This window comes from Emydura macquarii, unplaced genomic scaffold (assembly GCF_026122565.2).
Source record: "Emydura macquarii macquarii isolate MOO-44397 ecotype Brisbane River unplaced genomic scaffold, CSIRO-AGI_Emac_v2 contig_2578, whole genome shotgun sequence".
NCBI classification, from domain to species: Eukaryota; Metazoa; Chordata; order Testudines; family Chelidae; genus Emydura; species Emydura macquarii.
The window spans coordinates 39,707-109,772 of NW_027132715.1; the positions used below are offsets into that span (position 1 = coordinate 39,707).

At 48.1% G+C, this 70,066-nt stretch overlaps 3 protein-coding genes and 2 pseudogenes across 3 annotated transcripts; all 5 read left to right on the forward strand.

The window, feature by feature from the left end:
• Positions 1-1,796: 1,796 nt before the first annotated feature.
• Positions 1,797-11,499, forward strand: LOC137163474 (E3 ubiquitin-protein ligase TRIM7-like; annotated as a pseudogene).
• Positions 11,500-24,065: 12,566 nt separating this feature from the next.
• Positions 24,066-31,131, forward strand: LOC137163476 (zinc finger protein RFP-like). The gene is made up of 7 exons (XM_067563729.1): positions 24,066-24,491; positions 25,331-25,426; positions 25,945-26,175; positions 27,248-27,270; positions 27,983-28,098; positions 30,260-30,319; positions 30,617-31,131. Exons 1-7 carry the CDS (start codon positions 24,075-24,077, stop codon positions 31,129-31,131), a joined length of 1,458 nt encoding a protein of 485 aa, XP_067419830.1. The 5' UTR covers positions 24,066-24,074.
• Positions 31,132-36,013: 4,882 nt separating this feature from the next.
• Positions 36,014-44,784, forward strand: LOC137163475 (zinc finger protein RFP-like). The gene is made up of 8 exons (XM_067563728.1): positions 36,014-36,232; positions 36,470-36,490; positions 38,046-38,141; positions 39,378-39,608; positions 39,921-39,943; positions 40,722-40,837; positions 43,370-43,429; positions 44,273-44,784. Exons 1-8 carry the CDS (start codon positions 36,083-36,085, stop codon positions 44,782-44,784), a joined length of 1,209 nt encoding a protein of 402 aa, XP_067419829.1. The 5' UTR covers positions 36,014-36,082.
• A 5,494-nt stretch (positions 44,785-50,278) lies between these two features.
• On the forward strand, positions 50,279-55,574 carry LOC137163473 (zinc finger protein RFP-like). Its single transcript, XM_067563726.1, has 7 exons — positions 50,279-50,695; positions 51,389-51,484; positions 52,006-52,236; positions 52,553-52,575; positions 53,280-53,395; positions 54,104-54,163; positions 55,060-55,574. The coding sequence occupies exons 1-7, from the start codon at positions 50,279-50,281 to the stop codon at positions 55,572-55,574; spliced, it is 1,458 nt and encodes a 485-aa protein (XP_067419827.1).
• A 7,349-nt stretch (positions 55,575-62,923) lies between these two features.
• LOC137163472 (zinc finger protein RFP-like) lies at positions 62,924-68,475 on the forward strand (annotated as a pseudogene).
• Positions 68,476-70,066: the final 1,591 nt, after the last annotated feature.

Here is a 70,066-nt window from a genome sequence, read left to right on the forward strand (position 1 = left end):
CCTACATTGACGGAAGTGGTTTTGTCCATCACACTGGTTAATCCATCCTTCTGAGAGGCGGTAATTAGGGGAATGTCAGAATTCCTCTGTCTACACCGGGGGTTAGGTCGATCTAGCCATGGCACTCAGGGCACAACGTTACTGGAGTGATGTAATTAGGCTGATCTATGTTTAAGTGTAGCCCAGGCCTAAGTGGGGTTTCCCTGGAGCTAGCTGAAAACACAGGGGCCCAGGGATTAGCTGGCAGCTGTGTACAGTGCAAGAAGCAGAAAGCCAAGAGATGCAGCCATGAGTGTGACCCTGGCAGGAAACAGAGACAGAGCTTGCTTCAGGCACAGGATTCCCTGCAAAGGCAGACGTGGTTTCTGAGTAAGGAAACTGCCTGCTGCTGTTTGTTTCTCCTGTGCTCAGCACACAGGAATGTGTGGACATTGTTTGTAAATATCAACGATTGCACCCAAGGAATACCTGACTCCTGTCATCCATTTCTCCTCCCAGTGGAAGAACCTAGCAAGGCCCAAATGCTGGCTAACTGCTCAGGGCAAAGGAGCCGTGGTACAACCCGAGTCAGGATCTAGACCAACAGCAGCAAATGTGTTGGTGGGAAACACGTGCGGGGAGTCCCTCAGCAAAGAGCCTGTGCAGAGGAGTAGGTTGCTGCTGATTGAGGATTTCAGCATATCCAGCTTTCTGTGCTGAACACTCCTCGTTGTCCTGTCTCTCCAAGCTGACACTCCTCTCCCCAGAGCCAGACAAAGCAAAATATGGATCCCTGCATGTATTTCCCCCCTTCCTCTCACCGCCGTAAATCCCGTCCACACAGTGATTATGAGCTCAGTATTGGCCTAAGGAGAAAAAACAACTGGAAGAGACTGGGGTGGGTGGGGGTGGGGGTGAGGGAGGGTGAGTAGGGTTGTTACTTTCTGTTCTGTGTGTGGAGTTGTACAAAGTTGAAACCTAAAATAATCTCTCCAGCTCTGCGCTGGCGTTGTGAACGGGCTGCGCTGTAACTTTCAGATGGCAAAGTCATAAAGCCTAGAAGATTTCCCATAAAATCACCCGTCAGCTCAAGGGTTGCTCAGAGTTAATGAGTTGCTCTCATTTTCTTGCCTTGTCACTAGCCCACACCAGCTGCCTCTGCCTTTAACCCAGGGAGCCCCTGTAACCGGCTGGTCCCTGGCGCAGGGACAGATGTTCAGTTAGACACAGCCAAGCCAAGGCTCCTCTGCACACACATTGTCACTGAAATAACTCGGTGGGGTTTAGCTCCCAGCTATTGTTGTTTCATTGCAAGTCTGCAGGTGGCTGTGGACGCCCTCACTGTGATTTCACAATGCCCTGGTTTGATTGAAGGCACGTCTACACAGCACCTGGGAGGTGTGATTCCCAGCTCTGTAGATGTGCACGTGCTGACTCTGCTGGAGTTAACACGCTACCAGTAGCAGCGGGGTCACAGCAGCAAGGGGGCGGCCTGGGCTAGCCGTCCAAGTACAATCCTGATCGATTACCTGGACAGACCCTGAGATTAACCTTTTGTTTCCTTGTTTGTTTGTTTCCTTCCCCCCTTTTCCTTTCATTCCCTTTTTTCTTCTTCACACCCTGCTGCTCCCGTTCCTTGCCTAGGGAGTTCCCGCTTCCGTCTTTTCTTATCTTTCTCCTGCTCCTCCTCCCGGCCTCTCCTCTTTCTTCACCTCATTGTGCACCTGTGCAGCTGATGTCAGTGGGACACGCCCCTCCCATTATCAGCCAAACCACTTCTGTGCAGCGGGAACAGAGGAGCAGAGATCCCAGCAGCCATGGCCTCAGCGACTCCGGTACAGGAAATCCAAGAGGAAACCAAATGTCCCATCTGCCTGGAATATCTGACGGACCCGGTGACCACACACTGTGGGCACAACTTCTGCCGAGCCTGCATCACTCAGTATTGGGAGACATGGGATGAGCTGGTCACGGGCCCTTTGTGCTGCCCCAACTGCAGAGCCCAGATCCAGAAAAGGTCTCTCCGGAACAACTGTCAGCTAGCAAATATAGTGGAAAAATCAAACAACTGGATTTCAAACCAGGAGGAGGGAATCTGTGTGAGAGACACGACAGAGCCCTGGATCTGTTCTGTGAAGAGGACGGGGAAGCTGTGTGTGTGGTTTGTTGGAGATCCCCAGAGCACAGATCTCACTCGGTGCTTCTCATGGAGGAGGCTGCCAGGAAATACAAGGTAGGAAACTCTCCGGATCTGGGTTAATTCAATACTTTTCTTTTCAGACTAAGGCCCCGGCTACACTACGGAGCTCACAGCCGTACAGCTGCGCCACGGCAGCACTGCTAGGGCAGATGCTCTAAACCGAAGGGAGCGACTCTCCCATCTACTTAATTACTTCAGCCCCACAAGCAGCAGCTCTCCCGCCCACACAGCCTGTCACCCGGTGCTTAGGTCCTGTAACTTTCTGTCACTCAGGAGGGTGATTTATTCACACACCGGAGTGACATCACTTACAGCAAGCTCAGCGGTCATGTGGACATAGCCAGAGTCTCGCAGAGTCACAGAATCTCCCACTGTCCCAGGCTTTCCCCCTTCATCTCTGGCTCCACCTAAATCTCTCCCCTGCTGGCTCCTTCCTCTGCACAGGTGCAGGGAGCCCTGGCCACTGCTGCTGCCCAGCCTGGCCCCCTGCACTGTCCTGTAAGGAGAGGTGGGCACTAGAGCTCGTGTGAGGCACTTTCCTCGCTCGCAGGATTGACGCGAGAGGTGCCAAGTATGGAAGGAACGAGCTGCTGCCACCACACCCCTGACAGCCCGGCTCTGCCAGCCGGGCATTCGCAGTCAGCTGGGCCTAGCAGCCCTCACTCGGCTGCATGGGACATGTACACAGGCCTGGGTTTAAGCACAGGTCCTATGGGTTCTTCCCTAGGGATCCGTCTCTGGTGTCCCATGATTAAAACAGACCCTCAGGTCTCAGAATAAAAAAAAATCAGCAACCAAAAAGTCACTTTCTAGCCCACATGATTGAAAAGAAAAGTATGAAAATGTGACCCAAGCATAAGTGCTACAGTGGCGTGTGCCTGAGTCTGCAGAGAACCTGAGCCGACAACTCTGAGAGGAGGGAAAAGCCCTGTGGATCTCAGTGGAGTGTTCACTACATGATCTACTTGTCTGGTATCCTCATCCACCTCTCCCCAGCGCTGGGCTGTGTGTGCAGCAGGTGGGGAAGAAGGCAGTGGACCCAGCTCGCCATTCCAAGAAAAGACACAGGATACACAAATCTGTGCTGCCAGCTTACATATCTGCCCCAAAGAGCTTGCAATCTATATAGATGAGCCAGGACAAATTTCTCCTCCTCTCCAAACAAGCATTTGTATGTGTCATTTCTTTTCTTTTCAAAAAGTTTGATCACCTTCTGAATTTTCATCTGTACTCAGATTGCTTTTCCTCCAAAATAAAAAATACCCCTTTGCCAGAGGCAGATTGCAGCACTTTGCCATTTCTACAATGATGTATGATTTCTGCTCAGGGCTGTGTTTGAACTCACACTGCCTGTGTATTTCTCAGGTTCAATGGCTGCAAAATTGCCCCTTGAGCCTTTCAAGTCTGTGAGTCACAGGGAGTTAGCTCTCAACTCCCTACACCGCGCGCGCTCTCTCTCTCTGCACATGCTCAGTGTAGTTCTTTGGTTCCTGACTCTTAGTCAAGAACCTAACAGTGTAACTAAACCCTTTTGCTAATCACATTCTGAATTTTCCTCCCCCACAAGGCTAGTGGGTGCCAGGCACTCTCCCAGGGTAACCCGCAAGCAAGTAACACCATTGTGCCAGGATCAGAGCCGTGGTTTGATCCTCAGCTCTGGACAAACTGACATTTCCAAAACATGGCAACTTTAGGAAAAGATTTGGGAGAGGGAGGCTGCTCCTCAGGAACCCCTAGGACATATGGCCCCAAATATGGATTGCTGACTGAGTGTCACATCCCTGTGAGACACAGCAAAGCTCAAGGCAAGCTGAGTAATCATGTGGATTTTACAGCACTTAGAAGAATCTAACTGTAAACAGAAAGCTGCCTAAATCTTACCTCTAGCCGAGCTGGCCCTCGTTACATTAAAGGAGGGGGCAGCACCTCCCCGTCCTCCTCCCGCATTTCCTGCAAGACACAGCTCAGGTACCTAACCTGCTGGGCTCCAGGAACAGGGTTCCTGGCTGTGGATCTCCAACAAAGTCACACACATCCCTGCAGCCCAGACTTAGGTGCCAAACTCCTTGAGGGGGGCAGGTTTTGGGAAACACATGCTCATCTACAGCCCCTATTATCTCCAGCTTGTCTTTCATGGATCACATTCCAAGGCTCCTGTCTCTCCCCATGCATTGTATAGGAGCCTGAGTGTCTGTGGCTTTGTGGATCACAGTGTTGTTCCAGTCATTTTTCTAGGCACCACAACTTGCCGTACAGCAATGCCCAAGTCCCGTTCTGGATCTAGGCCTGGGTGCTGGCAGTGCTGCATTGGCACTGATCCGTTTATGTTTTCAGGCCTGTCTTCTCCAGCTAAGATTCTAATGAGATTAACAGATATTGATCTTTTCCTTTTCCCCCAATTCAGGGGGGCTGTTCCCATTTGCTGCTTGGGGCCCCAGCTCCCTCTGCATTCCCACCCCTTTCCGGCTCAGCCTAATTCCCTCTCTAGTGACTGTGCTGTTCACACAGTGATGTAGGGGGCTTTCTGTGGGTAACTCACAGAGAGCTAACAGCTGAATGCTCTGTGTCATGGTGTTGCCAAATTAAAGCATTGAAGAATCATGAATCCAGTCTCCCCAAGTGATGAGATTGTATCATGAGATGTAATAATAATGTTAATATGAATATAATCATTAATACCAGAACTAAATGTTGGGCTCTTTTCATTTGCCTTTGGAGTCCTAAGCCTTTAGGCTGCACTTGGGTCTCATTTCCAACTTTTTCAGGTTTTCTCTGTGGCCATAAGAGCGAGGAACATCCTTGTTTAGGGCACGGCTACAGCAGAGCGTTTACAGCGGCACAATTCCACCGATGCTCTCTAATGTGTAACTTATATCACTTAGGGTGTGATTTATTCACCACCATTAGTGGTATAAGTTATGCCATCATAAGCTACAGTGTAGATATAGACTTAGAAAATGAAAGCTGAGACTCTCCTAATCACATGCTTCCAGGAGCTGGGGTGTTAACAATCACATCAATGATTGGGGGACACGGCCAGCACCGAGGTCTCTTTCCAAAGCAGCATTAGCGTCTGTGGGAATCAGGCCTTTCAAACACCGATTGCAGCTTCACCACATTTTTAGCCTGTAAATTTAGTATCACTCCTGAGACATACACACCCTGCTACTGCAAGCTCCTCTGCACAGGTGCTGCTGATGCCCCCATGACCCGACACAAGGGGCTGATGCAGGATTAGAGCCCTGCTGGGACATTTTGCACAAAAGCCTCAAAAGGTTTAATGTTACCCGTGCGATCGTTCCAGCTCAGCAAAGAGCAGAATCAGTTTCAGGAAGTGAAACATCCGGTTGTTGCTGCAGGGTGTGTTTGTGAGCTCATGATAGTGAAGATCACAGGGCAGGTCTGTGCCAAATACTATTTGCACTGTGTGTGTGGGCGAGGACCAGCCAAAGTGGCTCCCTGAGTCCCACAATGCAGCCTTTTAAACTCTGCCAGAATCCACCTCTTCTAAGAGCCTTGTTAGGGACTGGGTGATACCTACCCAGAGGGCATTGCGGCAGAAAGGGGTTAAGACAGCGAACCCTAACCCTCAGCATTCTTATTTCTTAGCACAGCTACTGGGCTTGGCCATAGAGCTTAGGTCAATTCTGCCCAACCAGTGCAATCCCAGGGATTCGTGGCTGATGACCAGTGGGAGCCGGGCTCCTTTGTGAATCCCAGCCCATTTGTCTAACCCTGGTGGCTTCTGGGATTTGTGTCACTCTGTCAGTTAAACCTTCTCAAAAGTAGATTTATCGATTCACCATCATGGGGCTTAAATTTCCTGCTGGTTTAATGCAGTGGAGAAAGAGAACATTAATTTCAAAGTCAAAGTCTCTGTTGACCTCTGAACCAGATGTGTACAAGGCCTATAACTTGCTCCATAATCCTTTACACTCATGTAACCGTTTATTGTCTAACGCTAAGCATGTCATGGAGGTGGTTTTGGAATGCTCATCACATACTGAACATTATGGTTATGGTAGCAAGTTTCCTGCAATGTCATATATATGTACAGATAGAGGAGGCTGATATGTCAGATCCCCAAATGTGTATCTCAAATGGCTTGAATAGATGCAGACAAATATGAAGCAGAGGTTCCATGCCTCGCAGACACATGCATACAGGAACAATGGACGGGCCTAAGCACCTTTGAGCACTTTGGCTCAAGTGGAAGAAATCACGCCCATTGCTGGACATGGCTGATCACCTGACCTCAGGGGGTCGAGGAAACTTGTTAAAAGAGAGAGACATCTTTGTCTTGGGGCTCGCCCTTGGAATCCATTTTCTAAGCAACATCAAGGACACTGACAACTACCCACCCGGGGGGAAGGTCTGGCTGCAAGAAGCATTGAAGCCAGCTGTGGGTCAGCTAACATCACAGCCTGAAAAGCTCCTGAAGTATTAAGCTTAGTTTAGGATGAGAGTTACCTTTTAGTTAATTGTGACCAACTCCTTGATTCATATTAATCTGATTTATGATCACTTAAAATCCTGCTCTATTCAATACAAGTGTTTGTTTAATCTAAAACTGCGCATGTGGATTCGGTGTGTGTAGAGACTTCACTAGAGATACAGAGCTGGTGCATATCAATTTCTTTGATAAATTGACGGACAGATGTAAATGAGCTCACAGGGTGCAGTGTACAGCACTGACCCCTGCAAGACGGCAGTTCCCGGGGTTACATCTGGGACTGGAGGTGTTTGCTGGGGGTCAATCCCATGAGCAGCTGGCCAAAAGCGCTCCTTCGCTAAGTCAAGGACCAGTTACTTGCAGGAAGCTGGGCACGGGCTGACCCAGGAGTGGTTGGTCCACACAGTAAAGCAGAGTAAGTCAGGGCCCAGGAGTGAGGAATTGGAGCGACACAGCCACACACCAGTCCAGATTGCAGGGGGAGGAATGTCAGACACACACATCCTGTCTGCCTCAAAATAAAACCAGTCAAATCATTTCTGTTTCTTCAGGAAAAAATTCAGTCCCATTTGAAGACTCTGAGGGAAGAGAAAGAAAAGATCCTGGGATTTAAATTAACTGAGGAGGAGAAAAGCTGAGAATATCTGGTAGGTGCCCATTATTATTAACCTGCAAGGACTTGTAATTAGTAATCAGATTCCTCCGTGAACCTGCTGAACGTTTATCAGTTAATGTCTAGCCCTTGTGGCTTTCACACAAATTCTCACAAAGTGAACTGAATGTCACCCGTGCAGCGCTGTCAGCTGCATCTGCCGTCATTTCTTTCCCTGTTTAATCATTTGAATCTTTTTTCTGCCCTGCCATCTCTGTGACAGTGCAGTGCAAATTCCTGCCTCCTGCTACTCTGGAATTGAATTCCCAGAGACCACTGATAACACATTATTCTAACCATGGCAGACGTGGAAATATCCGTTTAAGAGATAATGGGGCCAAAGGAAAGTAATGACAGGGTAGAGTTAAGTGTCAGAAATCTTAGGGTTGCAAAGAAATACGCCTTCCTGTACACTCAGCACTCCATGAAAGGACCTCACGCTATATCCATGTCTCTGACCAGCCCTTTCCCTATTTTTATACAGAAAAAAACGCAAACTGAGAGGCAGAAGATTGTGTCTGAATTTCAGCAACTGCGGAAGTTCCTGGAGGAACAAGAGCTACTCCTGCTGGCCCAGCTGAAGAAGCTGGTTAAGGAGACTGTAAAGAAACAAAATGAAAATGTCACTAAACTCTCTGAGGAGATTTCCTGTCTCAGTGAGCTGATCAGTGAATTGGACGGGAAGTGTCAGAAGCCAGAGAGTGAATTCCTGCAGGTGAGAGTAAGTTAGAGATACTCAAGATCCCAACACAGAGACAGGAAAGTTCCAGAATCATGGGCATGGGAGTCCAGCAGTCAGAGATCTCAGTGTAACTCAGTGTGTGTCCCTGACAGGTGAATGACTATTGTTCTTTGCAGAGTCAGAGGCACATTGATATTAGAGATGAGAAAACCCCATTAGCTCAGTGAATCCATGGCCCTGGGGCCAGGGTAGGGCTAGTTTTCTTCATATTTGCAATATGCCTTCCCTTGGATCCCCGGTGTCTGTCAGGTGGGACTGAGATTATTTTTCTCTCTTTCCCTTCTAGGATGTCGGAAGCACCTTGAGCAGGTATGTGGCTCCTTCCCACTCCCCCTCACACTTCACAATGCTGGGAAAAACCTTGGAAACCATGTTAGCACCACAGCTCCCCAGGGTCACACAGCAAAATGTGTGGGGAAGGTCACATGTTGGATACAAACCTCTGTGATCAACTTATCCTGAAGACTCTGGAATGATCGATTCAGTGGGAAAGATGAACCTAAAGTTTTACTAGAGAAGTCAGATCCCTGGGGGACAGGCTGCCTCAGGATTGTGAGCCTGGAATATGGGCCTTTCACTGCTGGGTGCTGGTTAACATTCAGCCCAGGGCAGCAGTGAGAAAGAGCCTTTCCCAGCGCAGGATAGTGTGGAGAACTGTGTGCAATGAGCTGGGGAGGGGGAGTTGGTGTGTCAGTATAGCTCAGTGGTTCTCAGCCTATCATTGTGGGCCATAAATGCAGCTCTCTATGTATGATGTGGGCCGCATCCACACGATATATTCACTACGTGTATGACCCTGAGGATGTCACATGGACTGCAGCTCTGTGCCGATTGGGCTGCAAGCAGCCCGCAGGCCACAGGTTGAGAACCACTGGTCTAGTTCCTTGTGGACAGATTTCTCTAACATGTAACGTGGGAATCTCCTGTCCATCTCAGCATGGAGGCCATGGAGTGAAAAAAGTTCCCCTTTTATCTCCAGAGCTGGTTTCTCCAGGCCAGAGTTGACGAATATTAATGGGACCTTCAGAGGGAAGGTTTCACTACCACAGCCTGTGCTGCACCTGCTCTGAAGCTGGGAGAAGCAGAGGAATTCTAACTCCAGCCCATTAGAGCAGCAACTTTCACCAACAACAAATGATCATGTGTCACTGAATGAAATATAAGAATATGAAGTTTTCTCTTCAGGTGTGAGAAGGGGAAGTTCCAGCAGCCAGTGGAGATTTCTCCTGAACAAGAAAAGAGACTCAGTGATTTCTCTCAGAAAACTATTGCGCTAATTGAGATTCTGAGGACATTCAAAGGTGATGAGAAGTGATCTCGGAGGGGAAATTGGGACGAGCCTCTGAGATTGTGGGAGGGGACGGGCTCTGGCCAATTGGTTCATAATTAGATGATGTGTCTATTGAAAGAAAAGTGGAAAGTAGAGAAATTGAGCAGGTGTAACAGGGCCCAGGTGTCAGGACGTCTCACGTTAATTAATAAATTACAAAGACCACACCATTGAGGCCCAAATGTAGCAAAATGGCCTAATTTTGGGTCTCTCATTTTCTCTCCCAACTACAGAACTTGCAAAGCTCTTGGGTGTCACAATAACATGGGTGCTGCTCTAGCTGGATCTTAGCACTTCCCTAGCCTGTGTCAAGGTCTGCAGGGGCCTCTGCAGCCACTGACTAGGGGAGTCACAAACTGCTCCCTCCATCCCTTTGCCAGTTCAGCCCATTGAGCCAACCCTCTGCCAGCTCAAATCTCCACACTTATAAAATCAGTTGTTATTATGTGTGTTTCAGTCTAGGAGGACAAGGGCCCATTGTGCTGAGCTCTGCAGAGATGCTGAGTAAATAAATCCAAGGGGCTTACAATGGAGAGCCCTGACCCTGCAAACTCTTTACTCTTAACATCCCAGTAATGTCAAAGGGACTAAAGTGTGGAAAGTTGTATTCACACTAATGTTTTCACAGGATCTGGGTCTACGGTCTGACAAAATGCAAGAGGTGATTGAGACAAACCAGCTGAATTCTGGAGAGTGGGAAGGGATAATGAAGGGAAAGTAAATTTGTTTTACAGATTGTATCTCCTAGTGTGGTTGTCAGACCTAATGGCTGTTGATTCCACTGCTGTGAGATGCCTGAATGAAAGAGGAAAAAAAGGTTTCAGCTTAGTTTATATTTCTATTAAAAACCTGGGCATGTCTCGGTCCCTCGCTGTCTCTTTCTCTGTCAGAATTAAAACCAAGCTGGGTCAGTTAAGAGTGGGAATGTCATTATAAATCTGATGGAAATCTCATCTCTTTTCTCCTTTCCCCCTCCAGACACTCTGCCATCTGAACTGGAGAGAAAAGGAGGGGAATCTCGAGGAGCACATACACAGGGCGAGACTGCAGGTGGAGTTATTTTTAATTTATAAGAAAATTCCACTTAAAACATTTTCATGAATTTGTAGATAAAGTTAAAACCAACCCAACCCGTCATGACAGACACAGCCCTAAAATTAAACACATGAAATGCTACCCCACCCAATGCCACCTCCTGCTCTCTGCTCTTATTTGGCTCTGTCCCAATGCTGCATATTCCTCTCTGTTCCCTGGCCTGGGAGTGGAGGCTGCATTAGGAGGCAGGCTGCCTCTGGGGTTTAAAGCTGGTACCTGTCTCCTCTGCTCCCTTCTCACTAAAATCTTCTAACACCTTCCTTGCTGTGTCTCTGCCCCTGGAAATGGAGCAGCCCCAGCAGGGGAATCAGGGAGCTGAAGCCTCTGCAAACAAATGAGAAACTAAGGAAGTCGGTCCTATTACAGGAACTGCAGTGACAGCTCTGCTCAGCCTCAGGTGCCCAGGACAGAGGCAGCTCCCTGGATCCAGGCGTGTCCCAGACAGAACAGGGCAGCTGGGGAGTGTGAGAAATGGTCCCAGCCTCCCCCAGGGCTGAACTCTGCCCCTAACGCTCTGATTCTCTCTCCCCCAGCGAATGTGACTCTGGATCCAGACACGGCTCATCGTCAGCTTGTCCTGTCTGCGGATGGGAAAAGTGTGAGATGGGCAGACACATGGCAGGATCTACCCAACAACCCTGAGAGATTTGACACTGCGCGCTGTGTGCTGGGCTGTGAGGGATTCACCTCGGGCAGACATTACTGGGAGGTGGAGGTGGAGGGTGGGCGACACTGGGCTGTGGGGGTGGCCAGAGAGTCTGTGAGGAGGAAGAAATGGATCAGCCTTAGCCCCGAGGAGGGGATCTGGGCTGTGGAGCAGTGGGAGGGTCAGTTCCGGGCTCTCACCTCCCCTGCAACCCTCCTGCCCCTGTGCCGGGTCCCCAGCAGGATCCGGGTGTGTCTGGACTGTGACCGGGGGCAGGTGACATTTTTCTATGCTGGTGACCAGGCCCCGATCTTCACTTTCCCGCCGGCCTCTGTCCCTGGGGGGAGAATCCGCCCCTGGCTCGGGGTGTGGCCAGGATCCCGGCTCAGGCTGTGTCCCTGAGACACTGGGGTCCCTCTCTAGCCTCACACGCCCTAGTCTCTATGACCCTGGAGGACTCCCATCTAATCAGTCCCAGGCCCTTCATCTCTATGATCCCTGGAAGCTCCTTCCCCCTCCCTGCAGCACCAGGGATGGGAGGTGGATGGGGGCGAAGAACCCCTGGAGCTGCAGGAGGAACAGAGGGTCCCTGGGGGCAGATGTGGGGGCTGGGCAGGGGACAATATTAACACCTGGGCTGGGGAGAGGCAAACGTGGGGTGGCCGGGGTGGGCTTGAGGGGCTGGGGAGAAGCTGGAAACTCAGCAGCAGCAGGAAGTCTTTTATACAAATAAACAGGGGTGGGAAATGTGGGCTAGAAATATGGTGAGTAAGAGTGAACAGTGTGGAAGAAAAGGGAGGAGAAAAGGGAACACAAAAGGGACAGAGAGATTTATAAAATGTCACTGAAGATGAGACTGCAACTCATTAATTGCACATGTCACTTCCTTGACTTTATTGCCATTTTAGCGTCATGTAAAAAACTGTTCCCAAAATGTGTGTGTCTCGTTTCCATTGCTGGGGTTATTGAAGCTACTTCTTAGCTCTTTTTCAGTCAGACGAGTATTTACATTAAATTACATCACATTAAAGCCTGCAAGACAATTCTGATTTATTTTGTTAATTTCCCAGCTGCAATTGTTGGGGGTGGAATCGTGGGATTTGCTTCCCTACTTGGTCGTGAACCTCCAGCACCAACAGGGAATATACCCACACGTCCCTATGCTGTGAGCTGAGGCTTTACTGTGATATGTTGCTATCCAGCCTGTGCTTTGTCTCTTGTGCTGTCTATAGCCATGTAAATCAGAAATTCCTCAGCTGTGCTCTGTGGAGAGGTGGCTGAACATATGGTGCTGATTCTCCTCTTTGTTCCCAGAGTCACTGAACTTATTCAAAGGTGGCTAAAGGTATATGAAATATGTTGTTCACATTTCTTCTGCCCATCAGCAATTGCTGTGGGCTCCAGGGAGGTGTTGATGGGATGGGACCAGCTCTGAGAGACAGTCTCTGGGCGTTTCTACATTGGGATGTAGGTTTCTCTCTCTCATTGTACAATCTATGTCTAAACAAGGCAAGTGATGATTTCACATCAGTGTACCTGGTCAAGAAGAATTCTGTGGTTGGAGAGTGTTGGGAAAGCTAAAGGTCACCTTGATTAACTACTCTGAGATGAAAGCAACACTTGCCTCATCTATATAATGAGATCACTGATTTGTGTTTGCTATCTCATTGAGAAAAACACCCTTTCTAAATGAAATCTAAATGGTGAGAAAGGAGATACCCCACCCACGGCCAGGGCTGTCACTTTGTTTTCTGTGAGCTTCTAATTGAAATGACAAGGGGTGGGATCAGTGAAGGGACTTAGGCTTTGCCATGGTGAGCATCACAACACCTAATTTTTAGGTGCCTTGAAAATCACAAGAACAACGTTGCAATCCACAAAACCTGACTTAGGTGCCTAGTCTCCTTGTAGGATGAACACAGACACACAAGTGCCTTAAAATGCAGTCCACAAAAGCCAGCATGCCAGGTGGGGAACCATCTAAACTGGTCACTGGGAGATGCTAATGACAGGATGTGTCCTAAGCCCCGCCCCACTCTTGAAGGTAAGCACCTAAATCTGGGTTGCTGGGGGGCGCCTGCCTCTACTTAGCAATCCATGCATGGGAAGCCACCACCTCAGGTATTTCCTGTGGAAACAAGTGAGGTACCTGCTGCACTGAACACTGCACACAAAATGGGGGAGGTGAGCAGGGATGGTTATTTTGGTGCTGCTATCTGTTGTGTATTTTGTGTCTTGTCTAATTGCCCAGGTTGCCATAGCAACAGAGTTTAGCTTGTTGCCACAGCAATAGAGTTAGACTATTAGGGGATAGCTCAGCCTGTCCTGGCTGGTTTTTAGTGTTAGTTCAATAAAGACTCTCCCTGTGCTGCATCTCTCTGTGCTCCTGTGCTGGTTTCTCTCTCTGAACACAATCAAATAAAAGGATTCAACAGAACAAAAGTGGAAACGGAGGATGGAATCGACCTGTGCTGCACTGGTAAAAGGGTAAAAATCAATGTAAGAAAAAATCCTTTTTGCTATTTGGGGCTGGGCTGTTTACACTGACAATTCAAACTGAAACTAAAGCAGGCTCTGCTTTGTTCTGACCTAAGTGAAGCAGACAGACTGGGAAGGGAGAAGAAACAAAAGCAGTGCTAGTGAATTAAATTCACCAACCATTGTGTGTGAATGACCTCAACACACATGAATAAAAGACACTAAAAGACAAGAGAAAGAAAGGAGGGGGAAGGGGGAAGAGAGGCAGCAATGGCTACACTTACGGGGCCCCTGCAACCTTTTGATGAGAGTCTAGAAATATGGAACTCATATACTGAGCTTTTTCAGCTTTCTTACTGCAAATGAAATTAGAAATGCAAAAAAGGTGCCCATTTTCTCCAGTGTTTTAGGAGCTAAAACCTATACTTTATTGTGCAGCTTAGTGCCCCCTGATAAGCCAGAGACAAAATCTTAAAGTGACATTGTGAAAATCCTAGAAGCACATTTTTCTCCAAAACCACCAGTGCTTGCAGAGAGATTTAGGTTCCACAGAATGAATCAAGGAGAAGGTGAAACAATTGTGCAATTTGGGGCAGCTCTGAGAAGTTTGCTGAGCACTGTGAATTTAATGATGTGTTAAATGATACCTTTAGTGACGGGTGTTGTCTGCACAATGAAGCAATACAGAAGCTCCTATTGACAGAAGCCCAGCTCACCTGGCAGAAGGCCATTGAAATTGCAATCTCTATGGAGCTGGCCACAAAGGAAACCCAAAAGCTCAGTGCCTCGGCCAGAGTGCATAAACTGTCACAAGAACCTACCCACAAGACAGTGGGGAGCCGGGGATGTTACCGCTGTGGAAAGCCGGGTCACCGTGCATTGGAATGCTGGTGTAAAGACCTAGTGTGTCAACAATGTGGCAAAAAGGGACACATTGAGTGTGCCTGCAAAAAAAGAAAGAAGAGTCAAACAGAAAAGGCAAATCAGAGAAAAAGAAGCCTGCTGTCTGGTGGACCAAAAAGGAAAATCTGCACATGGTAGAGCAGACTCAGGATCATCAAAGTGACACCCAGTCAAAATAAGAAGTGCCACTCCGTGTCTTGTCCATGGCAGTTGGCTCACATGAATACTCGGTAACCTCGCTGTTGGAAGGTAAACCTGTACGCATGGAACTGGACACCAGCGAAACGGTCTCAGACACTGTCTATAAGGAGAAAGTAAAGCATCTCCCACGTAAGCTGACAAAAATTGTTCTGAAGATGTACACTGGAGAAGCTGTACCCATGCTGGGCATTACTGATGTTAAGGTGGAGTTCAATGGACAGACTGCTAAATTGCCACTGTTTGTGGTGGAAGGCAATTACCCAGCCATAATGGGAAGGTCATGGCTTAGGAAGATCCTGCTGAACTGGGCAGAAGTGCACAGGATGGCTAAAGAAGAAATAGGTCTGACACCTGTATTAAAAAAACATGCTGCTGTTTTTGGAGAGGACCTGGGAAGTATGAAGGGAATCACTGTGAAATTGAACATTAAGCCTGACAGCCAACCAAAATGTCTGAAAGCCAGAACTGTGCCATATGCCATCAGGCCAAAAGTTGAAGTGGACCTGAAGCACCTGGTCAAAAATGGAGTCCTCATACCAGTTACCCACAGCCAATGGACAAGCCCAGTCGTTCCAGTATTGAACAAAATGGCCCCATTCAGATTTGTGGGGATTTTAAGGTCACTTTTAACCTGGTGTTGTGGGCAGAGCAATACCCTCTTCCCCGCATTGATAACCTCTTTGCTGGCTTGGCTTGTGGACAAAAGTTCAGCAGGATTGCTCTGATTCAGGCATATTTACAGATGTGCATCAATGAGAAGTCCCAAGAGCTGTTGATTATCATGACACATAAAGGCTCTACCAATACTGTCGCTTGCCTTTTGAAATAACGTCTGCTCCAGCTTTGTTCCAGAGGCCTATGGATCAGATCTTGAGTGGCTTGCCAGGAGTCCAGTGCTATCTTGACAATATCCTGGTCACTGGCAAGAATGAGGAGGATCTCCTTAAGAACTTGGAGGCTGCCCTATAAAGACTGGAAGAGTATGGCCTACGAGTCCGCAAAGACAAATGTGAATTCTTCCAGACCTCTGTTGAATATTTGGGACATATCATAGATGCTACTGGCCTTCGTAAGGCTCCTGCAAAAGTCAAGGCTATTGTGGAAGTTCCACCCTCTCAAAACATAAGCCAACTTTGCTCTTTTTTACAGCTATTGAACTATTATGGAAAGTTTATTCCACAGTTAGCAACCTACTGAAACACTACATGAACTCCTTGGCCAGAACAAGGTCTGGAAGTGGATTGAAGCCTGTGACGTTGCATTTAACAAGGCTAAATGTGCATTGGTAAATTCAGAGGTTCTGACACATTTTCATCCGTTCTTACCTCGACAGTTGGCCTGCAATGCCTTCCCTTATGCAGTGGGAGCGGTCGTGTCACACATTATGCCTTTGGGAGAGGAGAGACCTATTGTTTTTGCCTTGCGCACCTTAAGCAAAGCAGAAACTAACTATGCCCAAATTGAACGTGAAGCACTGGGAATCATTTTCAGAATTCAGAAATTTCACCGGTACCTGTTTGGCCGGAAGTTCACAGTTCTCACCGACCATCGACCTCTAACATCAATTTTTTGACCACGCACAGGCATTCCACCATTGGCTGCTAGTCATATGCAACAATGGGCATTGTTGCTTTCTTCACACACACATATGAGCATCAATGCAGATCAAGGTTGCCTTTACCATAGGAAGGCGCTGTGGCCTCCCCTGGAGACAGAAATCCACTGAATGGACCCAATGTGCTGCAATGCAGATGGTCTCTCAAGGTTGCCTTTACCAGTTAAACATCAAGATATTGGCCAGAAAGAAATCTTCTACTTTGAACAGTTAGAGAACACACCCATCACTGCTACTCAAGTAAAGAAAGCATCTTGCGTTGATCTGAGGAGATAGTACTGCCCAGGGGCCCAAGTTATGGACCTAGTGATGCATAGAACATCTCTACAGGGAATCTCAGGTCTCATCCGACCTTCTTCTCTACATGTCCAGGAGGATGGAGTTATCAATCCATTCTGGTTGCTTGTTGGGAGGGATGCACATAGTTAAACATTATTCCATCACTACTGAGATCACAGATGTTAGAACAGCATGACTCATTCACTGGTTACTGTGGAATAGTGCGACCTTCTTAACTCCATGGAAAGAAGTCCATCGTCATTATTCCACCACTACTGAGACTAGATGTTAGAACAGCTACACTTTTGGTGGCCTGGCCTGGACAGTGCCATTGAAGAGAAGGCAAGAGCTTGTACTTCATGTCAGAGTGTGAGGAACATGATTCAGTTGGCGCCCTTACACCCATGGGACTGGCCTGAAAGCCCATGGAAGCGTATTCATGTTGATTTTGCTGGCCCATTTAAAGGAAGCATGTGCCTGGTTGTTGTAGACACCCACTCTAAATGCCCAGAAGTCTCTGTAATGCCATCCATTACTGCTGAAAGTACTATCCAGAAACAGTGTGAAATCTTTAGTCGTTTCAGTCTTCCAGAACAACTTGTGAGTGACAACGGACCGCAGTTTGTTTTTAGGAGTCTGAAAATTTTACAATAGCAAATGGGATACATTACATCACTTCAGCACCATATCATCCATCGACCAGTGGATTAGCTGAAAGGTTTGTGCAGACCATGAAACAAGATTTAAGATCTACAAGGGGACATGCGTCCATTCAAAAGCATCTAGACACCTTCTTACTATCCTTCAGAAACACACCTCATGCTATGAACAAAGCGTCCCTGGCCTTTCTAATGATGGAACGACAGCTGCGCTCTTGCTTTGATCTGCTGAAACCCGCCAAAGCACGACAAATTGTGCAACGTCAACAGCAAAACCAAGACATCAGACGTGCACATGGAGCAACAGACCGAACTTTTAGTCCTGGACAGCCTGTCCTAGCTCGGAACTATGCTTCTGGAGCTAAATGGGTCCCTGGTACAATCATCGCCCAAACAGGACCTGTTTCCTACACTGTGCAGGCTGCAGATGATCTCACCTGGTGGCAGCCTGTAGATCAGTTGTTGCCAGGTCATACATGTCCCAAGGACACATCGCCAGTTGAACTGTGTAGCTGGGAGGTGGAACCTGCAAGTATACACCCACCTGACTGGAAGCAGAAAGGCAGGACAAGAAGTACAAAAGGCCGGCCTTCCAGCTCAGTGGGGGGAAGGTGGCCGAGGGAGAAGGACATTTCTCCCTTGGTGCTGGGGCCTGGGTCTGGATCAGATCAGTACCCTGAGCAGAGGCTGCTGGAGCTGCCAACTGCCTGGGGCCCTGAGGACCTGCCGGAGCTACCTGAGCCCGGTGAGCTGAAGGAGACCCCTGCACCTTATGACCTGGAGGAGCTGCCGACCATGGACGACTCTGAAGAGTTCCCGGACCTGCCATCGAGCGACGAGGCTAACGGTTTCTGGAACTCCCCTCGGGCAGAGTATCCCGAGGAAACGGGGAGCAACTCAGCAGACAAGGTACTCTAGGGAAGGGAGGAAGGAAGGAACCCAGGGGATCCAGACACCCACATGGCTGCGTTATGGTCCGTAGCCAAATCAGCATGTTTTGGCTGGAGCCCCGCTGCCCCAGTGACAGGACAACCCATCACTGCTAGGCCCTGGGCTTGGATGCAGTGGATTTGGGTGGGCCTGCGTCCCTCTCCCCACTTCCTACCCCGACCTAGGGGTGATCGCCCAGTGAGGGCTAGAGACTGCATCCCTCCTGCCTATCTCACCCTGCCTAAGGGCTGGGGCTCTGAACTGCTTACTCGCCCTGCTGAGGGCTAGAGACTGCTTCCCTCCTGCCTATCTTGCCCTGCCTAAAGGCCGGCCTTGAACTGTTTGCTTGCCCTACTGAGGCCTAGAAAATTCCCCCCTTTTGATAGAATTCCCCACAGGACACAGGCGCCGGGAGGTGTGGGATGAGGGAGGGCTGCCGGCCCCGCCCATGACAGGGGACCTTTACAAACTGCCTGACTTCACCATTACAGGTGAGATATCCTCGAGTCAAGAGTCACCCATTCCTGACTCCCCTTCTCCATCCACATCTGAAGCAGATGCAGCCTCTTCCCCTGTTTGAGCAGAGACAACATCCTCACTTGTTTGAGCTACGAGTCCTGAGCCCATTGTTAGACCCGCACCAATACACCGTCTGGTGCAAGAACACCAGAAGTCCGCCATAATCCACCTATAGAGAGAAGGCTCCTCAACGGCTGGATCTTTAGCTAGGGAAAACCCATGTTACAGGACAGAATGATCCCCAGGGTTTAGCTGGAAACAGAGGCAGTGTACTCTCATTCCCTAGTTCAGTCATTTTTCTGTTAAATGGGCATTTTCATTAAGGGGGGGAGGATTATGTTGTGTATTTTGTGTCTTGCCTAATTGCCTGGGTTGCCATAGCAACAGAGTTTAGCTTGCTGCCATAGCAATCTTGTTAGATTATTAGGGGATAGCTCAGCCTGTCCTGGCTGGTTTTTAGTGTTAGTTCAATAAAGACTCTCCCTGTGTTGCATCTCTCTGTGCTCCTGTGCTGGTTTCTCTCTCTGAATACAAACAATTCAAAGGATTCACCAAAACACTACCCACTTTATAACTTTTAGCCCAGTGGCTCACACACTTGCCTGAAATGTGGAGGACCCAGGTTCAATGTCCCCCTCTTTGCCATGGAGGAGAGTTGATTTGAACAGGGGTTACACATTATCTAGGCAGGTGCTCCAACCACTGAGCTATGATTTCGTCTGTGGGTGGGATTCTTGAGTCTCTCCATTTGCAGCTGGTCCACTAGGGGTAAATAATGAAAGAATGACTGGAGCTGGGGACTGGATCCAGGGGTTCCCACCTCTCAGACAGGCTCCCTAACCACATAACTATAGGGTCATTCTCACTAATTAAGTGTTAATCTACAGTGGAACAGTCACTGGGTCAGAGAGAGAGAAAGCGAGAGAGAGAATGTCTCTGTAGTCCAGTGGTTGGGGCACGCACCTGAGAGGGAGGAGACCCCTGATCCAATCAGTCTGTTCCCATCACTTTAGTTATTTATCCAAAGGCGGCGGCGGTGACTATCCCTCAATAAGAGGATGTGGAAAGGAGATGTGAACACCCTGGACAGAGGCCTCTGCTGATACAAGAGATTTCTTAGCTGCTCTGTTGTGTGTAAGGAATACAGCCTGAGAACTTTGCCCTGCCACCACTAGCTGAAGCAAAGGAAAGATTGAAATTAAATTTATTTAAATCACTAAAAATTGGAGCGGTGACAGTGAATCCCAAAGTTAAGATGCACATACATGTGTAATTGTTTATCGTTATAAGGGTTATTCAATAATAAAGGCAGCTTTCAGTGGTTTCAGCCAGGGATCACAAGAGACACTTGCAGGGAATCCCAGCCAGAGAAAACTAAACTGGGGGACCTGGCGTAATTCAGCCAATAGCAAACAGGCAGGCTGAGGTGAGCTAAAGGTCACTCCAAAACCGAGGGGTCAGGAGATCATGACATAGGTTCTCAGCCACGTCCGGTTTTGATTAAAAGATAAATTTAGCAGCTGGGATTGGTTCGTAAGAACAGACCAATCAGGGAAGGCTTAAATAAGCCTGGTTGACAGGTATGCTAATGAGAAGGATTGAGGGAATGACCAATTCGAGTAGGCCAAAACCTGTCTCTAAGGCAGAGAGCTGACAGACATGAGTGTGTTCAGAAGCAGTTAAAATGGGAGCAGGTAGAGAAGAGATTGTAAAATGAAGGAGAAGATTGAGAGCTGAAGGCGAGAGGAACATCAACACAGAGGGAATTAGAGGGCTGGAGTGTGGCAGCAGTACCAGAGAAGAGGTAGCAACTCAACAGTGATGGCAGCAGCAGGTAAGAAGTAGTTGTGACAGAAGAGAAAAAATATGAGACAGATTGAAAAAAAGAAAAAAATGCAGAGAAATAAATATGCCCCTCGTACAAAAAGTAACTAGAGCGTGTGGTTATCAGGGTGCTGGGTATGTAAGGCCAGGGGAGGCTACGAGTTTCTGACAGCCAGGTGTGGTCCCATCTCTCCCTGCTGATGGGCACAGCATGGTCCAGGAGCTGCTTTGCCTCTCTGTTGAAGTGGGCAGTGGTGCAGACGGCTCAGCTGGTGGGATTTGTGGCAGGTGGGACCAGCGCTTTGGCCTCCTGATGCTCCGGGTCTAGGATGGGCTGGTCAGCCTGGGGCAGTGGTGGGCTGGAGATGGGGCAGGCCAGCAGTCCAGTGCTGGGGGAGGACAGTGCTTGGGTGGGTTGAGTGAGCACTTGATGCTCTGGCACTGGGGCATGCGGCGCTGGTGCTAGACACTCAGGTGGTGGGGCGGGCTGGCGCTCAGCAGTGTGAGGCTGGGGCTGCCTGCTGCTCAGGCCATCTGGGGCTGGTTGTCCTCAGCCCACTGGGGCGGGGCCCCTCTCACCACTGTATGGGTCTGGTGATCTGACAAGGGAGGGGCATTGAAGGGGCAGGGTTTCAGGTACAAGCAGTGGGGCTGGGAGGACGAGTGTCCCCAAATGGGCAGTTCATGCACCACCCATCATGAGTGTGTGTGTCTGAGATAACGGAGTTGGATGCTTGTGTATGGACGGTTGTTCTTCTGTACACACATTTAATGTTCCAGTAAGAACTTGCTGTCAGCATCCTACATGTGACCGATCACAGCATGTGCCATGTAACCACTTCTTAAAGCTATTTCCAACTGTACGGGATTGCAATCATGGCTACTTTGATGTGTATAAGTCTACTGATAAAAATCATGTTTTCTTCTTTTAACATGTTTCTTTTAACATTTATTGTACCAGGAAGTACTGGTGCATTAAATAAAAATATATATTTTATTTTCAGAGATTACTGTCAGAGTATCAATCCTTTGAGCGGGAGGCTGTACCCTCATCCTCCCAAGGAGCAACAGAATTAGTTTGTTTTGAGGACTTTTTCCCAAGGTCAGAGGGAAACCCTCCCTGGCAAATCCTCTAAGGAAGACCACCCCCTTTCACTTACCAATAACTGATGGCAGGCCATTATGGGGGTGCCTCAAGTCTGATTTTTGGGGGTAACTGTGTGAAATCTTTTAATGTGCGAGAGCCGGTGCGCAGGCAGCAACCTCACAAAACTTGACAGGAAGGGGCCCTGGAGCCGGTGACAGGGAAGGCCGAGACAAGCAGAAGTCTATGTCCTGCAGCAGCCCTCATCTGCCTTCATAGCCACAGATAACTGACACGTCCTTGATTATTCTTGTTCTGCCCTTCAGGTCTTGAGACATTTGGACCATGCTTTGTCTGGAACCTCTTCTCAGAACTGTTCGCCAAGGGAGGGGAGCAGCTCCTGGAGACACAGGCTCTAAAATTGGGTCCAAACTGTGACAAAGATTGAGCACGCTCCCCCCATCCCCTGCTGTCAAGGCTTTGAATTTGTTTCTTGTCCACTCCTGATTTAAATGGCTAGGACAGATGCCAGCTGTCAGGAGGCCTCTGGGCCTGGAGAAGTTAATTCACATCAATGGAGCAGTTTCTTCTATACAGGTGCAACTATGTGCCCAAGAACAATGTGACAAAATAGCAGTACTGATGTGCCAGACTCCCCGCTGGTGTAAATCCAGGTACCTTCAGTGACTTCAGTGGATGTAGGGCAACTTGCACCCTGTGAGTAGCTGGCCCAACATTGTCTCCAGTTATAGAGCAGCCCATGCAACTAGCTGTATCCCCAGCAGCAGCTACAGTCGCCGGTCCGGGCCTCTTGCAGCTGGATTTCCTTTTCTGGTTCCAGAGGGCTGCTCCTCCAGTGCCCTACTGACGATAATAGCGACACTGCTGTGTTCCAAAACAGTCCAGGATGAAGTGCCCAGGTACATGAGACACAGGAGGGTGAATGTGTTTGACTGATGACTACAAATCTCAAGCAACGCATCCTATGGCAAAAGGGCAGCTCCTGAAACCTTCTTCTTAAAGAAAATTATTTTGGCTCCCTCCATCCATCTGCAACGATGTGTCAGTTCCATAGGGTAAGGCATTAAATTACTTCCTCGTTGTATCCAGTGGCAGGGCAGCCCATGTAACTAGACTCCCCCAGTCTATCCCCAGATCCCCAGATCTGATCCTGCAGCCAGAATGGACACAAGGCATGAGAGCCTCAGAGACTGGAGTTCTCTGTTCATCGCACACCCTGTGCCGTGCTGTGCTCCCAGTGCCAACTTTCCTCACACAGGCTGCCCCCAGTCCCTGGGCCTGAGCCCTACCTGGGGAACAGATGAGTTCATCTCCATGGTCTACTGAGACTTTGGTGTCTCTTCAGAGACTTGTAACAGGGGAGAGAATCGATGCAGGCCGTGCTGGTTCTGTTTGTGTGCGATGAGGACTGGCTGAGATCCCAGCACATTCCACCCAGGCCCCTGAGCAGCCACCCAGGTGATGGACTTTCAGTAACCGTCCACATGGGGTAGGGTTGGATTATAAAACTGAAACTAAATAGACGTGTTGTGACGTGTTCAGATACAATGAGGACAGAGGCTTTCTAACTTCCTTAGTCCTTAGTGCAGCCTTTTCCATCTTAGCAAACATCCCACATTGGTGTTGTCCCCAGCTCTTATGATTTTATCCCAATTCTTTCAATATCTGGTGCTTTTCTAAACGCTGCAGCTCTTGGAATGCTGTGCTTACATGAGAATAGCCTTTTTCACTAAAAAATATAGTATGTCCCATGCCCTCAGGGTTTAGTAGAAAATCTTGAGAATGTAACTAGAGTGACATGCAAAAGCCGAGAAACAAAGAAAACCAAAAATGTCAATAAAATAAAGAAAAAAAGGGGGTTGTTTGATTGTTTTTTAAATCTTATAAATCTGAAGCGTGGGGAACTATTTTAAGTTTTTCCTCTTCAACCACAAGGGCTAGAAACGTCTTTATTTTAGAAAATGACAGCCAAGATTCTCAGCTAATCACATGCTTCTGGGAGCTGGATGTTAAACACTAAATATTGTGAGACTCATGATAAAATAACGAGAGTTGGTGACACTGTGGCCCCTTTACGCAGAGGCAGTGCAGACGTAGTGTAAATGAGAATCAGGCCTTTCAAACACTGATTCCAGCTTAACCAGCTTTTTGGCCTGTGGATTTAATATCGCTCCTTAGCACACAGACCTGCCAGCTGATCATCACAGACAGACACTCATGCCCTTGTGAAGCCCCAGTGACTCTCCACACCAGCACAGGGGGTTGATTTCAGGATCAGAACCCCAGTGCTACATTTTTCACAGAAAGCCTTCTGAGTTATAACTTTATCAACGGACATGTTCCAGCTGGGCAAACAGCATGAGTCAGTTCTAAGAAAGACAACTCCCAGTTGCTGCTGCAGGTGGGGCATATTTCTGAGATCAAAAAAGTGAACCTTACCCTATTCCACTGTCCAGAGGGAGTCATGGCTGCGGACAACCCTCTGGAAAGTCTCCAGGATGAGGCTACATGTCCCATCTGTCTGGAGTATTTCACAGAACCTGTAGCTCTGGAGTGTGGGCACAACTTCTGCCGAGCCTGCATCACCGAGTGTTGGGGGGGATCAAATACAGACGTCTCCTGCCCGCAGTGCAGACAAGCTGTGCAACACAGAAACCTCAGACCAAACAGGCAGCTGGCAAATGTTGTAGAAATAGTCAAACGGCTGAGTTTCAAGGTAACAAAGGGCGCAGGAGGGGAGAGAGCGTGTTGGGAACACCAGGAACCGCTCAAGTTGTTCTGCAAAGAGGATCAAACCCCCATCTGTGTCGTGTGTGACAGATCCCGGGCTCACAAGTCCCACAGGGTGGTTCCCATACAGGAGGCTGCCGAGGAGTACAAGGTAGGGCATCTGTCCAGTTTAATGGGTAATAATTTTGGACTTTAGTTATAGGTTAATGTCATCACAAATTGCCTGACACAATCGATACCTGTCTCCTTCCATGTCTGGAGTCACTGTGTCATTCAGCTCTGCAAAGCGTTCGTTGTAAGAAAGAAGCTATAAAAAAGAAATGATATTACAGCATGGCAAGAAAAGTCAAAAATGAAAGCTTTAACGATGTCTGTTCTGTTGTGCGAAACTTTATGTGGGAAGCTGTATCTTTTTAAAAGCCAGCTTCCCCTGGTGAAATAAGGGAATATTCTACAGAACTGAAACTGAGAAGATCAGTGAGGTTTAAAACTCAAGAGCTGCAGGCTGATCTATGTGAGAGTGTTGCATTCAGACTGCAGAAGGGCAAATTACAAGTTACTGTTTTTATTATGATTTGTATCAAAGAATTCATTATTATTTCCTTTCCAGCAGCCCCAACGGACCAAAGTGAGATCTGATTTGAATCATTTTGTTCATTTAATCTTCTGAAAACCACATTAACTGATTCAGCCCCGTGTCACTCCAGTTTCCTGTTATGTGCTGTATTGCCAATAAATTAATAAAGACCAGTCAAGCTTGGAGAAGTGAGGTTTCTCTCTAGTTCACAAAAAGACTGAACCTGAATTGGAAACAAGTTGGAATATGACACATTCCGAGTCTCCATTGTTAGGTTGCATTTCCTTGGTGGCCATGATGTCATAAGTCAATTAGAACTAAAAGTCACCTTGGGTTTGGGTGGACAAACATCCCCCTACACACCCCTCTCAGCCCTCAAAATGAAACCTCCCAAATCATCTCTGTTTCTACAGGAAAACATTCAAGCCCATTTGAAGACACGGAGGGAAGAGAGAGAAAAGTTCCTGGGATTTAAAGTGACTGCAGAGGTGAAAAGCCAGGAGTATCTGGTAGGAGCCTGTTGTTATTGACCTGTAGATATTTGTGGTGAGAGGTCTGTTTGTAGGCAGATTCTTCTGTGGCCTTGATGAGTGAGGATATATTTCTCCATGATCATAGATTTTCTGTGTTAGATTCATGTGCAGCATCGAAGCTTTCATTTCAGTTAATTTCTAGCCCTTGTGGCTTTCCCTGCATCTGCGTCATTTCTCTCACTGTTCAATTTGATTCTTTTTACCCCTTGCAACTTCTGTCCGCGTAATGCTGATGACTCAGGATCTCCGTTCTCAGAGGCCATTGATAACACAGTGTCCTAACCACATCAGACATGACACCTCCCTTTTCAGAGATATTGGGGAGAAATGAAAAAGGTGTGAGAGAGTCCTCGCCCAGGTAAACAGGGTAAATTCAAGGTCAGAAATCTTAGGGTCTGCAATGAAGTTTTCCCTCCTGCACACTCAGGACTCCACAAAACGACCACAGGCTGCCTCCATGTTCCCTGACCAGCCTTTTCCCTATCATTTTACAGAAACAGATAGAAAAGGAGAGGCAGAAAATTGTGTCTGAATTTCAGCAACTGCGGCAGTTATTGGAGGAACAAGAGCGACTCCTGCTGGCCCAGCTGGAAAAGCTGAACAAGAAGATTGTGAAGATACAGAATGAAAATATCACCAAACTCTGTGAGGAGATTTCTCATCTCAGTGAGCTGATCAGTGACATAGAGGGGAAGTGTCAGAAGCCAGCAAGTGAATTCCTGCAGGTGAGACTGAATTAGAAATACTCCAGATCCCAACACAGGGACAAGACAGTTCCTAAAACATAGGCACAGGAGTCCAGAGGTCAGAGATCTCAACGTAACTCAGTGTGAGCGTTTCTGAAATGTGAAAACAACAAGTGTTCTGTAGCACTTTAAAGACTAACAAATTTAATTTCAGCAAGAATAAGCTTTCATGGGCTTCAACCCACTTCGTCAGATGCAGTTGGTAGAAATAATACAACAAATATAAGCAACATATATAGCAGGCAACACGTACGTATCCAAGCACATTGACAACAATGGGATAGGTGGATGAAAGCAGGGTACTTGAGGCCTAATAACACCCATTGAGTAGGAGGTGAGAATGGGTGATCAGAGGAAATTACTTCTTATAATGAGAGAGCCAGTCCAAGTCCCTATTTAAACCCAGTTTGAATGTGTCAAGTTTTCAGATGATTTCTAGCTCAGCAGTTTCTCTTTGAAGTCTGTTTTTGAAGTTTTTTTGTGAGAAAATAGCAACTTTCTGGTCAGAGACAGAATGTCCTGGGAGATTGAAGTGTTCGCCGACTGGTTTATGGATGTTATTATTTTTTATGTCTGATTTGTGTCCATTTATCCTTTTGCGTAGTGACAGTCCAGTTTGGCCAATGTACATGGCAGAGGGGCATTGCTGGCACATGATGGCACATATCACATTAGTGGATGTGCAGGTGAATGAGCCCCTTATGGTGTGATTGATGTGGTTAGGACCGGTGATGCTGTCACTAGAGTCGATGTGTGGGCAGAGCTGGCAATGGGATTTGTTGCAGGGATAGGTTCCTGGATTGGACTTCCTATAGGGTGTATGGTTGCTGGTGAGTATTTGCTTTTGATATGTGAATGACTATTGCTCTTTGCAGGGCCACAAAGGCATTGATATTAGAGATGGAAAAGCCCCATTAGCTCAGGGAATCCATGGCCCTGGAGCTAAGGCAGGGCCTCTCTTCACTAGGCTTGCAAAATCCCTTCTTTGGAATTCAAAGTATGTGTCCGGTGCAGCTGAAATTCTCTCTCTCTCTCTCTCTCTCTCCTCTAGGATATCAGAAGCACCTTGAGCAGGTACGTGGCTCTCTCTCACTACCCCTCACACTTCCCAATACTGGGAAAGATCTTGGAGATAATATTAGCAATGTATCTCCCCAGGGCTTGACATCAAAATGTGTTGGGAAGTCATTTGGATACAAATTTGGTTATAAATCTCTCCAATATACTTAATCCTGAGGTCCTCACCCTTTTATAGAGTTACCTATTGAATGGGAAACACTAACCACAATTATATTCTAGAGATGTCACATCCTTGGGGGCCTGGCTACCTCAGGATTGTGGGGCTGGAATATGGGCCTTTCACTGCTGGGGCGCTGTTTAACATTCAGCCCAGGGCAGCAGTGATCGAGAGTCTTTCCCATCAGAAGATTCTTTGGAGACCTGGGTGGAACAAGCTGCACAGGAGAGAACTGGTGTATCAGTTTTTAGTGGGCAGATTTCTGCAACACTTAACATGGAAACCTGCTGACCATCAGAGCATGGAGCCCCATGAAGTGAATTGGCTTGGAATACTAAATTCCCCTTTTATCCCCACACCAGAGTTGCAGAATATGAATGGGAGCTTGAGGGGAAGGTGGCATTGCCATGGTCTGTGTTGTACCTGCTCTGAGACTGGGAGAAGTAGAGAAATGCTAACTCCAGGCCCCTTCGAGCAGCAACTCACTAGCAAGAACTTCTAATGAGTCACTACATGAAATATAACCACGTGAATGTTTTTTCTCTCCAGGTGTGGGAAGGGGAAGCTCCAGCAGCCAGAGGAGATTTCTCCTGAACTGGAAAAGGGACTCCGTGATTTCTCCCAGAAAACTGTTGCTCTGCTGGAGACTCTGAGGAAATTCAAAGGTACAGAGAAGAGATCTAGGAGGGGAAATCAGGATAATCGTCTGACACCGTAGGAAGAGCATGGTTCTGGGCCAATCCGTTCATAATTAGATTATGCTTCTATTTAATTGTCAGGTGATAATGCCACACAGCTGGGGTCCAAGTCACTCTGGTTGATAAATTCAAACTTTTATTTGTAACAAAAACATGCCTTGCAATTACACCTACTGTTAAAGTAAGAAATGACAGACATACAGACAGAAGTACTAGTCAGTTGCCTTGTCCTGGGCCATAGGTGGGTCACGGTGGATTTCTCCTGTGAAGCTCTGACTCCCCCTTACAATGTCTGACATACTATACGTATCCAAGTGATATATTTATTAGTTCTTTTCTAATCTCTTCTGTGTGTTATGAATATTAAGTACCAGATATAACTCATACACTGCACATGCAGGAACTTTTCAATTCACAGGGCTTTTCCTGTACAAACTATTTTCATATTATTATTCTCTTCTCTGATTGGTCTATTACCACTGATTCTGCATAGGTCACTTTGACCCTTGTCTCCGTAGAGGGGTTTCTGAACTTTTCTAACTGACCTAGGCAGTACATTTTGGGTGTCTGTGTCTGTAAGCACATTGTGTGATCAAAACGTCTCTTGGTCCCACATACAGACTTATGAACATGTCAATTAATAACAAGGTCACTTAAGGCAACATTTCCCTTACATCAAGGAAACTGCTAACCAGGCCAAAGCCGAATCAGTCAGTATAAACGCACAATCTTGTTCTGTCCAAACATATGCATAAGAAATGACCATTGACCCCTTCTTCCAATTCTCAGTACTGAATATAACAACTAGCAGAAAGCAGACAAATGGAGCAGACGTAGCAGGGGCCCAGGCGTCAGGACATCTCACGTTAATTCAGGACTTACCAACACTACCAACATTCAGGCCCAAATGCAGCAAAACGGCCTCATTTTGGCCACCTGAGCTGAGTTTCTCTCTCCCCACTAGAGACGGTCCCAGAGCTGTGCAGCATCCACAGCTGCAGGTGGAGTCAGTGCAAGCTGCAGGTGCCCAACCCCCTGAGAACCAGGCCTCGGGGGATAAAGGCCAACATTCAAAATCTAGATCCTAAATTAAAGGGCACTTGTTAAAGCTGGACCCCGTCCATCACTGTGCTCTGGTCCCGTACGGCAGCTAGTCTGGGCCAAATGAGCTGTGGGGAAGGAGAAAGCCCCTCCACAGCGTGAGGAATCCCTCCAGCACAGCAGCCTTTGATGCCTCCTCCACAACAGCTGCAGGCAGAAGGAGTGTTCCTGAGAGGTCTGGGAATGGAGGGGGTTGGGAAGGGCAGGGCTGAAGAGGGAGGGGGTGGACGAGGGATAGAGGGACGTGGGCAGTGTAAAGCTGGGCCTGTGACACTCTGCACGCTGGCCAAGAAACATGGGGGCCCTTGTAGAAGGGACACAACTCTGTCTGGCTTCAGAACTTCCTCAGCCTGTGCCAAGGTCTGCACCGGCCCCTGCAGCCACTGAACAGCAGAGTCACAAATTGCCTCCCTCTCTCCTCTTGCCAGTACAGGATGAATCTGGCCCATTGAGCCAAACTTCCCCCTGCGTCTAAGTCCACATTGACAAAATGATTTTATTATTATTCATATTTCTGCCTCTGGAGCACGAGGGCCCCGTCGTGCTGCTCTCTGTAGAGACGCTGAGCAAAGAGCACCAAACCGTACAATTACAGCCAGGATTTTGCAAATTCCTAACATCTCGTTAGTGTCAAAGGGACCAAAGGGGGTAAAGTTACTTTTGTGCCAAAGTCTTTGCATGATCTAGTCGAGGTGACGACAAAAGGCAGTTAGTGAATGAGACAAACCAACTAGAGTCTGAAGGGCGGGAGGGCATGATGAGGGAAAAGTAAATCTCACTTACAGATTGTCTATCCTGGGATGGTTGTGAGGCTTTGTGGATGTTGATTCCATTGGGGAGAGATGCCTGAATGAGAGAGGAAACAGAAGGTTTCAGATTAGTTTCTATTAAATCCCTGAGTGTGTCTCTGGGTCTCTCTGTCTCTTTCCTGTCATGATGAAAACACAGCTCTATGAGTGAAGAGGGGGAATGCTGTTAGAAACATGAAAGCCTGAAATCTCCTCTCTTTTATTCTTTCTCCCTCCAGACACTCTGCCGTCTGCGCTGGACAAAAAAAGAGGGGAATCCCTAGCATCATTCACACAGGGTGAGTTTGCAGGTGGAGTTTGTCTTTGAATTATGAGAAAATTCCAGTGAACACATCTTCATGAGATTGTTCCTAAAGTTACTGGGAGCTGCAAACAAATAAGAAGCCAAGAAAGCGGGTCCCATTACAGGAAGTTCAGTGACAGCTCTGCACAGCTGCAAGTGCCCAACACAGGAGCAAATTCCTGGGATCCAGGCATCTCCCAGCCAGAACAGGGCTGCTGGGGAGTGTGAGAAATGGTCCCAGCCTCCCCCAGGGCTGAGCTCTGCCCCTAACGCTCTGATTCTCTCCCCCCAGCGAATGTGACTCTGGATCCAGGCACGGCTCATCCCCGGCTCTTCCTGTCTGAGGATAGGAAAAGTGTGAGCTGGGCAGACACATGGCAGGATCTGCCCGACAACCCTGAGAGATTTGACACTGATCTCTGTGTGCTGGGCTGTGAGGGATTCACCTCGGGGAGACATTGCTGGGAGGTGGAGGTGGGGGATGGGCGATGCTGGGCTGTGGGGGTGGCCAGAGAGTCTGTGAGGAGGAAGGGAGGGATCAGCCCTAGCCCTGAGGAGGGGATCTGGGCTGTGGGGCAGTGGCTGGGTCAGTTCCAGGCTCTCACCTCCCCTGAGACCCCCCTGCCCCTGCGCCGGGTCCCCAGCAGGATCCGGGTGTGTCTGGACTGTGACCGGGGGCAGGTGACATTTTTCGATGCTGGTGACCAGGCCCCGATCTTCACTTTCCCGCCGGCCTCTGTCCCTGGCGGGAGAATCTGCCCCTGGCTCTGGGTGTGGACAGGATCCCGGCTCAGCCTGTGTCCCTGACATGGAGGGGGGAAATCAGCCTCTCTAGCCTTACACAACCTAGTCTCTATGACCCTGGAGGATTCCCATCTACCCTATTCCAGGCCCTTCATCTCTATGATCCCTGGAAGCTCCTTCCCCCTCCCTGCAGCACCAGGGATGGGAGGGGGAGGAGGGTGAAGAACCCCTGGAGCTGCAGGGGGAGCAGAGGGGCCTGAGGGGCAGATGTGGGGCTGGGCAGGGGCAGAATTAACAGCCGGGCTGGGGACAGGCAGACGTGGGGGTGGCCAGGACCCAGCATTAATTAATGAGGGTTTGGGGGGTTGGGAGAAGCTGGAAGCTCCGCAGCGGCAGGGAGGCTTTGTACAATCTGTGGGGTTAGATCTCACTGGGGCTCCCAGCCAGAGCTCCTGCCGCAGGGCCACAGTCACCTTCCTCTGTGGCTGCAGGGCTGGCACCACAGTGATTGTCACACACACGCAGGGGATGGGCAGGGAGAGTTCAAAAATCAGAGGATCACCCAGAATACAGTCTGTGTTGTTTTGAAACCTCATGTTTTGCAGGTTTAATTTCATGACTTTTGGTTTTGATTCATGATTTTTAACTTCTGGGGTTGGCAACACGGAGAGTCACTGAGGCCAGGGAAGGGTTGAATCAGAGCGAAAAGATGAAACAAGAAGAAAAGATAAAATAAAACAAAATAATCAGTGTATCCTAGAGAAAGGGTGTAAAATAGCTATTAAAATAATGAGAGGAAAACACTCTGAAGAGGGGAACCAGTCAGAGACAGCGAGAGGGGAAGGGATAAACTCAGGGATAGAATGGAGAACGTGAGGGGGAATGATCTGTGACAGGGATCAGAGAGTGGAAGAGACACAGAGAAATTAACAGGATGGGAAATGAGGGCTAGAAAAATGGTGAGTAAAAATGAACAGTATGAAAAAAAAGGGAGAAGAAAAGGGACAGAGAGATTTATAAAACATCCTGAAGATGCGACTGTCACTCATAAATTGCCCTTGACTTTTTTGCCATTTTAGTGTCATTAAAAAAATGTTCCCAAAATCTGTGGGTCCCTTTTCATTGTTGTAGTTATTGAAGCTGCTTCTCAGCAACTTTTCCCCATGCTGGGTATTTGTGTATTTAGGGTAAATAAAGCATCAAAGACAATTCTGGTTTGTTCTTTTTTAATTTTCCAGCTGCAATTGTTAAGAGGCAGAGCTGTGGGATTTGCTTGTCTTGTTGCTTGTGTCGCATCCAGCTTAGAGGGGGACTATACCGGCATGTGCGTTTGACGAGACCTCGGGTTTTACTGTGATATGTTGCTATCCAGCCTGTTCTCTGTCTCTTGTGCTGTCTATAGCCATGTAAACCAGGAATTCCTCAGCTGTGCTCTGTGGAGAGGTGGCTGAATATGTAGTGCTGACTCTCCTGTTTGTTCCCAGAGACATTGAATTTATTCAAAGGTAGCTAAAGAGATATGAAATATGATCCAGAGCGGTAGCCGTGTTAGTCTGTATACAGCAAAAACAAAGAGAGTTCTGGAGCACTTTAAAGACTAACAAATTTAATTTCAGTAGGAATAAGCTTTATTTATTGAATTTATTATTGTGATTTACGATCACATTCAAACTGGGTTTAAACAGGGATTGGAATGGCTCTCTCATTTAGAAGAAGTACATTTGCTCTGATCACCCATTCTCAACTCCTACTCAATGGTTAAACCTCAAGTACTCGGCTTCTATCCACCTACCCCATTGTTATCTATGCCCTTGGATATGTAAATGTTGCCTTCTATATGTTTTCTATATGTTTCCTATTTGCTGTATCATTTCTACCAACTGCATCTGAATAAGTGAGCTGAGGCTCACGAAAGCTTATGCCTACTGAAGTTAAATCTGTTAGTCTTTAAAGTGATACAGAACTCTCATTTTTTTATGAAATATGTTGTTCACATTTCTTCTGCCCATCAACAATTGCTGTGGTGTCCATGGGGGTGTTCGTGGGATGGGACCTGCTCCAAAAGACAGTCTCTGGGCCTTTGTCTACACTGGAATGCAGCTGTCTCTTTCTGTGTGTAGACAAGGCAAGTGATGGTTTCAGCTGAATGTAACTGATCAAGAAGAATTCTGTGGTTGGAGGGTGTTAGGAGGAATAGCCATCACTTTTCTTAGCTACACTGAGATGAAAGTATCACTTGCCTGATCTCCACTGCAATTGTATAATGAGATCACGGCCTCCTGTTTGCTATCGCATTGAAAAAAACACCCTTTCTCCTAGGGTGGACATGAGCTAAACGATAGGATATAAAAAGTGAAAAAGGAGACACCTCACCCTCGGCCAGGGCTGTGACTTTGTCTGCTGGGAGCTTCTGATTTAAATGATGGGGTGGGTTCAATGAAGGGCCTTAGGCATTGTAACACTGAGTGTCACAGCACCTAATTTTTAGGTGCCTAGAAAATTCGGCACTGCGATCTACAAAGCCTGATGTAGGCACCTCATATCTCCCTACGATGAACAGAGACAGACAGGTGCCTTAAAATGCAATCCACACACCAGCATGCCATGTGGGGAGCCATCAAAATCAGTCAGTGGGAGCTGCTAACAGCAGGGTGTGTCCTAAGCCCCGCTCCTCTATTGAAGATAAGCACCTAAGTCTGGGTTGCTGGGGGGATCTGCCTCTGTTTAGCAATCCACGAATGGGAACTTCCCGCCTGAGATGTTTCTTGTGGGAATGAGTTAGGTATCTGCTGCACTAGCCACAAAATGGGGGACGGGGTAGGGGTGGTTGTTTTGGTGCTGCTACCCACTTTATAACTTTTAGCCCAGTCATTCACACACTTGCCTGGGATGTGGGGGACCAGGTTCAATGCCCCCCTCTTTGCCGTAGTGGAGAGATGATTTGAACAGGAGTTACTCATTATTTAGGTGGGTGCTCTAACCACTGAGCTATGCTGTCATCTATGGGGGGGATTCTTCAGTCTCTCCACTTGCAGCTGGTCCACTGGGGGTAAATAATGAAAGAGTGACTGGAGCTGGGGGACTGGACCCAGCGGTTCCCACCTCTCAGACGTGCTCCCTAACTGCAGGACTAAAGGGTCATTCACACTCTGGCCAATGACTAATTAAGTGTTAATCTGCAGTGGAACAGTCAGTGGGCCAGAGAGAGAGAGAGAGAGAGAGAGAGAATGTCTGTGTAGTCCAGTGGTTGGGGCATGCACTGAGAGGGGGAGACCCCTGATCCTATCAGTCTGTTCCTATCACTTTCATTATTTATCCAAAGGCAGCAGTGACTATTCCTCGATACAAGGATGATACTTGCCAGGTGGAGAAGGAGAGGTGAACACCTTGGGCAGAGGCCTCTGCTGAAAGGAGATTTAAATTAAACGTATTTAAATGCATAAAAATTGGAGCGGTCACTGTGAATCCCAAGGTTAAGATGCACATAAACCTGTAATTGTTTATCGCTATAAGGGTTAATCAATAATAAAGGTAGCATTCAGCAGGTATAGTCAGGGATCACAAGCTGGCAGTTGCAGGGAATTCCAGCCAGAGAAAACTTAATTAGGGGACTTGGCATAATTCGGCCAGTAGTGAACAGACAGGCTGAGTTGAGCTAAAGGTCACTTGAAAACCAGAAGGGAGGTCAGGAGAGCATGAGGCAGGTTCTCAACCAGGTCTGACTTTGATAGACACATAAGTTTGGCAGCTGTGATTGATTCATAAGAACGACCAATCTGGCAAGGCTTAAAGATGATTGGTGGACAAGCATGCTAATGAGAAGGATTGAGGGAATGACCAATCAGAGTAGGCCAAAGTCTGTATATAAGGGAGAGGGCTGACAGGCACAATTCCAGGCAGAAACAGTTCAAATGAGAGTAGGTGCAGAAGAGATTGTGAAGTGAAGGAAATGATTGCTAGTAAAACAGGCCTTAAATAAGCACTTAGCTCACCATAAAACAACAGCAGAGTGAAGAATAGAAAACCCAGGAGCTCATTTCACATACAGAACTGTAGTTGCTAGGTCAAGTTGGCCTGAGCGGGCTCTCTGTCACCTTTGAGATGATTTACTGACAGGGCTGTATTTTGCTCTCAGATACTGTGGTGTAAATACAGAGCAAATCTACTGAGGTGAGTTTCCTTGTTGCAGATTTAAACTGATGCAGCTGAGAGCACAATCTGGCCTGCAAAATACACAAAGGGAAAGTCTTTGCTGTACATAGATAAATACTGTAAAATGTGGATTTACTATAACTACAACCCATGCTATACAGAGAACAGAGAGAGAGAAAAATGCTTTACAGGTAAATGGATAAATGACTAGAAAAATCATTTCTATGAATGAGATTGCTTTAAAAAACATGGGATTTAAAAATACTAATTATAATTCATTCTTGCAATCAACAAGGCTAGAGACTTCCTTTCCTTACGAAATGAAAGTCTCCCCTCATCACAAGCATGAAGGACCTGGGGCTTTAACAAACAAATCAACAACACAGCAACCAAATGACAAATCAAATATTCTGAACCTCAAGATAAAATCACAAGAGTTGGTAGCACTGCTGGTCGGAAACGCCCCTTTCACTGAGCCAGAGCAGCCTGAGTGTAAATGAGAATCAGGCTATAGAAATATTAATTCCACCTTAACCAAGGTTTTAGCCTGTTGTGAAGTTAGCATCACTCCTTAGACACACAGCTCCTACTCCAGCAGGCTCAGCATTACCAGTGCACACTGATGTCCATGTGAAGCCTCACTGACCCTCCACACATGCAGAAGGGGCAGGATGGAGGCCTTAGTGGCACGTTTTTCACAAAAGCCTCCAGGGCTGAAATTAACAATGGGCTCCTTCTCCACAGCCAACAGCGTGAGTCAGTTCCAACCAGGAAACAGGGAAACACAAAATTGTTTCAGCAGGTGGGGCATATTGTGAACTCAGGAAATTGAAACCCTGTTACACTGCCCATCCCGGGAGCCATGGCTGCAGAGAACCCTGTGGAAATTCTCCAGGAGGAAGCAACTTGTCCCGTCTGTCTAGACTATTTCAGAGAACCTGTCACTCTGGAGTGTGGGCACAATTTTTGCCGAGCCTGCATCAGCCACTCCTGGGAGGGATCGGACACGGATGTCTCCTGCCCCCAGTGCAGAGAAATTATGCAACAGAGACACCTCAGGCCAAACAGGCAGCTGGCGAACATGGTAGAAAGAGCCAAAAGGCTGAGTTTCCAGGCAGCAAGTGGGGAGAAGATGTGTGTGGAACACCAGGAGGCTCTGAAACTGTTCTGTGAAGAGGATCAAAGCCCCATCTGTGTGGTTTGTGACAGATCCCGGGCTCACAGAACTCACACTGTGGTTCCCATACAGGAAGCTGCCCAGGAGTACAAGGTACAGAGTTGTTGTCTAATGTAATGGGTAATAACTTTGGATTTTAATTACAGGTTAATGTCATCATAAGTTGCCCAGCACAGGTGTAAATGTATCATTCGGCTGTGTGTAGCTTTCCTTGCATACAAGATGTTATACAAGTTAATGATACTCCAGCCTGCCAAGAAAGGCAACAGGTGAAGATTTTAAATATATCTGAGGTGGGAAAGTTTTCTCTTAAAAGCTGAATCCTTTTCAAACCCAATTCCCACAACTGACATTAGGGAACTTTTTACAGGCCGTAAGCTGCTAAATCATCAGTGAGCTTTAAATCAGAAGAGTGGCAGGCCAATCAACCTGAGAGTGTTGTATTCAGACTGGAGAAGGAGGTGTTACAATCTGTGGTTGTCATTACTAATTTTATCACGCTGTTTATTATTCTTATTTGCATTGTTGGAGCCCCTACAGACCCCAGCTGAGATCTGACTGTGATTGTGCTGGGCCCTAACTAGACAAAGGGTCTAACTAGACAACAGAGACAGAGTGGGAGGAGAACCAGAGGCACAGTGAGGGGAAGTGACTTGTCCAAGGTCACTCAGCATGTCAGTGGCAGAGCTTGGTATAAAAACCTGGTATTCTAAAGCCCAGTCCAGTGCCCTAACCACTAGGCTATGCTACCTCATTCAGCAGCAATGAGCAGTATTAAAGTGTGGCCATTAGAAGGAAAAGATGCCGACATACAGATCCCAGGCTCCAAAAGGAGATGAGGTTTCCCACAGTGATTCTGAATTCTTGGGTTGCTCCATTAACGGTTAAAGTCAGGTGTTGGCCTCCACTAGAGGAGATCACTGTGCTAAACACTGTGTGGACCCCAAACACCTTGAGTCTACACACAAAAGGGTTTTAGACAGCGCAGGTCCATGCTAAATAACATTGGGATGACACTGAATTGCAGCAAAATGAACCCCTGGGCGGTTCTGACCAGCGTCAGTCTGAACTGTTCATTGTTTATCTGGGCAAGGACCAGCCATAGTGGTTCCATTGGTCACACCATGCAGCCTTTGGAAATCTCCCAGAATCCACTGCTTCTGGGATCTTTGCTAGGGACTGTGGGGTAGCTACCCAGAGGGCATTGCCACGGAAAAGGTTTACGACAGCCCTAGAGCAAACCCCAGCTGTTCTTTACACACATCAACCCATCTAATGGGGTTTGGCCTAGTCCTGAGATCAGTTCTGTCCAAGCAGTGCAATGCCAGGTGCTCAGGGCTGAAGGCAGGTGAAGAAATATCTTCTAGTGCCCAGTTTCTGTCAGTGTGCCACAAGCTTTCAAGCTTCCCCAGAGTTCTTCGTCAGCTCTAGGAAAGAGTATGTTCCCCAGACCTGAAGACCAACTCTGGGTCAGCTTGAAAGCTTGGCTCTCTAACCAACAGAAGCTGGGCCAACAGAAGATATTACCTTACCCGACTAGTCTATCCAGGAAGACTGACAGTTATCTTGTGTTTTGGGTGGCAAAACAGCCCCTACAAACAGACAGTCACCCCTCAAAATAACCCACCAAATCATTTCTGGTTTTCAGGACAAAATCCAGGTCTATTTGAAGATTCTGAGGAAAGAGAGAGAAAAGCTGCTGGGATTTAAAGTGACTGGAGAGAAGAAAAGCCAGGAATGTCTGGTAGGTGCCCAGGGGCTTTCACCTGCTGGGCCATGGAAGTGGGAGGTTTGTTTATTGGTAGATTTCTCTGTGGCCTTGGTGAATGTGGGCGTGTGTGTGTTTCTCCGTGATCATGGGACTGTGTGGGTGTGGGGAGGGTGTTGGAAGGTCGATCGGTTGGCTGTGCTGAGTCCTGTTTCCTGCTGCTCTGGATCTGGATTCTCAGAGCACGTCTACACAGCCAGCAGCAGTGAGCTTCCGGGCCCTGATCAGCAGAGTTGGGCCAGTGGTTCTCACAGTAAAGCGCCAACAATAACTGTGGAGGCAGTGCTTTCAAGCTGCATCTGGGGCGGGAGCTCAGCCTCTGACGTCCACCCCGTCCCTTCCTTCAGAGCCCGAGCTCCAGCCCGAGGCCCCGTGTCTACACAGCCAGTGTTAGTGCGCAAGCGCCAGCCCCGAGAGCCTGCGTCTCTTGACCTGGGCTTGGAGACTCGCTGCTGTGGGCTGTGTAGACGCACCCTCAGAGACGATTGGTAACACAGTGTCTGAACCATGTCAGCCATGGAGCCAGCCTTTTGGGAGACATCGCGACCACATGGGAAGCTGTAATCACAAGGTATTATCCAGTGTCAGGATGTGAAGAATCGCAGGTTTCAAACCCCAGACCACAGGTCCCAGCTGGTCACCGCAACCCAACAGCTCTGTGGAACCAGCAAGGGAGGGGCTAGTGGAACTCTGGCCCAACATAGGATCTGCCTAGGAAGCTCCTGATTGGGGCAGATGTTCGGATGCACGACTGACGCCAGACGTCTCAGGAATTGTCCAAACTCCTGATCTGCTGCTGGACTGGAGCCTGACTCAGCCTTGACTTTGGTGTTGGTCCTGACTCAGGCTTGACCTGCAGCACTGCTATCTGACTCGGAGGCCGGCATGACCCTTCCCATGGCTGACTGACTCCAACTCCAGTCCTGACTCCGTGTGATTCCTGACACAGATTCTGGCTCAGCCTTTGGCATGACTCCTGATCCTGACTCTGGTCCCAACCCTTGGTGAGATCCTGACTCTCACTACAGACCTGAGCCTGGCTGTAGTTCCTGACTTCCAACCCTGGCTCTGACCAGTAGGCCTGCCTGCTCATGCCCTGCTTGCTAGGCAGGTGTCTTAGAGAGTGTAAAGTGACTCTCTCCTGTAAGACTATATTAAAGGCCCTCAGACACCATCCATGTTCCTGACCAGCCCTTTCCTTATTTTTTATAGAAATGGACAGAAACCAAGAGGCAGAAGATTATGTCTGAATTTCAGCAACTGCAGCAGTTCCTGCAGGAACGAGAGCGACTCCTGCTGGCCCAGCTGGAGAAGCTGGACAAGGAGATTCTGAAGATACGGAATGACAATGTCACTAAACTCTCCGAGGAGATTTCCCGTGTCAGCAAACTGATCAGTGAGTTGGAGGGGAAGTGTCAGAAGCCAGCGAGTGAATTCCTGCAGGTGAGACTGAGTTAGAAGCATTTCAGATCCTCATGCAGGGAAGGGAGGGTTCCTGAATCATAAGCACTGGAAGCCAGCCATCAGAGATCTCGTGCAACTCTGTGTGTGCGTTCCAGACATGCGAATGACTATTCTTTGAAGGGTCACAGGCACATAGATATTACAGATGGAAAAGCCCCATGAGCTCAAGGAATCCATGACTCTGGGGCCAGGGCAGGGACTCTCTGCCCAGATTTGCAAATCCCTTCCCTGGGATCCCCTGTGGGTGTCAAATGGGATTGAAATTCTTTTCTCTCTCTCTCTCTCCTCTAGGATGTCAGAAGCACCTTGAGCAGGTATGTGGCTCTCTCTCACTCCCCCTCACACTTCACAATGCTGGGAAAGAGCTCGGAGATGCTGGGAGAGCAGCATGTCCCCTGGGCTGTATGACAAAATGTGTGGGGAAGGTCATATTTTAGGTACAAATCTGTCTGATCAACTTAATTCTGAGGGGAGGCGAGTGTGACAGGCTCTGTCCTGGAGCCCCGCCTTTCACTGCCTGGCCCCTGCACAGCTGGTATCCCGTGGGTCCCTCCTTTCTCCCAGTGTGGGGGCGGAAAGGCCAGCAGGAGTTTGCTCCCCTCACAGCAGGAGCTCTCAGCCTCCGACAGGCTGGGATCCTCATGGCTGCCAGTAAAGCCCAGTAGCCCCTGGCGTCCTGCAACAGTGGGGGGCAGCTCCTCCTCCGAGGGCCCATCCAGTGCCCCCTCGCCCAGGCTGGCGACTAGGGGCATGGCTCCCTCCCACCCCCCCGTTGGTATGCTACTGGTGGGGGACCCCAAAGCACGAGGCCCAGGGCCGTCACCCTGATATGTTGTACCCTGGGGATGGCTCTGGAATTGGAGATACTCAATTATTCCCTTTTGTCCCAGAGCTGGTCTCTCCAGGCCAGAGTTGAAGAATATGAATGGGACCTTTGGGGGAAGGTTGATCCTCCATGGCCTGTGTTGCACCTGCTTTCAGGCTGGGAGAAAAAGAGGAATAGTAACTCCAGCCCATTACAGCAGCAACTCTCGACCAGGAAATTATGAGACACTAAATGACATATAACCATGTGAAATTGTTTCTGTCCAGGTGTGAGAAGGGGAAGCTCCAGCAGCCAGTGGCGATTTCTCCTGAACTGGAAAAGGGACTCCGTGATTTCTCTCAGAAAACTGTTGGTCTAATGGAGACTGTAAGAAAGTTCAAAGGTACAGAGAAGGGATCTAGGAGGGGAAATTGGGATGAGCCTCTGACACTGTAAGAAGAGAAGGGCTCTGTGACAATTGCTTCATAATTAGATTATGCTTCGATTTAATTGTTGGGTGAGAATGTCACACAGCTGAGATTAAAGACACTCAGCTATATTAATTAAACCTTTATTTGTACCAAAAGCATGCCTTGCAATTACACTTACTCTTAAAGTAAGAAATCACTCATACACTTTAAGGGCAGGAGGGACCATCATGATCACATAGGCTGACCTCTTGCACATTGTAGGCCATGGAACCTCACCCACCCACTCCTGTAAGAGACCCCTAACCTCGGGCTGAGCTACTGAAGTCCTCAAATCATGATTTAAAGACTTCAAGTTACAGAGAATCTGCCATTTACTCTCATTTAAATCTGCAAGTGACCCATGTCCCATGCTGAAGAGGAAAGCAAATAAAGCCCCAGGTTTTCCGCCAATCTGAGCCAGGGGAAAATTCCTTCCCGACCCCAGATACAGTGATCAGTTGGACACTGAGCTTTTTGGCAAGACCCAACAGCCAGACACGTGGAAAAGAATTCTCTGTAACTCAGAGCCCTCCTCATCTAGTGTCCCATCACCAGCCACTGGGGATATTTGCTACTAGAAAGAAATGCTGGCCAGTTCCAGAGGAATAGGCAGATCACGGTGGATTTCACCTCTGAAGCTCCAACAGCTCCTTACAATGTCTGACATATTATACACATCCACATTATACATATATTCGTTCTTTTCCAAACATCTTTGACTATTATGAATATAAAGTATCTTACTTCACTCATACATTACACATGAATGAACTTTTTAATGGGCAGGGCTTTTGCCGTCCAAGCTATTTTCACGTTATTGTTCTCTTTCCTGATAGGTCTATTTTCACTGATTATGCATAGCTCACTTTGGCCCTTGATCGACATCGGTGTTTTTGGACTTTGCTAACTGTTCCTCGGCAGTACATTTGGGGTTTCTGTGTCTATAAGTACATTGTGTGAACAAAACATCTTTGTCCCACATGGCAACTTACGAACACATCACTTAATAACAAGGTCACTTATGGCAATATTTCCCTTATGTCAAGTAAAGGGCTAGCCAGGCCAAAGCTGAGTTAGTCAGCTTAAACCCACAATCTCCATGTGTCCAAATTTAGGTATAAGAAATGACCCTTGTACCAATTTTCAGTACGGAATATAATAATAATAAATAGTGGAAAGCAGACAAATGGACCAAATGTAGCAGGGGCCCAGGGGTCTCACAACAATTCATGGCTGACCAAAGGTCATAAAATCAAGGTCCAAATATAGCAAAACCGCCTTATTTTGAGCACCCGAGTTTTTCTCTCCCAACTAGAGCTGCTTCGCACAGCTGCAAGGGGAGTCAATGGGACTTGCAAAAGAGGAACCCCTCTGAGAACCAACCCCCAGGTGCCTAAAGGTCAACACTCAAAATCTAGACCCTAAATTAAAGGTCATTCATTAATGCTGGACCATGTCCATCACTGTGCTCTGGTCCCGTATGGCAGCTAGGCTGGGCCAAAGGGGCTGTGGGGAAGGAGAAAGCCCCTCCCACAGTGTGAGGAATCCCTCCAGCACAGCAGCCTCTGGTGCCTCCTTCACAGCAGCTGCAGGCAGAAGGAGTGTTCCTGAGAGGTCTGGGAATGGAGGGGGTTGGGAAGGGCAGGGTGGAAGAGGGAGGGGGTGGACGAGGGATAGAGGGACATGGGCAGTGTAAAGCTGGGCCTCTGACACTCTGCACGCTGGCCAAGAAACACAGGGGCCCTTGTAGAAGGGACACAACTCTGGCTGGCTTCAGAACTTCCTCAGCCTGCGCCAAGGTCTGCACCGGCCCCTGCAGCCACTGAACAGCAGAGTCTCAAATTGCCTCCCTCTCTCCTGTTGCCCGTACAGGGTGAATCTGGCCCATTAAGCCAAACTTCCCCCTGCCTCAATTTCTACATTGATAAAATGATTTTATTATTATTCATATTTCTGCCTCTGGAGCACAAGGGCCCCGTCGTGCTGCTCTCTGTAGAGATGCTGAGCAAAGAGCACCTAACTGTACAATTACAGCCAGGATTTTGCAAATTCCTAACATCTCGTTAGTGTCCAAGGGACCAAAGGGGGTAAAGTTACTTTTGTGCCAAAGTCTTTGCATGATCTAGTCGAGGTTATGACAAAAGGCAGTTAGTGAATGAGACAAACCAACTAGAGTCTGAAGGGCGGGAGGGGCTGATGAGGGAAAAGTAAATCTCACTTACAGATTGTCTGTCCTGGGATGGTTGTGAGGCTTCATGGATGTTGATTCCACTGGGGAGAGATGCCTGAATGAGAGAGGAAACAGAAGGTTTCAGATTAGTTTCTATTAAATCCCTGAGTGTCTCTGGGCCTCTCTGTCACTTTCTCTGTCATGATGAAAACACAGCTCTATGAGTGAAGAGGGGGAATGCTGTTATAAACATGAAAGCCTGAAATCTCCTCTCTTTTATCCTTTCCCCCTCCAGACACTCTGCTGTCTGCGCTGGACACAAAAAGAGGGGAATACCTAGCATCATTCACACAGGGTGAGTTTGCAGGTGGAGATTGTCTTTGAATTATGAGAAAAGTCCAGTGAAAACATCTTCATGAGATTGTTCCTAAAGTTACCAACCAAACCAGCAGCGACTAGGACACACACAGCCACAAATATAACACAGTGACAGTGAGGAGATCCCCAGCTGACATCACACAAACAACCCTGACTTAAGCCTCAGTGCTGCCTTCATGCCCAAGCTGATGAACAGAAAAACTCACACTGAGCAGCCCCCGAACAGAGCTCTCTCTCTTGAGGGCTGACATCTCTCTGCTTTACCCCGGTGCAGGGGGGGTCTCCCCATTGCTCTTTTCCAACATCCTCTCTATCCTCTCGGCAGGGCTGAGCTCTCCCTTTGGAGCTGCTCACTGTTTCCTGGATTGGGGAGATGTTCCCCTCTCATGCTGGCAGCTCCTCCCTTCTCTTCAGCTGAAGGATGGGGCTACCCCACCCAATGCCACCTCCTGCTCTCTGCTCTTCAGTGGCTGCATTTCTGGGGGGAGCTTCCCTCTGGGGTTTAAAGCTGGCACCTGCCTCCTCTGCTCCCTCCTCACTAGAAGCTTCTATGCTGTGCTCGGATACTGGGAATGGAGCAGCCCCAGCAGGGGGAGCAGGGAGCTGAAGCCTCTGCAAATAAATAAGAAGCAAAGAAGGTGGGTCCCATTACAGGAAGTTCAGTGACAGCTCTGCACAGCCGCAGGTGCCCAACACGGGGGTAACTCCCTGGATCCAGGACTGACCCTACCAGAACAGGGCAGCTGGGGAGTGTGAGAAATGATCCCAGCCTCCCCCAGGGCTGAGCTCTGCCCCTAACGCTCTGATTCTCTCTCCCCAGCGAATGTGACTCTGGATCCAGGCACGGCTCATCCCCAGCTCATCTTATCTGCGGATGGGAAAAGTGTGAGCTGGGCAGACACACGACAGGATCTGCCCGACAACCCTGAGAGATTTGACACTGCGTATTGTGTGCTGGGCTGTGAGGGATTCACCTTGGGGAGACATTGCTGGGAGGTGGAGGTGGGGGATGGGCTATACTGGGCTGTGGGGGTGGCCAGAGAGTCTGTGAGGAGGAAGGGATGGATCAGCCATTACCCTGAGGAGGGGATCTGGGCTGTGCTGCGGTGGTGGGGTCAGTTCCAGGCTCTCACCTCCCCTCTGACTCCGCTGCCCTGGAGCCAGGTCCCCAGCAGGATCCGGGTGTGTCTGGACTGTGACCGGGGGCAGGTGACATTTTTCGATGCTGGTGACCAGGCCCTGATCTTCACTTTCCCACCGGGCTCTGTCCCTGGGGAGAGAATCCGCCCTTGGCTCTGGGTGTGGGGATCCCTGCTCAGACTGTGTCCCTGACATGGAGGGGAGAAATCAGCACCACAGTAATTGTCACGTACACGCGGGAGATGGGCAGGGAGAGTTCAAAAGTCACAGGATCACCCAGAATACAGTCTGTGTTGTTTTGAAACTTCATGTTTTAGAGGTTCAATTTCTCATCTTTTGGTTTTGTTTCATGATTTTTAACTTCTGGGGTTGGCAACACAGAGATTCACTGAGCCCAGGGAAGGGTTGAAGCAGAGCGAACAGATGAAACAAGAGGAAAAGATAACAAAAAACAAAATAACCAGAGAATCCTAGATAAAGGTTGCAAAATAGCTATGAAAATAATGAGAGGAAAACACTGAAGAGGGGAACCAGTCAGAGGCAGCGAGAGGGGAAGGGATAAACTCAGGGAGAGAATGGAGAACGTGAGGGGCAATGATCTGTGACAGGGACCGGAGGAGAGTGGAAGAGACACAGAGAAATTAACAGGATGGGAAATGGGGCTAGGAAAAATGGTGAGTAAAAATGAACAGTATGAAAGCAAAGGGAGAAGATGAGACTGTCACTCATAAATTGCCTTTGATTTTGTTGCCATTTTAGTGTCATTAAAAAAAATGTTCCCAAAATCTGCGGGTCCCTTTTCATTGTTGTGGTTAGTGAAGCTGCTTCTCAGCTCCTTTTCCCCATGCTGGGTATTTGTGTATTTAGCGTAAATAAAGCATCAAAGACAATTCTGGTTTGTTCTTTTTAATTTTCCAGCTGCAATTGGGGGGAGGCAGAGCTGTGGGATTTGCTTCTCTGCTTGGTTGTGTCACCCCAGCACCAGCAGGGACTATACTAGCATGTGCCTATGATGAGAGCTCGGGTTTTACTGTGATATGTTGCTATCCAGCCTGTGCTCTGTCTCTTGTGCTGTCTATAACCATGTAAATCAGGAATTCCTCAGTTGTGCTTTGTGGAGAAGTGGCTGAATACGTGCTGCTGATTCTCCTCTTTGTTTCCAGAGTCACTGAACTTATTCAAAGGTGGCTAAAGAGATATGAAATATGTTGTTCACATGTTTTCTGCCCATCAGCAATTGCCGTGGGTTCCAGGCAGGTGTTCATGGGGTGGGATCGGCTCCAAGAGACAGTTTCTGGGGGTTTGTCTACACTGGGATGCAGGTGTCTCTCTCTCATTTTACAGTCTGTGTGTGGACAAGGCAAGTGATGGTTTCAGCTCAGTGTAACTGGTTATGAAGAATTCTGTGGTTGGAGGGTGTTGGGGGAGGTTCGTGGTGTGTCCTAGACCCTGTCCCTCTTTTGAAGATAAGCTCCTAAGTCTGGGTTGCTGGGGGCCTACTTCTGTTTAGCAATCCATGAATGGGAACCCACCACCGGAGATATTTCCTGGGAATGGGCTAGGTACCTGCTGCACTGCACACAAAACAGGGGAGGGGTCAGAGTTTTTTTGGTGCTGCTCCCCATTATATAACTTTTAGCCCATTGGTTCTCACACTTGCTTGGGATGTGGAGAACCCAGGTTCAATGTCCCCTTCTTTGCCAGTGGGGGAGAGATGATTTGAAAAGGGGTTACACATTTGAAAAGGGGAGCTCTAACCACTTAGCTGTGCTATAGTCTGTGGGTGGAATTCTTCAGTCTCTCCAGTTGCAGCTGGTCCACTGGGGGTAAATAATAAAAGAGTGACTGGAGCTGGGGACTGGACCAGGGGTTCCCACCTCTCAGACGGGCTCCCTAACCACAGAGTCATTTTCACTCTGGGCAATGACTAATTAATCTGCAGTGGAACAGTCACTAGGCCAGAGAGAGAGAGAGAATGTCTCTGTAGTCCAGTGGTTGGGGCACACATCTGAGAGGGGGAAACCCCTGATCCAATCAGTCTGTTCCCATCACTTTCATTATTTATCCAAAAGCAGCGGTGGCGGCGGCTATACCTTGGTACAAGGATGATGCTTGACAGGAGGGCTAAGGACATGTGAACACCCAGGGCACAGGCCTACACTGATACGAGAGATTTCTCAGCTGCTCTGTTGTGTGTAAGGAATACAGCCCTGAGAACTTTGCTCTGCCACCACTTGCTGAAGCAAAGAAAAAATTGAAATTAAACTTATTTAAATGAGTAATAATTGGAGCGGTGACAGTGAATCCCAAGGTTAAGATGCACAAACACCTGTAATTGTTTATCACTGTAAGGGTTAATCAATACTAAAGGCAGTTTTCAGTGGTTACAGTCATGGATCACAAGATGGCGCTTGCAGGGAATCCCAGCCAGAGAAAACTAAACTGGTGGACTGACTTGGCGTAATTTGGCCAGTAGCAAACAGGCAGGCTGAGGTGAGATAAAGGTCTCTGCAAAACCTGAAGGGAGGGGTCAGTAGACCATGAGGCAGGTTCTCTGCCAGGTCTGGTTTGTTTGACAGATAAATTTAGTGGCTGTGATTGGTTCATAAGAACAAACCAATATGGGAAGACTTAAAGATGATTGGTGGACAGGTATGCTAATGAGAAGGATTCAGGGAATGACCAATCAGAGTAGCAAAACCTGTATGTAAGGCAGAGAGCTGACAGGCATGAGTAAGGGTGATCAGAAGCAATGAAGATGACAGGAAGTGGAGAAGAGATTGTAAGAAGACAGGAAGAGATGTTGTCAGTTCCAGGAAAGAGCTACATCAGTACAAAGAAAAGAGGACGAGGCTGTTGCAGCACATCTAGCACTTACTGCAGGCAGTACTAGAGACGCAGCAGTAGCTGAACACTGATGGCAGCAGCAGCAGCTAAGTCCTTGTAACAGAAAGGAAGGAATGAGACAAGTTAGAGAAAGAGAAAACTGCAGAGAAATAAACATGACCATAGGATAAGCGTTAGAGTATATGAGTATTAGGGGTGTGGAGTATGTAAAGCCAGAGGATGCTAAGCCTTCCTGGCAGCCAGGTGTTTCTCTTTCCCTCTTGCTCATGGGCCCAGCATGGTTCAGGCGCTGCTCAAGCTCTCTGATGAAGTGGTCAGGGATGCAGATGGCCCAGCCAGAAGGATTTGGGGCAGCTGGGATCACTGCTCGGGTTTCCTGGTTCTCTGGGGTTGGGTGGGCTAGCCAGCCTGGGGCTGGGGTGGGTAGGAGATGGGGCAGGTCAGCATGCCAGTGCTGGGGTGGGATGGTGCTCCGACAGGCTGGGTCATTGCTGGGGTGGGGCAGGTCAGAACTTGGGGCTGTGGTGTTGGAGTAGGCCGGCACTTGGCACCCCACAGCTGGAGCTCCCTGGTGCTCTGACCATCCAGGGCTGGGTGGCCTGGGCCAACTGGGCCAGGGATCCTCTGGCCACCATAGGGGATTGGAGCTCTGCTGGGGAGTGGTGGAAAGGGCAGGGCTTCAGTGGGAAAGGATGGGGCTGGAGGGGCTAGTGTCTCCAAATGGGAGGTTCACACGCCATCCATGATAAACGTTATGCCTGAGATAATGAAGTTGGATGTTTGTGTGTGTAGGTTTGTTGTTATTATACAGTTTTAATGTTTCAGTAAGAACTTGTCAGCATCCTACATGTGACTGATCACTGCATGTACAATGTAACCATTTAAAGCTATTTCCAACTGTTTGGTGTAGCAGAGAGTGAGAGCATGAGGCCTGAAGCCTAGCCTGACAGGCCAAGGCGTGAGGCCTAAGCTAAAGGAATGGTCAAGTCTGTTATAAAGCCAAGTTAGCAGGAGTGAGGCTGTGAACTTACGACCGCACAGAAACTAGCACGAAGAAGAATTGATACTGCACACACATATTTTTCCAAAACATCACTACTATCAAAACATTACTAAAAATGTAGAGCAGATGCAGAAGGTACCAGGACATCCTAACACCAAAGAGATAACAAGGACAACCTGACCCCCTGGAATGACACTTTGATGGATAGAAATGTCTTATACTATGACAAATAGAGATGTTTTGCCTGAACCATCCAGTGTAAGGTAAGGGGTGGTATTAGACTATGTCAAGAGGTTGGCAACTGCTTACGTCGAAGGGGCAGAACGGAATTGTCTGTAGCAGTATATAAAAGAGGGTGTCAGAGGGAATGATGTCAACTGGCCTAGAGGATAACGGAAAGTCCTGCCGTTAAATTGTGCCGAGTCCATTGCAACGGAGCACTCGTATTTGAAGTGTACTAGTAAGCTACAGGTCGCTTCTCATTGTGCTTCAACTGCAATAAACCTGCCCCGGGTGCCTTCATTGCTCAGCGAATCCGTGGTCATGTCAATTCATTCGATCGTGAGTGCCATCTCGGTTACCTGTGCATAGCTGGGACAGCCCCTACACAAGGGGCATACGCATGCAGCCAGCATTGACAACTGAACACAGACAACATTTGGTATTGCAGTAGTGGCTACTCTGATGTGTATAATTGTACTGATCACATTTGTTTTGTTCTTTTAGCACGTTTCTTTTAACATTTACTGTACCGGAAAGTATTGGCACATTAAATAAAAATATATATTTTAGTTTCAGAGATTACTGTCAGAATATCAATCCTTTGAGTGGGAGGCTGTACCTCACCGTCTTCATCTCTATAAAAAAAAGGGATAACAGCACTTCTCCATTTCATAGGGGTGTTGTGACATGCTCAGATATAATGAGGACAGAGGCTTTCTAACTTCCTTAGTCATTGGTGCAGCCCCTGCCATCTTAGCAAACATCCCACATTGGCGTTGTCCCCAGCTCTTATGATTTTATCCCGATTCTTTCAATATTTGGTGCTTTTCTAAACGCTGCAGCTCTTGGAATGCTGTGCTTACATGAGAATAGCCTTTTTCACTAAAAAATATAGTATATCCCATGCCCTCAGGGTTTAGTAGAAAATCTTGAGAATGTAACTAGAGTGACACGCAAAAGCTGAGAAACAAAGAAAACCAAAAATCTCAATAAAATAAAGAAAAACATAGGGGGGTTGTTTGATTGTTTTTTAAAGCTTATAAATCTGAAGCGTGGGGAACTATTTTAAGTTTTTCCTCTTCAGCCACAAAGGCTAGAAACGTCTTTATTTTAGAAAATGACAGCCAAGATTCTCAGCTAATCACACGCTTCTGGGAGCTGGGTGTTAAACCCTAAATATTGTGAGACTCATGATAAAATAACGAGAGTTGGTGACACTGTGGCCCCTTTACGCGGAGGCAGAGCAGACGTAGTGTAAATGAGAATCAGGCCTTTCAAACATTGATTCCAGCTTAACCAGCTTTTTGGCCTGTGGATTTAATATCGCTCCTTAGCACACAGACCTGCCAGCTGATCATCACACACAGACACTGATGCCCTTGTGAAGCCCCAGTGACTCTCCACACCAGCACAGGGGGTTGATTGCAGGAGACCCAGAGCTACATTTTTCAGGAAAAGCCTCCAGAGTTCTAACTTTACCAATGGCCACGCTCTAGCTCTGCAAACAGCAGGAGTCAGTTCTAAGAAAGGCAACTCCCAGCTGCTGCTGCAGGCGGGGCATATTTCTGAGATCAGAAAGTGAAACTTTCTCTGTTCCATTGTCCAGAGAGAGCCATGGCGGCGGACAACCCTATGAAAACTCTCCAGGATGAGGCTACGTGTCCCATCTGTCTGGAGTATTTCAGAGAACCTGTCACATTGGAGTGTGGACACAATTTCTGCCGAGCCTGCATCACCCAGCACTGCTGGGGATCGGATACAGACGTCTCCTGCCCGCAGTGCAGACAAGCTGTGCAACACAGAAACCTCAGACCAAACAGGCAGCTGGCAAATGTTGTAGAAATAACCAAACAGCTGAGTTTCAAGGTAACAAAGAGCGCAGGAAGGGAGAGAGTGTGTGTGGAACACCAGGAGCCTCTCAAGCTGTTCTGCAAAGAGGATCAAACCCCCATCTGTGTCGTGTGTGACAGATCCCGGGCTCACAAGTCCCACAGGGTGGTTCCCATACAGGAGGCTGCCGAGGAGTACAAGGTAGGTTAATGTCATTACAAATTGCCTGACACACTTGATACCCGTCTCCTTCCATGATTGGGGTCACTGTGTCATTCAGCTCTGCAAAGTTTTTGTTGTAAGAAAGAAGCTATAAAAAGTAAATGATATTGCAGCATGGCAAGAAAAGGCAAAAATGAAAGCTTTAACCATGTCTGTTCTGTTGTGGGAAACTTTATCTGGGAAGCTGAATCCGTTTAAAAGCCAGCTTCCCCTGGTGAGAGTGTTGCATTCAGACTGCAGAAGGCAAATTACAAGTTACTTTTTTTATGATGATTTTATATCAAAGGATTTATTATTATTTATTTTCCAGCAGCCCCAACAGACCCCAAGTGAGATCTGATTTGAATCATTTAATCTTCTGAAAACCACATTAACTGATTCAGCCCCATGTCACTCCAGTTTCCTGTTACATGCTGTACTACCAATAAATTAATAAAGACCAGTCAAGCTTGGAGAAGTGAGGTCTCTCTCTAGTTCACAAAAAGACTGAACCTGAATTAGGAACAACTGGGAATATGACACACACTCAGTCTCCATTGTTAGCTTGCATTTCCTTGGTGGCCAAAATGTCATAAGTCAATTAGGACCTTGGGTTTGGGTGGACAAACATCCCCCAACACACCCCTCTCAACCTTCAAAATGAAACCTCCCAAATCATCTCTGTTTCTACAGGAAAACATTCAAGCCCATTTGAAGACTCTGAGGGAAGAGAGAGAAAAGCTCTTGGGATTTAAAGTGACTGGAGAGGAGAAAAGCCAGGAGTATCTGGTAGGAGCCTGTTGTTATTGACCTATGGAGATTTGTGGTGAGAGGTCTGTTTGTAGGCAGATTCTTCTGTGGCCGTGATGAGTGAGGATATGTTTCTCCATGATCATAGATTTTCTGTGTTAGATTCAAAGGCAGCATCAAAGCTTTCATTTCAGTTAATTTCTAGCCCTTGTGGCTTTCCTTCTGTCTGTGTCATTTCTTGAGCTGTTCAATTATTTGCTTCTATTTTCCCCCTGCAACTTCTGTCCGAGTAATGCTGATGACTCAGGATTTCCGTTCTCAGAGGCCACTGATAACACAGTGTCCTAACCACATCAGATGTGGACTCCTCCCTTTTCAGAGATATTGGGGAGAAATGAAAAAGGTGTGAGAGTCCTCGTCCAGGTACCACAGAATAAACTCAAGTGTCAGAAATCTTAGGGTCTGCAATGAAGTTTTCTCTCCTGCACACTCAGGACTCCACAAAACGACCCCATGCTGCCTCCATCTCCCTGACCAGCCTTTTCCCTATCATTTTACAGAAACAGATAGAAAAGGAGAGGCAGAAAATTGTGTCTGAATTTCAGCAACTGCGGCAGTTATTGGAGGAAAAAGAGCGACTCATGTTGGCCCAGCTGGAAAAGTGGAACAAGGAGATTGTCAAGATACAGAATGAAAATATCATCAAACTGTGTAAAGAGATTTGTCATCTCAGTGAGCTGATCAGTGAGATGGAGGGGAAGTGTCTGAAGCCAGCAACTGAATTCCTGCAGGTGAGACTGAGTTAGCAATACTCCAGATCCCAACACAGGGACAGGACAGCTCCAAAACATGAGCACAAGAGTCCATCAGTCAGAGATCTCAGTGTAACTCAGTGTGAGCATTTCTGAAATGTGAATGACTATTGTTCTTTGCAGGGCCACAAAGGCATTGATATTAGAGATGGAGAAGCCCCATTAGCTCAGGGAATCCATGGCCCTGTAGCTAAGGCAGGACTTCTCTTCACTAGGCTTGCAAAATCCCTTCCTTGGAATTCACAGTGTGTGTCAGGTGGGGCTGAAATTCTCTCTCTCTCTCTCTCTCCTCTAGGATATCAGAAGCACCTTGAGCAGGTACGTGGCTCTCTCTCACTCCCCCTCACACTTCCCAACACTGGGAAAGATCTTGGAGATGATATTAGCAACGTATCTGCCCAGGGCTCGACATCAAAATGTGTTGGGAAGTCATTTGGATACACATTTTGGTTATAAATCTCTCCAATATACTTAATCCTGAGGCCCTCACCCTTTTATCGAATTACCTATTGAATGGGAAACACTAACCACAATTATATTCTAGAGATGTCACATCCTTGGGGGCCTGGCTATCTCAGGATAGTGGAGATGGAATATGGGCCTTTCACTGCTGGGGCGCTGCTTACCATTCAGTCCAGGGCAGCAGTGATCAAGAGTCTTTCCCACCAGAAGACTGTTTGGAGACCTGGCTGGAACAAGCTGCAGAGGAGGGTATCAGTTTTTAGTGGGCAGATTTCTACAACACTTACCATGGGAACCTGCTGTCCATGAGAGCATGGAGCCCCAAGGAGTGAATTGTCCTTGGATACTCAATTCCCATTTTATCTCCAGACCAGAATTGCAGAATATGAATGGGACCTTGATGGGAAGGTGTCACTGGCATGGCCTGTGTTGCACCTGCTCTGAGGCTGGGAGAAGTAGAGAAATGCTAACTCCAGGCCCATTCGAGCAGCAACCCACTAGCAAGAACTTCTGATGAGTCACTACGTGAAATATAACCACGTGAATGTTTTTCTCTCCAGGTGTGGGAAGGGGAAGCTCCAGCAGCCAGAGGAGATTTCTCCTGAACTGGAAAAGGGACTCAGTGATTTCTCCCAGAAAACTGTTGCTCTAATGGAGACTCTGAGGAAATTCAAAGGTACAGAGAAGAGATCTAGGAGGGGAAATCGGGATAAGCCTCTGACACCGTAGAAGAGCATGGCTCTGGGCCAATCCGTTCATAATTAGATTATGCTTCTATTTAATTGTCAGGTGATAATGCCACACAGCTGGGGTCCAAGTCACTCTGGTTGATGAATTCTAACTTTTATTTGTACCAAAAGCATGCCTTGCAATTACACCTACTGTTAAAGTAAGAAATGACAGACACACAGACAGAAGTACTAGTCAGTTGCCTTCTCCTGGGGCATAGGTGGGTCATGGTGGATTTCTCCTATGAAGCTCTGACTCCCCCTTACAAAGTCTGACATGCTATGTATCCAAGTGATATATTTGTTAGTTCTTTTCCAATCTCTTTGAGTGTTATGAATATTAAGTATCAGATATAACTCATACACTGCACATGCAGGAACTTTTCAATTTGCACGGTTTTTGCTGTACAAACTATTTTCATATTATTATTCTCTTCTCTGATTGGTCTATTACAACTGATTCTGCATAGGTCAATTTGAATGAGAGAGGAAACAGAAGGTTTCAGATTAGTTTCTATTAAATCCCTGAGTGTGTCTCTGGGCCTCTCTGTCTCTTTCTCTGTTATGATGACAACACAGCTCTATGAGTTAAGAGGGGGAATGGTGTTAAAAACATGAAAACCTGAAATCTCCTCTTTTATCCTTTTCCCCTCCAGACACTCTGCCATCTGCACTGGACACAAAAAGAGGAGAATCCCTAGGATCATTCACACAGGGTGAGTTTGCAGGTGGAGATTATCTTTGAATTATGAGAACTTCAGTGAAAACATCTTCTTGTTTTTGTTCCTAAAGTTATAAATCAAACCAACAGCGACCAGGACACACACAGCCACAAATATAACACAGTAACAGTGAGGAGATCCCCAGCTGACATCACACAAACAATTCTGACATAAACCTCAGTGCTGCCTTCATGTCCAAGCTAAAGAACAGAAAAACTTGCACTGAGCAGCCCCCGAACAGAGCTCTCGCCCCTGAGGGCTGACACATGATTCTCCTTTACCCCAGTGCAGGGGGGTCTCCTCATCGCTCTTCTCCAAAATCCTCCCTTTCCTCTGGGCTGGACTGGGCTCTCCCATTGGAGCTGCTCACTGCTTCCTGGATTGGGGAGATGCTCCCCTCTGATGCTGGCAGCTCCTCCCTTCTCTCGAGCTGAAGGATGGGGCTACCCCACCCAATGCCACCTCCTGCTTTCTGCTCTTCAGTGGCTCTTCCCCAATGTTGCGCCATCCTCTCTGTTCCCTGGCCTGGGAGTGGAGGCTGCATTTGGGTGGGGGGAGTTTCCCTCTGGGGTTTAAAGTTGGCACCTGCCTCCTCTGCTCCCTCCTCACTAGAAGGTTCTATGCTGCGCTCGGATACTGGGAATGGAGCAGCCCCAGTAGGAGGAGCAGGGAGCTGAAGCCTCTGCAAACAAATAAAAACCAAAGAAAGTGGGTCCCATTACAGGACCTGCAGTGAAAGCTCTGCTTAGCCTCAGGCACCCAGGAAAGAGGCAACTCCCTGGGATCCAGGTGTGTCCCAGCCAGAACAGGGCAGCTGGGGAGTGTAAGAAACGGTCCCAGCCCCCCCAGGGCTGAGCTCTACCCCTAACGCTCTGATTCTCTCTCCCCAGAGACTGTGACTCTGGATCCAGGCACAGCTCATCCCCTGCTCATCCTGTCTGAGGATGGGAAAAGTGTGAGAGGGGCAGACACACGGCAGGATCTGCCCAACAACCCTGAGAGATTTGAGACTGCGCTCTGTGTGTTGGGCTGTGAGGGATTCACCTCGGGGAGACATTGGTGGGAGGTGGAGGTGGAAGGTGGGCAATGCTGGGCTTTCGGAGTGGCCAGAGAGTCTGTGAGGAGGAAGGAACGGATCAGCCCTAGCCCTGAGGAGGGGATCTGGGCTGTGAGGCAGTGGGGGGATCAGTTCCGGGCTCTCACCTCCCCTGAGACTCCCCTGCCCCTGCGCCGGGTCCCCAGCAGGATCCGGGTGTGTCTGGACTGTGACCGGGGGCAGGTGACATTTTTCGTTGCTGGTGACCAGGCCCCGATCTTCACTTTCCCGCCGGGCTCTGTCCCTGGCGGGAGAATCCGCCCCTGGCTCTGGCTGGGGCCAGGATCCCGGCTCAGGCTGTGTGCCTGAGACACAAGGAGGGGGAGAATCAGCCTCTCTAGCCTCATACACCCTAGTCTATAATACCCAGGATCTTCATCTCTATGATCCCTGGAAGCTCCTTCCCCCTCCCTGCAGCACCAGGGATGGGAGGGGGAGGAGGGTGAAGGACCCCTGGAGCTGCAGGGGGAGCAGAGGGGCCCTGAGGGGCAGATGTGGGGCTGGGCAGGGGCAGAATTAACAGCCGGGCTGGGACAGGCAGACGTGGGGGTGGCCGGACCCAGCATTAATTAATGAGGTTTGGGGGGTTGGGAGAAGCTGGAAGCTCCGCAGCGGCAGGGAGGGTTTGTACAATCTGTGGGGTTAGATCTCACTGGGGCTCCCAGCCAGAGCTCCTGCCTCAGGGCCACAGTCACCTTCCTCTGTCGCTGCAGGGCTGGCACCACAGTGATTGTCACACACACGCAGGGGATGGGCAGGGAGAGTTCACAAATCACAGGATCACCCAGATACAGTCTGTGTTGTTTGAAACCTCATGTTTTGCAGGTTCAATTTCACGACTTTTGGTTGTAATTCATGATTTTTAACTTCTGGTGTTGGGAACATGGAGAGTAACTGAGGCCAAGGAAGGGTTGAATCAGAGCGAACAGAGGAAACAAGAGGAAAAGATAAAGTAAAACAAAATTACCAGAGAATCCTGGAGAAAGGGTGAAAAATAGCTATGAAAATAATGAGAGGAAAGCTCTCTAAAGAGGGGAACCAGTCAGAGGCAGTGAGAGGGATAAACTCAGGGAGAGAATTGAGAACGTGAGTGGGGAATGATCTGTAACAGGGATCAGAGGAGAGTGGAAGAGACACAGAGAAATTAACAGGATGGGAAATGGGGGCTAGAAAAAATGGTGAGTAAAAATGAACAGTATGAAAGAAAAGGGAGAACAAAAGGGACAGAGAGATTTATAAAAATATCCTGATGATGAGACTGTCACTCATAAATTTGCTTCTCTACTTGGTTGTGTCACCCCAGCACCAGCAGGAATTATACCAGCATTTGCCTATGATGAGAGCTCGGGTTTTACTGTGATATGTTGCTATCCAGCCTTTGCTCTTTCTCTTGTATGACTTTTGGTTCTGTAGGAGAGTAAGTTATAAGCTGGACAAGTGATCAGGCGTAAACTACAGGGAATGGGGACATGGCACAGGCAGACCTTGTTTCTGTTACTTGGTGTGAATTCTAGCTAGAGTCTGTTATCTCTCTCCTTTCCCTCCCTTCCTAGCCATTTGCGCAAGGAAAGAAACTAACAAATTACTATTCTCCCTCAAGGTCTTTGGTGAGAACAGAGCGTTGTCTTCTTTCCCTCCCTTGTATACAGTATATTTTAAGAAATATTAGCAAGTTTCAAGATAATGTGCCTGCGCTTTGCAATAATCCTGTAAACAACAAACACGGGCGGGTATAATTATATTCATTATGTAGTTATTAATATTCATTGTATAGGTGTCAATGTAACCAAATAAGGGTCTATGGGGAGTTGCTGAAAATGTATACAGCTCTGGATAAAAGGATTGTGAAGTAACCCACTCGTCGCTCACTCGCGGTGTTGAGGTGGAACAAGCAGGCAATAAAGGGTTCAGTCTCCCCAATCCAACCCCGAGACAACCTGCTTGATTATTCCTTACACTCATGGGATTCAGTTCAACAGGGATGGGAAATGAGTTAAGAAAGGGTGAGTAAAAATGAACAGTATGAAAGAAAATAAAGAAAAGTTAACATGAAAGGGACAGAGAGATTTATAAACCATCAATGAAGGTGAGACTGTCACTCATCCATTTCCAATATTACTTCCTTGACTTTGTTGCCATTTTAGTGTCATTAAAAAACACTGTTCCAAAAATCTGTGCATCTCTTTTCCGCTGTTGTGGTTATTCGAGCTGCTTGCCACCTCCTTTTCACGCTGACGGGGATTTATGGTTAATAAAGCATGAAGGACAATTCTGATATATCTTTTTTAATTTTCCAGCTGCAATTTTTGGGGGAAGGGGGCAGAATCATGGGATTTGCTTCCCTATTTGATTGTGTCCCCCCAGCACCGACATGGAATATACCGGCATGTCCCTATGATGAAAGCTTTGGGTTTTACTGTGATATCTTGCTATCCAGTCTGTGCTCTGTCTCTTGTGCTGTCTATAACCATGTCAATCAGAAATTCCTCAGCTCTGCTCTTTGGAGAACTGTCTGAACACAAGGTGCTGACTCTGCTCTTTGTTTCCAGAGGTACCAAATTTGTTCAAAGGCGGCTGAAGAGATATGAAATATGTTGTTCACATTTCTTCTGCCCATCAGCAATTGCTGTGGTGTCCAAAGAGGGTTTTCATGGGATGGCACCAGCTCTGAGAGACAGTCTAGGATGCAGGCTTCTCTCTCTCTTATTCTGAAGTCTGTGTGGAGACAAGGCAAGTGGTGGTTCCACCCCTCTTTTAAAAATAAATATTTAATTCTGAGTTGCTGGGGGTGCCTACCTCTGTTTAGCAATCCACCAAAGGGAACTGGACGCCTGCGGTGTTTCTTGTGGGAATGAGCTAGGTATCTGCTGCTCTGCATATAAAATTGGAGATGGGGGGGTTGTTTGGTGCTGCTACCCACTTTGTAGCTTTTAGCCCAGTGGTAGTTTTCAGCAGGTACAGTCAGAGATCACAAGCTAGCAGTTGCAGGGAATCCCAGCCAGAGAAAACTAAACTGTGGGACTTGGCATAATTCGGCCAATAGCAAACAGGCAGGCTGAGTTGAGCTAAAGGTCACTCCAAAACCTGAAGGGAGGGGTCAGGAGAGCATGAGGCAGGTTCTCCACTAGGTCCGGCTTTGATTGACAGATACATTTGGCAACTGTGATTGGTTCATAAGAATGAACCAAGCAGGCAAGGCTTAAAGATGATTGGTGGACATGCATGCTAATGAGAAGGATTGAGGGACTGACCAATCAGAGTAGGCCAAAACCTGTATGTAAGGCAGAGAGCTGACAAACACAAGTCTGGGAAGAAAGAGTTGAAATGAGAGCAGGTGTGGATGAAATTATAAATTGAAGAAAGTGGTTGTTAGTAGAACAGGCCTTAAATAAGCTCCAGATTTGCCCTAAAACAGCAGTAGAGCCAAGAATAAAAAAACCCAGGAGCTCTTGCTTCAGGTACACAACTCTAGCTACTGGACCAACAGTTCTCAAATGCAGCTGCCAGGGGGTTTCTGTGCAGCCCCCAGGTATCTGAGGGGGACAAGGATTCCCCCGGCCCAGCCAGTCAGGGCTTGTTGGGAGCAGCCCCTGCAGAGTGAATAACCCCCTTGGCTCCCAGAAGCACCTGCCAGACTGCAGTGCCAAAGTAAGTGACCCCTGCCCCATGTGTCTGCTTCAGGGTCCGCACCCCTCCCTGCCACACACTGGCTCTCTGCCAGTGCCTGGGGTCCCAACTCCCACTCCTTTCCCTCCCTGCCTTTTAGGCACCCACTCCACTTTCCTCCTTGCCAGCTGCTCAATTGCCTCCAGAGTCCCACTGCTTGCATTCATCCACTCCCCTGCCCTCTGCCGGGCACGCTAATGCCTCTGGGTTCCAACTTCCCCCCGCTTCCCTCCCTGCCTTTCCGGCACCCCCCCCCCCCCCCCCCCCACCCTCCCTGCTAGCTGCTTGATTGCTGCCAGGGTCCTTGCATTCCCCCACTCATTCCCCCTCCCTGCAACCGTACAAGTGACCCCCAGCAACCCCCTCCCTAAGCTGCAGTTCTTGCCCTCAGAGCAGCCCCCTCCCTGCCTCCTGCCAGGTAGCTCAGGGCAGTTGCTGCGTGTGTAGCCAGACTGGCTGCTCTGCAGGGAAGAACAAGTAACTCCCTCCAGCTGCCTCTTTAGACACCGCTGAATAAATGTAATACCTCTGTGTGACAGGGGCGGGCTGAGCCCTGGGGGGTTAAGCCAGTCTGCTGCCACCAGAGCCCTAATGAAGAGGGGAGTGGAGCCAGCAGGGAGAGCTGCAGGGTGTGTTGGGGAACTGTTTATAAACATGGCTTTGGGGCCCTCCCCTCGACCTGATCCAATGGACTCCATTTTGAAATTGTGGAATCCATCTTGAGTTGGCGGGATGGTGATGCTTGGCAGGACGCCAAGGCCTGATAGTCTGCCTAGAGATGGGGTGAAAAGGCTGGAAGCCCGGCCATGTGAGTGCCGGGTGCAAAGCACTGGGGCCGCGGGCACAATGGGAGTGCCGGGTGCAAAGCACTGGGGCCACAGGCACAATGGGAGTGCCGGGTGCAAAGCACTGGGGCCGCGGGCACAATGGGAGTGCCGGGTGCAAAGCACTGGGGCCGCGGGCACAATGGGAGTGCCGGGTGCAAAGCACTGGGGCCGTGGGCACAATGTGAGTGCCGGGTGCAAAGCACGGGGGCCGTGGGCACAATGTGGGTGCCGGGTGCACCACTCAGCAAGGCGGGAAAAATCCCGGCCGGGGATTGGCCGTGAGGGACCTGAACCGACGTGATTTAAGGCTGCGTGTGGCACAGGCAGGGGCTGCCCGTCTTGGTGGCAGAGCGGCGAGGGTGTCCCGTGTGTCTGCGCCTGCAGCCCAAGGCCAGGCCGAGAAGCAGACGCCAGCGGAGCTGGAGCCGAAGCTGACGTCGGACCAGGCCGGGAGCAGCGCTCCTTGATGGAGCGAAGCAATAACGTGAATATTGACCAGGGACTGAGGGATCCCAGGGGTCGTGTTATGGGTATTGGGCCTGGGGTTTATCCCCACAGTTTATTCTTAACTCCCGTGTGTTATGTCAGTGTTTAGTCCATGGGTTGTCCCCTCAATCCATCGTTACCTGATTGGACTGAACACCGGCCTGGTTTTCACTTAGCCCCGGCAATAGATCCGGACGTCAGGGCAAACAAATCTTTTCCTGCAACGGGAGCTCACTTGGCCAAGTCCTGTAAAGGCTCAGAGGAGTGGGGCAACAAAGGAGCTATGGGAGAAGGGGCGACTGCTCAGCCTACCAGGAGGAAGCTGCAGTTGGAGACAAGCTGCCCCGATTAGGAGGCTGCGTCTGCATGTCCCTACCCTGGGAGTGTTGCTGTCTAGAGTTGGGGGTGGGGAAGCCTGTAAATAAAGGCAGTGGGGGGCAGGCAGGTGAGGACTGTGTGTGGTTTGTGGGTGCAGAGGACATGACCAGCAGGGGGGCCTGTGGAAACCTGCTACACTCTGGAAACAAAGAGGAGAGTCAGCATCATGTGTTCAGCTCCCTCTGCACAGAGCACAGCTGAGCAATTCCTGACTGACATGGCTATAGACAGCACAAGAGACAGAGCACTGGCTGGATAGCAACATATCACAGTAAAACCCCAGCTCCCAGCGTAGGACTGGGGTTGGTATATTCCCTGTTGGTGTTGGGGGGGACAGCCAAGAAGGGAAGCAAATCCCACAGCTCTGCCCCCAAGAACTGCAGTTGGGAAATTAAAAACCAAAACCAAATCAGAATAGTCTGGAATGCTTCATTGACTGTAACCATGCAGCCAAGGGGAAAGGAGATGAGAAGCAACTTCACTAACCACAAAGAAACCCCCAGAATTTGGGAACCATTTTTTAATGACACTAAAATGTCAACAAAGTCAAGGAAGTAACATATGAATTTACTGAGTTAGTCTCAACTTCAGGGATGTTTTATAAATCTCCGTCCTTTTTTGTTCCCTTTTTTTTTTTTTTTTTTTTTTTCATAATGTTCATTTTTACTCACCATTTTTCTAGCCCTCATTTCCCAACCTGTTTATTGCTCTGCGTTTCTTCCACTCTCCTCTGATCCCTGTCACAGATCATTCCCCCTCACGTTCTCCATTCTCTCCCTGAGTTTATCCCTTCCCCTCTCGCTGCCTCAGGCCCTTTCCTCTCTTCAGATTGTTTTCCTCCCATTGTTTTCACAGCTATTTTACACACTTTCTCCAGAACTCTCTGGTTATTTTGTTTTACTTTATCCTTTCCTTTTGTTTCTTCTATTCGCTCTTGTTCAACCCACCCTGGACTCAGTGACTCTCCCTGTTGTCAACTTCAGAAGTTAAAAATCATGAAAAAGAATTGAAAATCATGAAATTGACCCTACAAAACATGAGGTTTCAAAAGAATACAGACGGTATTCTGGTTGATCCTCTGATTTTTAAATGTTCCCTGCCCATCGCGCGCGCGCGCGCGCGCGTGTGTGCATGTGTGAGAGAGAGAGAGAGAGATCGTTCTCCCTCTAATATTCTTGTTACAAAGAAGGATGATCCAGCGACTAAGGTGGTAGTGTAAGAATAGGGCAAACCCAGGTTCCATTCCTTGTTCTCTCGAATTTTGTCTGTGGGCCTTAAGCAAGTCCTTATTCACTCAGTTCCTCACCATCTTCATCTCTATAAAAAAAAAAAAAGGGATAACAGCACTTCTCCATTTCATAGGGGTGCTGTGACATGCTCAGATACAATGAGGACAGAGGCTTTCTAACTTCCTTAGTCATTAGTGCAGCCCTTTCCATCTTAGCAAACATCCCACATTGGCGTTGTCCCCAGCTCTTATGATTTTATCCCGATTCTTTCAATATCTGGTGCTTTTCTAAAAACTGCAGCTCTTGGAATGCTGTGCTTACATGAGAATAGCCTTTTTCACTAAAAAATATAGTATATCCCATGCCCTCAGGGTTTAGTAGAAAATCTTGAGAATGTAACTAGAGTGACACGCAAAAGCTGGGAACAAAGAAAACCAAAAATGTCAATAAAATAAAGAAAAACATAGGGGGGTTGTTTGATTGTTTTTTAAAGCTTATAAATCTGAAGCGTGGGGAACTATTTTAAGTTTTTCCTCTTCAGCCACAAGGACTAGAAACGTCTTTATTTTAGAAAATGACAGCCAAGATTCTCAGCTAATCACATGCTTCTGGGAGCTGGGTGTTAAACCCTAAATATTGTGAGACTCATGATAAAATAACAAGAGTTGGTGACACTGTGGCCCCTTTACGCAGAGGCAGAGCAGACGTAGTGTAAATGAGAATCAGGCCTTTCAAACATTGATTCCAGCTTAACCAGGTGCTTAGCCTGTGGATTTAATATCGCTCCTTAGCACACAGACCTGCTAGTTGATTATCACAGACAGACACTGATGCCCTTGTGAAGCCCCAGTGACTCTCCACACCAGCACAGGAGGTTGATTGCAGGAGCCCCAGAGCTACATTTTTCAGGAAAAGCCTCCAGAGTTCTAACTTTACCAATGGACACGTTCCAGCTCTGCAAACAGCAGGAGTCAGTTCTAAGAAAGGCAACTCCCAGCTGCTGCTGCAGGCGGGGCATATTTCTGAGTTCAGGAAAGTGAACCTTACCCTGTTCCACTGTCCAGAGGGAGCCATGGCAGCGGACAACCCTGTGGAAAGTCTCCAGGACGAGGTTACGTGTCCCATCTGTCTGGAGTATTTCAGAGAACCTGTTGCTCTGGACTGTGGGCACAACTTCTGCCGAGCCTGCATCACCGAATGTTGGGGGGATCGGATACAGCCGTCTCCTGCCCCCAGTGCAGAAACCTCAGACCAAACAGGCAGTTGGCAAATGTTGTAGAAATAGCCACACGACTGAGTTTAAAGGTAACAAAGGGCGCAGGCGGGGAGAGAGTGTGTGTGGAACACCAGGAGCCTCTCAAGCTGTTCTGCAAAGAGGATCAAATCCCCATCTGTGTCGTGTGTGACAGATCCCGGGCTCACAAGTCTCACACGGTGGTTCCCATACAGGAGGCTGCCGAGGAGTACAAGGTAGGGCATCTGTCCAGTCTAATGGGTAATAATCTTGGATTTTAATTATAGGTTAATGTCATCACAAATTGCCTGACACACTCGATACCTGTCTCCTTCCATGACTGGGGTCACTGTGTCATTCAGCTCTGCAAAGCCTTCGTTGTACGAAAGAAGCTATAAAAAGGAAATGAAAATGCAGCATGGCAAGAAAAGCCAAAAATGAAAGTTTTAACGATGTCTGTTCTGTTGTGGGAAACTTTATGTGGGAAGCTGAATCCTTTTAAAAGCCAGCTTCCCCCGGTGAAATAAGGGAATATTCTACAGAACTGAAACTGAAAGGATCAGTGAAGTTTAAATCTCAAGAGCTGCAGGCTGATCTATGTGAGAGTGTTGCATTCAGACTGGAGAAGGCAAATTACAAGTTAATGTTTTTATAATGATTTGTATCAAATAATTTATTATTATTTCCTTTTCAGCAGCCCCAACAGACCCCAAGTGAGATCTGATTTGAATAATTTAATCTTCTGAAAACCACATTAACTGATTCAGCCCCATGTCCCTCCAGTTTCCTGTTATGTGCTGTAGTACCAATAAGTTAATAAAGACCAGTCAATCTTGGAGAAGTGAGGTCTCTCTGTAGTTCACAAAAAGACTGAACCTGAACAACTGGGAATATGACTGTAGAATGGGCTCCTGCCCGGTCTGGTCCTGGTGGCCCTTCCTCGGGCTCAGGCTCGGAGGAAGGCCACTGCACCTTCCTACAATGACACACTCCAAGTCTCCATTGTTAGGTTGCATTTCCTTGGTGGCCATGATGTCATAAGTCAATTAGGACCAAAAGTCACCTTGGGTTTGGGTGGACAAACATCCCCCTACACACCCCTCTCAGCCCTCAAAATGAAACCTCCCAAATCATCTCTGTTTCTACAGGAAAAAATTCAAGCCCATTTGAAGACTTGGAGGGAAGAGAGAGAAAAGTTCCTGGGATTTAAAGTGACTGCAGAGGAGAAAAGCCAGGAGTATCTGGTAGGAGCCTGTTATTGACCTGTAGAGATTTGTGGTGAGGGGTCTGTTTGTAGGCAGATTCTTCTGTGGCCTTGATGAGTGAGGATATGTTTCTCCATGATCATAGATTTTCTGTGTTAGATTCATATGCAGCATCGAAGCTTTCATGTCAGTTAATTTCTAGCCCTAGTGGCTTTCCCTGCGTCTGCATCATTTCTTGCACTGTTCAATTATTTGCTTCTTTTTTCCCCCTGCAACTTCTGCCCATGTAATGCTGATGACTCAGGACCTCTGTTCTCAGAGGCCATTGATAAAACAGTGTCCTTACCACATCAGACATGACACCTCTCTTTTCAGAGATATTGGGGAGAAATTAAAAAGGTGTGAGAGAGTCCTCGCCCAGGTAAACACCGGGTAAACTCAAGTGTCAGAAATCTTAGGGTCTGCAATGAAGTTTTCCCTCCTACACACTCAGTACTCCACAAAACGACCCCAGGCTGCCTCCATCTCCCTGACCAGCCTTTTCCCTATCATTTTACAGAAACAGATAGAAAAGGAGAGGCAGAAAATTGTGTCTGAATTTCAGCAGCTGCGGCAGTTATTGGAGGAAAAAGAGCGACTCCTGCTGGCCCAGCTGGAAAAGCTGGACAAGGAGATTGTGAAGATACAGAATGAAAATATCAACAAACTCTCTGAGGAGATTTCTCATCTCAGTGAGCTGATCAGTGAGATGGAGGGGAAGTGTCTGAAGCCAGCAAGTGAATTCCTGCAGGTGAGACTGAGTTACCAACACTCCAGATGCCAACACAGGGACAGGACAGCTCCTAAGACATGAGCACGGGAGTCCAGCAGTCAGAGATCTCAGTGTAACTCAGTGTGAGCGTTTCTGAAATGTGAATGACTATTGCTCTTTGCAGGGCCACAAAGGCATTGATATTAGAGATGGAAAAGCCCCATTAGCTCAGGGAATCCATGGCCCTGTAGCTAAGGCAGGGCCTCTCTTCGCTAGGCTTGCAAAATCCCTTCCTTGGAATTCAAAGTGTGTGTCAGGTGGGGCTGAAATTCTCTCTCTCTCTCTCTCTCTCTCTCCTCTAGGATATCAGAAGCAGCTTGAGCAGGTACGTGGCTCTCTCTCACTCCCCCTCACACTTCCCAACGCTGGGAAAGATCTTGGAGATGATATTAGCAACGTATCTCCCCAGGGCTCGACATCAAAATGTGCTGGGAAGTTATTTGGATACAGTTTGGATACACATTTTGGTTACAAATCTCTCCAATACACTTAATCCTGAGGTCCTCACCTTTTTATAGAATTACCTTTGAATGGGAAACACTAACCAAAATTATATTCTAGAGATGTCACATCCCTGGGGGCCTGACTACTGCAGGATAGTGGGGATGGAATATGGGCCTTTCACTGATGGGGCGCTGATTACCATTCAGCCCAGGGCAGCAGTGATCGAGTGTCTTTGCCACCAGAAGACTGTTTGGAGACCTGGGTGAAACAAGCTGCAGAGGAGGGAATTGTTGTATCAGTTTTTAGTGGGCAGATTTCTGCAACACTTAAGATGGGAACCTGCTGTCCATCAGAGGATGGAGCCCCAAGGAGTGAATTGTCCTTGGATACTCAATTCCCCTTTTATCCCCAGGCCAGAGTTGAAGAATATGAATGGGACCTTTGGGGGAAGGTGGCACTGCCATGGCCTGTGTTGCACCTGCTCTGAGGCTGGGAGAAGTAGAGAAATGCTAACTCTAGCCCCATTCGAGAAACAACCCACCAGCAAGAACTTCTAATGAGTCACTAAGTGAAATGTAACCACGTGAATGTTTTTCTCTCCAGGTGTGGGAAGGGGAAGTTCCAGCAGCCAGAGGAGATTTCTCCTGAACTGGAAAAGGGACTCTGTGATTTCTCCCAGAAAACTGTTGCTCTAATGGAAACTCTGAGGAAATTCAAAGGTACGGAGAAGAGATCTAGGAGGGGAAATCGGGATAAGCCTCTGACACCGTAGGAAGAGCATGGCTCTGGGCCAATCCGTTCATAATTAGATTATGCTTCTATTTAATTGTCAGGTGAGAATGCCACACAGCTGGGGTCCAAGTCACTCTGGTTGATGAATTCTAACTTTTATTTGTACCAAAAGCATGCCTTGCAATTACACCTACTGTTAAAGTAAGAAATGACAGACACACAGACAGAAGTACTAGTCAGTTGCCTTCTCCTGGGGCATAGGTGGGTCACGGTGGATTTCTCCTATGAAGCTCTGACACCCCCTTACGTCTGACATGCTATGTATCCAAGTGATATATTTGTTAGTTCTTTTCCAATCTCTTTGAGTGTTATGAATATTAAGTATCAGATATAACTCATACACTGAATATGCATGAACGTTTCAATTTGCATGGCTTTTGCTGTACAAACTATTTTCATATTATTATTCTCTTCTCTGATTGGTCTATTACCACTGATTCTGCATAGGTCACTTTGAATGAGAGAGGAAACAGAAGGTTTCAGATTAGTTTCTATTAAATCCCTGAGTGTGTCTCTGGGCCTCTCTGTCTCTTTCTCTGTTATGATGACAACACAGCTCTGTGAGTTAAGAGGGGGAATGGTGTTGAAAACATGAAAGCGTGAAATCTCCTCTTTTATCCTATCCCCCTCTAGACACCCTACCATCTGCACTGGAAACAAAAAGAGGGGAATCCCTAGCACCATTCGCACAGGGTGAGTTTGCAGGTGGAGATGGTCTTTGAATTATGAGAAAATTCCAGTGAACACATCTTCATGAGATTGTTCCTAAAGTTACCAGCCAAACCAGCAGTGACCAGGATGCACACAGCCACAAATATAACACAGTAACAGTGAGGAGATCCTGGGCTGACATGACACAAACAATTCTGACTTAAACCTCAGTGCTGCCTTCACGTCCAAGCTAAAGAACAGAAAAACTTGCACTGAGCAGCCCCCGAACAGAGCTCTCTCCCCTGAGGGCTGACACATGACTCTCCTTTACCCCAGTGCAGGAGGGTCTCCTCATCGCTCTTCTCCAAAATCCTCCCTTTCCTCTGGGCTGGGCTGGGCTCTCCCATTGGAGCTGCTCACTGCTTCCTGGATTGGGGAGATGCTCCCCTCTGATGCTGGCAGCTCCTCCCTTTTCTTGAGCTGAAGGATGGGGCTACCCCACCCAATGCCACCTCCTGCTCTCTGGTCTTCATTGGCTCTTCCCCAATTTTACACCTTCCTCTCTGTTCCCTGGCCTGGGAGTGGAGGCTGCATTTGGGTGGGGGGAGTTTCCCTCTGGGGTTTAAAGCTGGCACCTGCCTCCTCTGCTCCCTCCTCACTAGAAGGTTCTATGCTGTGCTCGAATACTGGGAATGGAGCAGCCCTAGCAGGGGGAGCAGGGAGCTGAAGCCTCTGCAAACAAATAAAAACCAAAGAAAGTGGGTCCCATTACAGGAACTGCAGTGAAAGCTCTGCTTAGCCTCAGGCACCCAGGAAAGAGGCAACTCCCTGGGATCCAGGTGTGTCCCAGCCAGAACAGGGCAGCTGGGGAGTGTAAGAAACGGTCCCAGTCTCCCCTAGGGCTGAGCTCTGTCCCTAACGCTCTGATTCTCTCTCCCCAGAGACTGTGACTCTGGATCCAGGCACGGCTCATCCCCTGCTCATCCTGTCTGAGGATGGGAAAAGTGTGAGAGGGGCAGACACACGGCAGGATCTGCCCAACAACCCTGAGAGATTTGAGACTGCGCTCTGTGTGTTGGGCTGTGAGGGATTCATCTCAGGGAGACATTGGTGGGAGGTGGAGGTGGAAGGTGGGCAATGCTGGGCTTTCGGAGTGGCCAGAGAGTCTGTGAGGAGGAAGGAACGGATCCGCCCTAGCCCTGAGGAGGGGATCTGGGCTGTGAGGCAGTGGGGGGATCAGTTCCGGGCTCTCACATCCCCTGAGACCCCCTGCCCCTGCGCCGGGTCCCCAGCAGGATCCGGGTGTGTCTGGACTGTGACCGGGGGCAGGTGACATTTTTTGATGCTGGTGACCAGGCCCCGATCTTCACTTTCCCGCCGGGCTCTGTCCCTGGGGGGAGAATGCGCCCGTGGCTCTGGGTGGGGCCAGGATCCCGGCTCAGGCTGTGTGCCTGAGACACAAGGAGGGGGAGAATCAGCCTCTCTAGCCTCATACACCCTAGTCTATAATACCCAGGACCTTCATCTCTATGATCCCTGGAAGCTCCTTCCCCCTCCCTGCAGCACCAGGGATGGGAGGGGGCGGGGGGAGAACCACCCTTAGAGCTGCGGGGGGGCAGAGGGGCCCTGAGGGGCAGATGTGGGGCTGGGCAGGGGCAGAATTAACAGCCGGGCTGGGGACAGGCAGACGTGGGGGTGGCCGGACCCAGCATTAATTAATGAGGGTTTGGGGGTTGGGAGAAGCTGGAAGCTCCGCAGCGGCAGGGAGGGTTTGTACAATCTGTGGGGTTAGATCTCACTGGGGCTCCCAGCCAGAGCTCCTGCCGCAGGGCCACAGTCACCTTCCTCTGTCGCTGCAGGGCTGGCACCACAGTAATTGTCACACACACGCAGGGGATGGGCAGGGAGAGTTCAAAACTTACAGGATCACCCAGATACAGTCTGTGTTGTTTGAAACCTCATGTTTTGTAAGGTCAATTTCATGACTTTCAGTTTTTTTGTGATTTTTAACTTCTGAAGTTGACAACACGGAAAGTCACTGAGGCCAGGGTGGGTTGAACCAGAGCAAACAGAGGAAACAAGAGGGAAAGATAAAGTAAAACAAAATTACCAGAGAATCCTGGGAAAAGGGTGCAAAATAGCTATGAAAACAATGAGAGGAAAACACTCTGAAGAGGGGAACCAGCCAGAGGCAGCGAGAGGGGAAGGGATAAACTTAGGGAGAGAATGGAGAATGTGAGGGGCAATGATCTGTGACAGGGACCGGAGGAGAGTGGAAGAGACACAGAGAAATCAACAAGATGGGAAATAAGGGTTAGAAAAATGGTGAGTAAAAATGAACAATATGAAAAAAAAGGGAGAAGAAAAGGGACAGAGAGATTTATAAAACATCCTGAAGATGAGATTTTCACTCATAAATTGCCTTTGTCTTCATTGCCATTTTAGTGTAATTAAAAAAAAAAAAAGGTCCCAAAATCTGCGGGTCTCTTCATTGTTGTGGTTATTGAAGTTGCTTCTCAGCTCCTTTTCCCCGTGCTGGGTGTTTGTGTATTTAGGGTAAATAAAGCACCAAAGACAATTCTGGTTTGTTTTTTAATTTTCTGGCTGCAGTTGTTGGGAGGCAGAGCTGTGGGATTTGCTTGTTTTCTTGCTTGTGTCGCATCCAGCTTTCAGGAGGGACTATACCGGCATGTGCCTATGATGAGAGCTTGGGTTTTACTGTGATATGTTGGTATCCAGCCTGTGCTCTCTCTCTTGTGCTGTCTATTATTATGTCAATGAGGAATTCCTCAGTTGTGCTCTGTGGAGAGGTGGCTGAATATGTGGTGCTGACTCTCCTCTTTGTTCCCAGAGACACTGAATTTATTCAAAGGTAGCTAAAGAGATATGAAATATGTTGTTCACATTTCTTCTGCCCATCAGCAATTGCTGTGTTGTCCATGGGGGTGTTCATAGGATGGGACCTGCTGCAAGAGACAGTCTCTGGGCGTTTGTCTACACTGGGATGCAGCTGTCTGTTTCTGTGTGTAGACAGGGCAAATTATGGTTTCAACTGAATGTAACTGATCAAGAAGAATT

What these genes read in the sequence shown, in the direction of transcription:
- LOC137163476 (XM_067563729.1), top strand. Translation starts at nt 24,075, where the DNA reads ATGGCTGCGGACAACCCTCTGGAAAGTCTCCAGGATGAGGCTACATGT. An exon ending in AGGCTGCCGAGGAGTACAAG is followed by an intron (nt 24,492 to 25,330) that starts GTAGGGCATCTG and finishes CTGTTTCTACAG; the next exon opens with GAAAACATTCAAGCCCATTT. An exon ending in TGAAAAGCCAGGAGTATCTG is followed by an intron (nt 25,427 to 25,944) that starts GTAGGAGCCTGT and finishes ATCATTTTACAG; the next exon opens with AAACAGATAGAAAAGGAGAG.
- LOC137163475 (XM_067563728.1), top strand. Translation starts at nt 36,083, where the DNA reads ATGGCTGCAGAGAACCCTGTGGAAATTCTCCAGGAGGAAGCAACTTGT. An exon ending in AGAAAAGCCAGGAATGTCTG is followed by an intron (nt 38,142 to 39,377) that starts GTAGGTGCCCAG and finishes TATTTTTTATAG; the next exon opens with AAATGGACAGAAACCAAGAG. An exon ending in GTCAGAAGCACCTTGAGCAG is followed by an intron (nt 39,944 to 40,721) that starts GTATGTGGCTCT and finishes GTTTCTGTCCAG; the next exon opens with GTGTGAGAAGGGGAAGCTCC.
- LOC137163473 (XM_067563726.1), top strand. Translation starts at nt 50,279, where the DNA reads ATGGCGGCGGACAACCCTATGAAAACTCTCCAGGATGAGGCTACGTGT. An exon ending in AGGCTGCCGAGGAGTACAAG is followed by an intron (nt 50,696 to 51,388) that starts GTAGGTTAATGT and finishes CTGTTTCTACAG; the next exon opens with GAAAACATTCAAGCCCATTT. An exon ending in GACTCTGAGGAAATTCAAAG is followed by an intron (nt 53,396 to 54,103) that starts GTACAGAGAAGA and finishes TTTCCCCTCCAG; the next exon opens with ACACTCTGCCATCTGCACTG.